This window comes from Humulus lupulus, chromosome 7, assembly GCF_963169125.1.
Source record: "Humulus lupulus chromosome 7, drHumLupu1.1, whole genome shotgun sequence".
NCBI lineage: Eukaryota > Viridiplantae > Streptophyta > Magnoliopsida > Rosales > Cannabaceae > Humulus > Humulus lupulus.
The window spans coordinates 23,423,474-23,495,562 of record NC_084799.1 but is presented as its reverse complement, the minus strand read 5'-3'; the positions used below and the strand labels follow the sequence as shown (position 1 = coordinate 23,495,562).

Here is a 72,089-nt window from a genome sequence, read left to right as displayed (position 1 = left end):
GTTAGAATTTATTACTTTTGATTTAAAATAGTTTTCTTTTTTATTTTAGACAACTCCTTTGGGTTCGACCTCGTGCTTACACGAAAACTATTCTATAAATACGATTCGTGCGCTTGCGAGTATAAATATTTAAACATACCCGTTTTGGGTCCAACAGTGACTATTTAGCTATTTTGCTCCCTAGGACCATCTCGGATCGTACATCACAAATATATCACCACACTCTTGTGGTATCAAGCACAACACACATATATATCACATTTATGCCCTCAACGGGCTAAAATATGCCCTATTAACCAAATTGGGCCCACATGCATATTTAATTCACCTAAACATGCATTGCTAGTCACATATTAACATAATTAAATCAAGTATTTCCATCCCGGCACGCTAATCATGGCCCTAAGCCTTATTAGCAAATTTTGGATGCTACAGTATACCTATGATATCTGTACTTAGAACTAAAGACCTATTGTAGGGGGATGCATATGATTCTTAGCTAGCGTGGTGGATACCACTCAGGTCGTTCTAGTGGGACCAGGACAAACCAAATTAGTCTATGAGTTTCTGGATGTGTTTCTAGAAGATCTGCCAGGGTTACCTCCACATAGGGAGATAGAGTTTGTTATTTAACTGACACCAAGGACAGAGTAGTGTCTAGGGCACCTTATAGGATGACTTCGGCAGAGCTAAAGGAACTAAAGGTTCGATTATAGGAGGTACTAGACTTGAGTTTTATTAGGCCCAGTTTCTCACCATGGGGCGCACCAGTTCTCTTTGTGAAGAAGAAAGATGGCTCTCTAAGGATGTGCATCAATTATAGAGAACTGAACAAGTTGACGATCAAGAACAGGTATCCTCTACCAAGGATTGATGATCTGTTTGATCAGTAACAAAGTAGGACAATATTCTCCAAGATAGATCTTCTATCTGGTTAATACCAGCTGAGAATCAGGGATGAAGATATACCGAAGACAACTTTTCGCACCAGGTATGGGCATTATAAGTTTTTGGTGATGTCATTTGGACTGACTAATGCCCCAGCAACATTTATGGATTTGATGAACAGGGTGTTCAAAGATTACTTGGATCGGTTTGTGATCGTCTTTATCAATGATATACTGTTACACTCTCATTCAGAGACAGAGCACAAGCATCATCTCATATTGGTACTATAAAGGCTGAGAGAGCACAGACTGCATGATAAATTCAAGAAGTGTGAGTTTTGGTTGTCACATGTAACTTTCTTAGGTAACATAGTCAATAAGGATGGAATTATGGTGGATCCAGCGAAGATTGAGGCGGTCAGAGATTGGCCAAGGCCGAAGAATGTTTTAGAGATCAGAAGTTTCATGGGATTGGCAGGTTATTACAGATGCTTTGTGGAGGGGTTTTCCAAGATTTCGTCACCACTGACAGAGTTGACACGCAAGAATTAGAGGTTCATACGGTCAGACAGGTGCATGGACAACTTCCAGAGACTGAAGAAGAGTCTGAACACCACTCCAGTTCTGCGTCTTCCTATAGATCAGGACAAGTTTGTGGTTTATTGTGATGCCTCAAGGTAGGGCCTAGGTTGTGTCCTTATGTAAACAGGGAAGGTTAATTGCCTATGCATCACGTCAGCTGAAGGAGTATAAGCAGAGGTACCGCACACATGATCTGGAACTTGCAGCAGTAGTTTTTACACTGAAGGTGTGGCAACATTACTTAAATGGTGAAAAGTGTGAGATATACACAAATCACAAAAGTTGGAAGTACTTCTTCACCCAGAAAGATTTGAACATGAGGCAGAGACATTGGTTGGAGCTAGTAAAGGATTATGATTGTGGGATCCTCTATCACCCAGGAAAAGCCAACATGGTAGCAGATGCCTTAAGCTAGAAGGGTCTGGGACAATTGTATAGTGTTAGGCAGATATCCAGGGAGTTGCCAAAGATATGACTAGAGCAGGTATTAAGCTAGTGGTGGGCTAGTTAGCCAACATCACCTTGCAGTCTACTATTTTGGAGAGGAACAAGGAGAAGCAGTTGAGTGATATACAATTAGGGAAGATCAGAGGGGACATCCTAGCTGGAGTAGCTAAGGACTACACAGTGTCAGGCATGGGCTTATTAAGATACAAGGATCGGATCTGCATTCCGATGGACACTGGGATCAGACAGGAGATTCTGGATGAATCTCATACTATATTGGTGGCCTGGGATGAAGATGGATGTGACATAATATGTGGCCAAGTGCTTGACATGTCAACAAGTCAAGGTTGAGCATCAGAGACCAATAGGGCTATTACAGCCTCTGGACATCCCAAAGTGGAAATGGGAGGACATCACGATGAATTTCGTGGTGGGGTTACCTAGGACCGTGTGTCAACATGATTCGATGTGGGTTATCATGGATCGATACACCAAATTAGCTCACTTCCCGGTGAAGATGACATATACAATTGACCAGTACGCAGATCTCTATGTGAGAGAGATAGCGTGCCTTCATGGGGCCCCAAGGTCGATCATGTCAGATCGAAACCCCACATTTACTTCCAAGTTTTAGGGAAGTTTGCAGAAGACTATGAGTACGCAAATGAAGTTCAGTACCGCTTATCATCCTCAGACAGATGGACAATATGAGAGGATGATACATATATTATAGGACATGCTGTGAGCATATGTGTTGGACTTTGAAGGATCCTGGAGTAAGTATTTGTCATTGATAGAGTTTTCTTACAATAACAACTATCAGTCGACCATTGCAGTGCCTCCTTATGAGATGTTATACGGTAGGAAATGTAGATCACCCATTCATTGGGATGAGACAGGAGAAAGGAAATACTTGGGTCCTGAGGCAGTTCATAGGACCAATGAGGCTATTGAGAAGATTAGAGCTCGAATGCTCACTTCTCAAAGCATGCATAAAAGTTATGCTGATCTGAAATGCAGGAACGTGGAGTTCCAATGGGGAAACTATGTCTTCCTTAGAGTATCGCCATGGAAAAGGATGAAGAGATTTAGGAAGAAGGGCATGTTGAGCCCTAGATTGTAGGACCGTTTGAGATTCTGGAGAGGATCAGTCAGGTGGCCTATAGATTGGCCCTATCTCCGGCACTGTCGGTCGTACACAATGTATTCCATATTTTGACACTTCGGAAGTACATGGCAGACATGACTCATGTGTTGAGTTATGAGGATCTGGAGCTTCAGGCAGATATCTCCTTTGAGGAACAACTAGTCCATATATTAGACAAGAAGGACAAGGTCCTGAGGAACAAGACTATACCTTTGGTTAAGGCATTATGGAGGAACAGAAAGGTCAAGGAAGTGACCTGGGAGCTGGAGTCAGATATGTAGAATCAGTATCCCGAGCTGTTCAGGTAAAATTTTGAGGATGAAATTCCTATAAGGAGGGGATAGTTGTAATGTCCCAAATTCCATAATATGGCATAGTGTCTTGATTAGGGGGCCAGGAGGGCAATGACTGGTTTATTAGATTATTATGTGTAAATATGCATGACTCTGTGAGTTACATTATTATATGATTGTATTTGCATGCATGTGGGCCCGTTTCATATTAGAAGGGCATTTTAGTAATTTTGGCCATTGAGGGCATATTTGTATATTTATGTGTTTATAAATTGAGAGCACATTATTATATGGATATAGTTACGCTATTTGGCACGAGGTGATCCTATGTAGCAAGTTAGCGGTTTAATCATAACGAGTTCAAATACCCGACTCAGGGTGAGCCTAGGGGTAATTTGATAATTTAATAATTGGGAAATTATTTGGTAATTATTCAAGGACATTGGAAGTAGTGGGAATTATAAGGCATTAATTGTGATTAACAGGATATGTGGCAAATGAAAAATTGCCCTTGAGGGGCTTTGAGAGAGGGATTTGGCCATAGGGGCATTTATGTCATTTTGTACCAAACTTAGTGACGTATTCCCTTTTTCCTTTAACTGAAGGGAACCAAAAATAGAGTAAACCAAATGCAATTAGCTCTCTCTCTCTCTCTCTCTCGCTCTCTTTCACTCGGTTCTCTATCTCTCTCTAATGTTGGCTTGATTTTGGGGCAAAGCTAGTGAAATTCAAGGCTTGGAAGCTTGAGCTTGGTGTGGTTGATGTTCTTGAGACTAGGTTTGGTTAGCTGTTGTAATGCCCTGAAATCCTTAATGCGGTTTAATGGTTGGATTTGTAGGCCGGGAGGGCCATAATTGATTTATTATGCCATTAAACTAATATATGCATGTTTATGTGAATTATATTATAATATGATGTTAAATGCATGCATGTGGATCCACATTTTATCATAGGGGCATTTTGGTAATTTGGCCCGTTGAGGGCGTAATTGGGTATTTTTATACATGTTGATGAAATATTGTTGAGGCCACATCATAATGTGGATTTGTTCGAGCCATTCGACATGAGACGATCTTTGAGTGCAAATTAGCGATTTAGTCATAACAGGATTAAGTTCGGGGCTTGGGGTGAGTCTCGGCGTAATTTGGTGATTAGAGCGTTGCCGGGAATAAAATGGTAACGAGATATGAATTATTGGTATTGGAGAATTTTAAGAATAACTGGAATTGGAGGGTGTTAATTATGATTAACGACATAGGCGGGAAATGATGATTTTACCCTTAGGAGCCTTTAGAAAACTTTATTTGACCTAGGGGCAATTTAGTCTTTTCACCCCTAGGATATGTTTAAGCCATTGAAGGCTGTAGAAGGTTGGCAAAAACATAGTACCTCTTTTCTTCTCCTTTTTCTTTTGGATTTTTGGAGCTTTTCTTGAGGATTCAAGCTATAGAAGTGGATCTTGAAGGCTTAAGATTGTGTTCCACCATTGAAGAGGATCCTAATATGAGCTTGAGGTAAATTTCTAGCCATTAAAACTCTAGTTTTGCCTTGTTTTTGTTTTGGTTTTCAGCTTGGTTTTCTAAGTTGGTTAATGGGAATTGATGGGAGTTTTTGGCTAGGGTTACTTGGGTTGTAATGATTAGGACATGTGTAGATGGTTTTTGGGTTCATTTGGGACTTAAAATGAGGTTTGGAAGCTTTTGGTTCAGGTTGGAAATGGTGGAGTCGAAGGAGGAAAGTTTCAGGGAGATTCTGGTTGTGTGTAGCGTTATAGCGCCCACAAGGGGGTGCTACAGCGCTACTCAGGAGGGTTTCTGTCTGCTTAGAGCGCTGGTAGCGCTACAATGCTACCCTATTCCATCAAATTCCTATTTTGGGCATTTTTAAGGGTTTTTGGCTCGGGGATTCAATTCTTAAGGCTCGGGATCGAATCTACTCACCGTTTTGGTACAATTCGGGGTCCCGGGAGTGAGGTTTAGGTAAAGACCCTATTATTGTTGATTTTCATTAATGGAGGTTATAATTGGTTATGATTAGGTAACTGCTAAGGAATTAAAAGGTCAATTGTTCTCAAGGGTCGTTTTGTTACTATCTCTCGCTCGAACCATTGGTAAGAAAACTGCACCCCATATGTGACATGCATGGTTATTCTTGAGGCATGTTGAATGTTTAAATGTGGACATTGATTGCATATCGAATGCTTAGCAAATCTTGCTCACTTGTGCATGGCACTGACTAAATAGTCAGAATTTGCAATGGTGTCAGTATTAACTGTGAAGCTGTGACTCATTAGTCAAGTTCGGCAGTAGTACTGAGCACTGGTCACGTGGTATTGACTAATAAGTCAAGAACGGTCTTAGCGTGTTTAATGCAAGCCGATAAAGATTAGATCTAATCGACATCTGTATTGAATGACTCAAATGAGCATTAATGCCGGACCGACCTCAAGTTCGATGAAAACTAAAAGCGCTTGTCTAGCCTAAGGCTAGTCACTTAGAGCCCGGGCCAGAGAGCCCCAGTGACTGTTTAGTCACATGGCTATGGGTGTTGAGCCCGAGTGACTTACCCAATAGTCACTCATTTGATTGGAGCTAGGGCCAGAAGGTCCAAGTGACTGAATTGTCACATGGCTATGGGTGCCGAGCCCCGTAGTGACTTGCTCGTCAGTCACTCATTATGGTTCACCAGAACCTCAAGTGTTAAATCACTCATCTGATTAGAGCTTGTTGACCCTCGATTTAGCCAATGACACAGAGTCAAGTATACGATGGGAAATTAGTACGATGCTTGAGAAAACAACCTAATGGAAAGTAAAGAATACAAAGAATTATAGTGGTTCGGCCCCAGTGATTGGTAATGACCTACGTCCACTTCATACTATTATTAATATTGAGCTTCAAAGGTGTGATCAAAGAACTAGGGTTCTTGAGTTTCACAGACCTTAGAAGGAGAAACAATACAGACGATGGATAATAGCAATACAATTCGGAAAAAGATCAAAAGATCCCCCCTTGAGCTATTTCTTGTATATTTATAGGCTCAAGGAGGGTTACATGAGTCAATTAAATATACCTTTCCTTAATAAACGGATATTCAGGCTATAATGAAGAGATATTCTTGGATATCATTACAACTACACAAATTTATACATAAATAAATGGAGTATACGACCAGGCTGGTCGTATATAAAACTTGAACGCCGCATATGGAAGTATCTCTGATCGATAGGCGAGCAGCATCTCTGCCACGTGTCAAAAATTATTGCCACGTCATCCACAGCTGTTTTTTTGGATAAACAGAGCTATACACTCCTTCATGGTTAACGTAACCACTAAGTGATATTCACTCATCTGTTCAGAGCTATAAGCTCTGTATGATTATAGTGATCATATTGAGTTTTCTTGCTGGGCTTTGGCTCATGGGTGCTATGTGGTGCAGGTAAAGGGAAAGAAAAGCTCACCCAGCCTTGATTGGAGAGCTTAGGTGGTGATGTGTACATATGCGGCTACTTGACCACCACGACCAAGGAGTTTCTCGAAAGAGCTAGGGGGTTTACCCTATTTTTGCCGCTTAGGTCGGCTGGTTGTAAATTTTAAACTGTAATGACCATTTTGAATTGTAAATAACTTGTAAATGTTTTTATGGGCCCATGAACGATTTTATGTTTTAAATAAAATATATCCTTTCATTTTGATTGGTTTTACACATTAACCTGTTAATAACACTTAGATGCACGTTTATAACCAATGAACTCGATTAGCGAGTTAAGCACGGTTCAAAGTTCACAGTAACGGTCTTGGAGTAACCAGGGCGTTACAGCTGCACCTAGGAGGATTTAATTCACAGTTAAGGTAAGCTATAGATTCTGTTTTTAATTGAATTCAATTTTTGTTTATGGTGTTCTTGAGCTTTGAAGCTCACGGTTTTGGATTTGAGTTTTAGAGAGGTTTTGAGTGAGTTTGGGCATAGGTTTTGTTGCTGGTTTGATGTTGATGTTGTACTGAGATTTAGTTCTGGCTTTGGGTATGATTTAGGGTGATTTTTTGTTAGGTTTGGCTGAAGAAAAATAGGGAAAATTTGGGTTCGAAGGGTCGCGCCACGATCCATGTGAACCCAGGGTCTAAGTGGGGTTTCTATTTCAGACGTGCACTGCGACAATCAGGGGAAAGTCGTGGCTCGTGTCTTGAATTCCAGATAGGGGGCTTTCTATTTTGGGAGGCGGGCCGCGACTTGACCGGGCTTTTGGCCAGGATAGGTTTTGGGTAATGGGAGCTCTAACCTAAGAGCTTGGGGTCGATTCTACTACCAAGTTTAGTAGAATTCGAGGTCCCGGAGACTAGGACTCGGTCTGGAAGCCTTTATTTACTTGATATTGATAAAATCATTTATTTGGTTATGACTAGGGTACCGCTAGGGCTCGGGAAAGGATCGTGCTCGAGGATCGTTCTTATTATTACGTTGTCTTCGGACATGAGGTAAGAAAATTGCACCCAATACGTGATATATGTGGTTAGGGCTTGGCCAAGTTGTTGATTATAACTATGAATAGGACTCGGGCCCCTGAGAGTGAATGTGATTGAGTTATGTTTGTGCTCATTGATTAAACATGCTTGAATGCTCCATTTCTGGCTAAGTGTTTTATGATTGTTCGCATTGTTTGCATTGTTAGGGCTTGGCCACGTTAAGGAACATGGTTATTACTATGTCTGCATTTAATTGATTATGTTATATAATCAATATGTATGCATACTTTTATTGTCTGAAGTATGCTTATCCGTATTTGTATCTGAATACCTGGTTCAGGGCTTGACTTATTAGTCAAGGGCGGCAATAGCGCGCTGGTCGAAAGGGTTAGGCCCAATCAGGGACGTACTATTACATTGGTTGGCCCTATGGTCGTTGGAAAACAAAGCGCTTGGCTAACTCTCTGGATAGTTACTTAGAGCTAAGGGCAATGGCCCTAGGTGACTCTATGGTCACATAGCTAGAGCATAGGGCCCTGGGTTGACTCTATGGTCATCTATTCAGGGCAGCGGGCCCCAGAATGATCCAATGATCATTATTTGTAATTGTATGCATGCATGAGTAGGTTATTACTTTTGGACATGCTAGATATGTATTTGGAATATGTATTTACTATTCATGCACATGTTTAAGTTTTCTTGCTGAGCCTTGGCTCACGGGTGCTATGTGGTGCAGGTAAGAGAAAAGGAAAGCTAGACCAGCCATGAGTTGGAGAGCTTTGGTAGCGGCGTGTACTTATGTGGTTGCTCATCCACCATGGCCGAGGATATTTCAGAGGAACTAGGATTCTATCCCTTATTTTGTCGCTTAGGCCAGCTGATAGTAACTTTTGATTTGTATATACCCTTTTAAACATCTATTTGTAACATTTTGGGATCCCATGTATGTATTAAACTTTTAAATACAAGTCAACAGTTCCTTTGACCAAAAATTTTAGCCTTAACCCTTGATATTAACATTAGTTACACATTTATAACCAAATGACTTTATTTGCAAGTCTGACACTATTTAAAGTATACGCTGTAATGATCTTGGCTATCCATGGTGTTACAGTAAGCTAAAGTCAAAGGATTTAAGTTACATTTATGAGCATGGATCGAGATTTAGGGGTTAAGTTCTGGGTTATAGATCAAGTTTGTAGGGGTCGAGATTTTGTTTTGGTTGGGTTTGGCATTAGGGTTTCCATTTGTAGTGATAGTGATGGCTTGAGAGAATAGAGAAATAAGGAGATGGAGGAGAGATTGGAAGGAGGGCAATATAATTTTTTCTTATTATTGTCATTATAATTTGTTTAGCTTTGATTCAGATATATTTAAAAAAAATTTTTATAATTTTAAAATTAATTTAAAAAATATAAGTTTGACCAATTACAATAGAACACGTGTCACAAATTTTTTTCAAATGTTTTAAGATAATTGTTGTACCCAGAAAACATCATAAATGAAAGAGATGTCAGTTGGGTCCTACCAAGATAAACGAGCTCCACGATGGCACCATAAAGATGCCCGACTCCCTGTGAGAAATCATATTATCCCAAAGTGGGCTCTAGAATGACAACCATGTGATTGCTTATGCTTCATCGGACCTTGGGGTGTGCACAAGCTAGCTATCATAACTAATTAGTAGCTAGTTGCTTACATGCCCCAGAGAGCAAACTTTGGATCTTTATTAGGCAAGAAAGTTCACAAAATGCTAAGCCCCAACGAAGAGTTTGTTAGAGAATATATTTTTATACTCAATGGAAATATGGAAAAACCAAAATACAACTCTATGCAAAAATACAATAAACAAGATAATATTGATTAAATAAGTATTACAACTCAATTGCTCAAAATACAAGTAAATAAAAAGATGTAGAAGAAGAAGATTACAAACTCAATACTATAACAATACAAGTAAATAAGAAGAACAAAAGAATGAAAACACAAACTCTCACACAACCAAAGTGTAGAGTAGTGGGGATCACCAACTTGAACAAGGTTCAAGACCTTTGTCCAAAAGCTTATTTCCCCCTATTCTCTAAGCACTAAGGGATCTCTCTAGGAAATAACTCTCTGGAATTATCAAGCACTTTGGTGTATTTTCCAGCCAAGTGCTTTGTGGATGGAAAATGGTGTGTCTTACAAGTGAGCATTAGGCTCCTATTTATAGAGTTTGAGATACCCCTTTGAATTTAAAATTCCACCAACCCTCATGGCTGTTACTAATATTTAATTGGATGTTTATGGAATTAAAATGGAGATTTGGGAGTTATTTGGGATGTTAGAACCATTCAATTTGGAAAAAACTGAAAATTCACATAGGCTGTCAGCCTCACTGGCCGCGGCCACTGAAAGTCAGTGGCCGCGACCACAGGCCATTTTCAGCACAAAAAATTCATTTTTCCAAAACGTTCCAAAACGTCCCAAATCCTTTCCCACATGATTTTGTAACCTCCAAACACCTATTGGGAGTTTAAAACATGTCTCCAACAGTCATATATCATCATGACTTTATGAAATCCAATCTCAAATGTGTAACATATAATATACACATTATTGGGTAATATTTGGGAGTTACAAATTTGTAACTGATTTTGTAACTCCAAAATATGTCACATTTGGGCACACACATGTGTCCAATTTTGTGACTCTCAATAATATGTTACAAGGTGTGACAAATCATAATTTTGTCACATTATTTAATCTAATATTATATTATATGAAATAATATAACAGAGTTTAGACCACAGCTCAAAAATGAAAAGAGATCAACGAAATAAGTTGAAAGCAATCTCCACCTTCCGTGTTATAGGAGGATAATGTGGCGATATCAATTAGCGAGAGAAACATGCCTTCTCCCGAGAACCACATGTTGCGCAAGTTTTTGCCCACCATTATAACAAGAAAAAGCAATGTCTGAAAAGCCTAGAACGAGGAGTTGTCACAAAATGAAGACCCATAAGAAAGACTCATGCGAGAAGTCCAATCGCTAAGGTTTGCCTCGTCACAATAAGACCCCATGAGAAGAGAAGTCTCGATAAGAGAAGCCTCGAAAAGAGAGGGACATTCCCATAAGAAGAATTGAACGATAAAACCCTAGGGAATTTTCCAACATTCAGTAAGGTCTTATCTAATACCCTTCTTACTCGAATGCACGCCTCTAACATACCTTTTCCTCGAAAGCATGCTCCTGATGCAGCACACTACCCAATGACATTTATAATATACTTAAAAGTAGTTGACCAAACTGTACTTATTTCAAATTATTAAATGTGAAGCCTTGATGACATATCTATAAATTATGGATTTCTCCTTCTATAAGTAAGAGAAAGAGAAAAAAAGGATGGAGGGATAAGAAAAAAACACTCTTTAAGGATAAAGGTCATATTAAAACAAATTGGCCATAATCTTTTCCCTAAATTCACTCTCATTTTTTGTCTTTTCTCCTTAAACTTTTCTCTCTTAATAATCCACATAAAAAAAAACATCGTTAACGAAAATCGAGTGTTCAAAATAATATATTAATTTATTAATTAATAATAATTGAGGATAATTTAGTCATATTGAAAAATGAAATAGATTTGAAACAATGTTGCTCACTATTTTTCTATAACAAATTTTATTTATTTATTTCATGTTTGAAAAATGAGAATTTTATTTAGTTGATGTTGATAATCTTGGTGATGAGTTCATGGACTTTTTATTTTTTATTTTTACAAGAGATGAAATGATGGCTGATTTTTCTATTCTACGAGTTTATTAAGGTTGTATTTTTCAATGAATTTAGAATTTAAATTGGATATAAGATAATAAAATTTAGTTAGAGGTCCAAAGCCTAATTTCACAATTTTAAATTGGATAACAAACCAGTGAAACTAAAAAAGAAAAAGAGAGGACCAAAACCTCTTTCATTAAAAAAAATGATAAAATTGAATTTTTATTTTTAATTGTGTTATATATCCATATTTCGGATAAATAAAACTAAAAGTCCAACACCTTATTATGAGTTCAAATTTTAACTGGTTTTAAAAAATTAATGAAATTGAATTTTTTATCTTTAAAATGATATTTTTCATTTAAAATTGGCCCTGATGCCCAAATTGGGTGAAAATCGAAATTTGACAAAAAATTGAAATCCAAATTCTGAACCCATGGAAAATTTGTATATATTTATATGGGTTTTGGTAACCTTTTCCAAAATCTCAAACCCTAAAATAAAAACCCGTCGAATTCAACCTTTGTGCACCCCTAAAATCGACAATGGGTCAGGAAGCTTTGAGATGATCAACGGTGACTAAATCTGCTGTGCGACAGAATCTAAATGAGAGCTGATGGGTTGGACTGTGGTGGAGGCGAGCAACCAAGATTCAAAACCAGACATGCAGTTGAGGATGGCGGGCATCGACAGGGTTAGGTTGGGGTTCTGGGAAGGAGTTTTGAGGGGCAGGGTTTTGGGCATTAACAGGGTGGAGGTTATTGTTCTAGGCGACAATTATGGATGGTCAAAGTTATGGGCATCAACGAGGTTTTCTATTAAATACTCATTGTTTTTTTTAGAGAAAATGAGTTTGATATACAAATTTTGATTTAGGTTCATAACTTGTTTGTATATTAGATATTTATTTATTTTATTTTAAATTGGATTTTTCCATGTAATTTTGTTGCGTGTTTATTAATATGGGGACTTTGGATTTGATTATGAGATTAATGGAGCTAGAAATTTAATTTTGAGTTTGCAGATCAACTCTTATTTTAGAATTTGCTGCAAGTAAATTTTTAGGTCATTAAAGGCAGATACAACAAAATGTTGACAAAATATTTTATTTGTAAAAAAGCCTTTATTGGCTAACTTTATTTTAGAAAAAATATTTTAAAGTAATTGAGAAAAATCAGTGGCATGTCCTTATTGATTCATGATGTAATTATCACTTGATTCAGCTAGTTTTAATGTGAAAACTTCGTTTAGTGTGAATACAATATTTTTACCATATTTATCACAAATAATCTTTATTGGTAAAATAATGTATTTAAATTATCTTTTGAGAATATTTTCAGGGATTATGTTTGTGACGTCCCTAAGGTAGGGTACGTCAGCCACATACTCATAATTCCAGGGTTTGCGAGTATGTTAGGCACTTGACCAAATGAATTAAATAAAATGATATTAAGAAACATAGAAAAATTTAAAACTTTTATATAAACTTATTAATAAAAATTATTACACGTATGAATACTTTAAATTTGATGTAGCAATATGAAAAACCCTAAACCAATATTGTATTGCTACTGAGTCCGTGCTCCACAAGTTGCTCAACATTTAAAGCCACACCTGGAAAAATGTTGGAAAATAACATAATGAGCTAACGCTTAGTAAGTAAATCTCATGCATACACATACACATGAATGTCGTGAGTTTGAAATGCACATATACAAATATACTGACTTATATACTGTTATCCAAAAAATAGGCATGGGTGACGTGGCAAGCGTTTTTAACACGTGGCTAACACCTGGTAGAAGTTCTGTTCGACCATCGACCAGTGAGATTCCCATGGCATAACATTTGGATTTTATATACGACCAGCCTGGTCGTATACTCCATATATTTTGAGATAATCTTGTACAATTGTAATCATATCCGAGATTATCTCCCATGATCCACGATGATCCGATTATTTAGGAAAGAATATCTGTAACTAATTCATGTAATCCTCCTTGAGCCTATAAATAGAGATAAATAGCTCAAGGAAAGGACTTTTGGCTGATTTAAGTTTATACTTTACAAGAGAATTAGGGCTATTATCTTACGATTGTATTATTCATCTCTCTAAGGTCTGTGAAACTCAGAGAACCCTAGTTCTTTGATCACTCATTTGAGAATTAATATCAATAATAGCTTAAGTGGATGTAGGTCATTACCAATTCGTGGAGCTGAACCACTATAATTTGTTGTGTCGTTTACTGTTCTTTCCATTATATCTATTTCAACACCTTCCATCACATCAAGCATTTGACTCCGTGTTAGTTGACCAAAATCAGGGTCGACATTTTGGTGCTTTCATTGAGAGCTTGAGAAGAGGTTGTTGAAGCACTAATGGCGAAAACAACAAAGAAGACTGGGCAGACGGCTGGCGCTGCACCATCTCAATCTCCTCCTCCGAACATGGCTGAAAATGAGCCGCACTTGGAATTTGATGAGGAGGAACTGGACTCCGAAACACTAAGAAATACCCTGGGAGTATTGCAAGACGAATTAGCCAATCTGAGGGCCAGTCAAGAAAGTGATGCGGAGACTATGGCACAACAGCAGCAAGAAATAGAGCGTCAGTGCCAAGAGCTGAGTGAAAGACAGGCAGAGATGGACCGTAATCAGAGGGAGGCCATGGCAGCCCTCGAAGCAGCCCTGCAATTGGCTAGGAATCAGGCTGCACCTACCTCACAGCCTGATCAACCCTCGAATGGGCCACCTCAAAGGGGTCCCAATCCTAGCCCTTCGATCCAGCCAATGAGCCCTCAAAGGCTAGAGCAGCCACCAATGCCTCAAGATGATGTCCCACCAAGGGATCCTGAAATGCAACCTCCATCTCAGGCTGGTCGAGGCAATCCCCCAAAGCCAAGGCAGAATAGGGCCGGGCAGCAGCTCCGCAGTCCTAGACGCCAAGGGGTTGAAGAGCTGAACTCACCGAGCAGGGGAGAGCGTCCTTCTGGCAACAAAAGGAACTCGGAGATAAGCTCTGCGGTCAGGGGCCCCCCACGGCATGATAATGCACGGGGACCTACCGACTAGCGCAGGCCTCCCCCTAACGCTCGGGAAGTTCCAGCCCGAGGAGGTGTTGTGAAAATTGTATACGCAAGTGCACGCAATCGTCAAACAAGTAATAAAGTGATAAGTAAGATCGTCTCCACAGGGATTTCAAGTCAAATTTAATGTAAAACCAATTATTTAATAATTTGGAATTTTAAGAAAATAAATAGATTGAATGTTGTGAACTAAAATAAAATGATTAAACTGGAATCAAGATTAAAATATTGCTACAAATGCTGGAAAATTAACTGCAAGAAAAAGTATCTATGGAATGATAGACTTGAATAGCTAAATCCCCCCTATGTTTTATCTGCCCAGTTGTTACAGCATTACTTCAGCAAAACGCACAGAGTTAACTAGAATTCCTTACAAGCCCATGAGATTTTTCCAAAACTCATGAAATAAGTTCTATCATCTAACCCAATATATTCCTATATTAAATCAGATTCAAGAACATAATTTAAGCATCAATTCTCAAAGTTATGCAAGGTAGTAAAATATTCATATTCTACTTACTAAGAACAACCTAGAAAATGGGTGTTCTCTTGCATCATTCAAGTACCAACTACTAGATTTAACATTTCCAGTATTAAATCTAGCTTAATAATCTGCCATTGTTGGCCAAACAACAACAAACAATAATCATGAACAACACTTGAATGAACAATGGTGAATTTACGTAAATATACATGAAAAAGGGGGTCTTTAACCATTCAAGTCTCAAAAGTTTAGCTCATAATAAATTGTTCAAAAATTACAAAATTGAAAAAGAGAGAAAGATAGAAATAAAAACCCAATTTAGAGTTGTCACAAGACTCTAAGTTTTTCTTCCAAATTCCTCTTCTTCTTCCTTTGAAAATTTGCCAATCTCAAAATTAAAATGCAAAACTAAAACCCTAAATAACACTCAAATAAACTTTCTCTTCTTTTTTCTTTTTTTTCTTTTTTCTTCTTCTTTTTCTCTGGTTGCTTTTTGTCGGTGTCCCCTCTGTAGCAGCCGCCCCTTCTTTTCCTTTGATGATATATATATATATATCATATGCATATGATACCCTTGGTTGCAATGTCCAAGGCTAATCACGTGGCCCATTTGCTTTCCTTCATCACATATATACACATATATGATGTAAGATCTCATTTTGTCAATTCCCTTTTCCAAAGCCCAATACGTGATGGCCCATCTTTTATCTTTTTTTTTTTTTCTTTTTCTTTCTTCTTTCTTTTGATTTAAAGATATCTCAAATAAAGTCCATTAGACATGAGCCCAATCCAATTGGAAATGTGTCCAATTAAAATAACCACTAATCAATTTGGGCTTTTGGTGAGTACATAGACTTTGAATGAAGCATCAACTGTTCTTTAATCTCCTTTAATTTCAATATTTCCATTTAAGCTCCTAAAAATACACAAAATTGAGATTAATAATTATAGATAGGAAACTAAATAATGTCAAAATTAATATTTATTAAAAACTAAATAAAACTAATTAAAAGTCACTAAATTTAACTAAAAATACTTGAGAACAAAACTATTTTAATGCACAAAAAGAGTTAAATAACTCTATTTTTATAGAGTTATCACACCCCAAACTTAAAACTTTGCTTGTCCTCAAGCAAAAAGAAAAATAAACAAAATAAAACAAGAGCAAGGGGCAATATGACACTAAAGTTGGTGATCTCCAAATTTCCCTTAGAGATTGATTAGTGAACATAGCTTAGAGAAAAATATAAAGATTGTCCGATGATTGTGAAAAGTTCAAGAACAAGTTTCGTTCCAATTTTGATTACTCCAAGTGTGTGTGTGAAATGCCTTTTCTCAAATTATTGCATGCAATTTAGATCAATTTATGCAAATATGAATTAAGCACAAAATCTCTAAAATGACAAAGTCTCATATGTTTGTTCTTCATCTCTCTCTCCACTAATGTAGACAAACACAAAACCAAAGATCAGTAGGACTTTTTCAAGCTTGTAATGTTAAGCTTGGGTGAAGGCATGATAAAAGATATAAATTTGGGCTCAAATCACCTTAAGCACATTAACCTTTTTAGGACCAAATAAAGAGCTCACAATGACTTCCCTACTTGGATACCTCACAAAAATCATAGTCACTTCTCTTGCCACAAACATTTTATTGAATTTTTTTTTTTTTAAGATGCTACACCCCAAACTTATATTTTTTCTATGAAATACTTGAGTGTAGCACTTCTTTTCTTTCTTTATTTTTTTTTTCCTTTTTTTTCTTTTAAATACAAAATATATATACACAAAGAGAAGTGACTCAATGAGAAACATATACCTCACCCCCAAAATTAAAATCAACATTGTCCCCAATGTTGAAAACAAGAAAAAAAGCTAATGCAACCTCTCACCAAAATCTCTCTTTCTTCTCTCTTTTTTTTTTTTATCATCATTTTTTTTATACAAACAAATAAAAAAAAATCTCCAAACTTTCTTTTCACCCTCCCCTAAATGACACCACTCAAAATATGCCTAAAAAAAAATTAAAGTGCTTGAGGTAAAGGTGAAAAAGTTGAAAAATTATTTTAAAGCTAGACTAATATGTGGCTAACAAGAAAAAGATCAATTAAGCTCAAAAGGGGTGACTAGGGATAGAAATTATATCATGGTTGGCTTAAAAGGCTCAAACGGTCCTAAGATGGCCTAAATCATGTCTTTGGTTTAGTCTCGTCTAGGATTTCGCCTCAAGAGAGAATCAAACAAATTCTAAGACTTATGAGATCACAAAATCACATATTCACATAAACTTTCACCAAATCACACACAATTTAGAGATCAAGGCATTTGAGCTCAAAATTGGACATATCTCAATCAAAATGAAACTAACACAAGAACTAGTCACAAGCTCAAACAATATTTACATTTTTCAACAAGCTATGCACACTATCAATCATGTATTAGAATGTGGAAAATCACCAAACCAAAGCACATATGCCTCAATTTTTTTTTTCAAACAAGCAAAATAAAATAAAAAGAAAAATTTAGTTTCCCAAAACATGTTTAAGCACAAAATTCTCAAATATGTGTGAGCAAGTTTAAAAATAAATAAAGAAGAGTTAAAGAAGAACTCCCCTAGTCAATGATGTGCAAACTTGCTAGTGTCAACCTCCATAAGTGCACCCAATTCCATTTGACTTTATGCTTGCACCTACAAGAGAGAAAAAGAAAAGAAAGAAAGAAAAAACTACAATGCAATTGTCAAAACCATTTAACATTGCATATTTTTTGAATTTAAAACAAAACAAAGACAAAGTTTAGAAAGCTTGGGTTGCCTCCCAAGAAGCGCTTGATTTAAAGTCGTCGGCTTGACTTTTTGAGAAGCACTCATCAAAGAGCGGCTTCCGCCCATAGAGAGTGGCATATTCCCTCACAAATTGGTCTTTGTTGTGGACGCCCTCAAGCTTGGCAAGATATGGAATTGAATAGGCCAAATGCTTAACTTGACTTGATTTCGATGAATGCACATGATGGATGCCAATGTACCATGCCAATGGTGGAGGAGGAGGTAGTGGCCAAAAAGGATCTTTATAGGTGTAGGCTTCCATGACTAATGACTCACTAGGTTGAGGAATGGAAACTTTTTGTTGCTGAATTTTGTCAAAATCTGGGTGATTTTGCTGTGAAAATGCTGCAGAATTATGAGCAGCAACAAATGCTGACAAACTTGAAAAGCTTGCTTCCTCATCCTTTTCTTCACTACTTTGGATTGAAGTGGGCTCTTGTAATTGCTCAAAACTTTCTCCAAGCATTTCCAACTCATCACCACTCCTCAAAATGACATTTTCACTTTCTTCTTCCTCCTTTGAATTTTCCATATCACTACCCAAAGTTTCATAGGGTTTATCACACAACTCATTGACCAAAAGCTCAAACGCTGGAAAATTAACTGCAAGAAAAAGTATCTATGGAATGATAGACTTGAATAGCTAAATCCCCCCTATGTTTTATCTGCCCAGTTGTTACAACATTACTTCAGCAAAACACACAGAGTTAACTAGAATTCCTTACAAGCCCATGAGATTTTTCCAAAACTTATGAAATAAGTTCTATCATCTAACCCAATATATTCCTATATTAAATCAGATTCAAGAACATAATTTAAGCATCAATTCTCAAAGTTATGCAAGGTAGTAAAATATTCATATTCTACTTACTAAGAACAACCTAGAAAATGGGTGTTCTCTTGCATCATTCAAGTACCAACTACTAGATATAACCTTTCCAGTATTAAATCTAGCTTAATAATCTGTCATTGTTGGCCAAACAACAACAAACAATAATCATGAACAACACTTGAATGAACAATGGTGAATTTACGTAAATATACATTCAAACTTGAAATACATGAAAAATGGGGTCTTTAACCATTCAAGTCTCAAAAGTTTAGCTCATAATAAATTGTGCAAAAATTACAAAATTGAAAAAGAGAGAAAGATAGAAATAAAAACCCAATTTAGAGTTGTCACAAGACTCTAAGTTTTTCTTCCAAATTCCTCTTCTTCTTCCTTTGAAAATTTGCCAATCTCAAAATTAAAATGCAAAACTAAAACCCTAAATAACACTCAAATAAACTTTCTCTTTTTTTTTTCTTTTTTTTTCTTTTTTCTTCTTCTTTTTCTTCATTGTTCTCTTTTTCTCTGGTTGCTTTTTGTCGGCGTCCCCTCTGTAGCAGCCGCCCCTTCTTTTCCTTTGATGATATATATATCATATGCATATGATACCCTTGGTTGCAATGTCCAAGGCTAATCACGTGGCCCATTTGCTTTCCTTCATCACATATATACACATATATGATGTAAGGTCTCATTTTGTCAATTCCCTTTTCCAAGCCCAATACGTGATGGCCCATCTTTTATCTTTTTTTTTTTTTTCTTTTTCTTTCTTATTTCTTTTGATTTAAAGATATCTCAAATAAAGTCCATTAGACATGAGCCCAATCCAATTGGAAATGTGTCCAATTAAAATAACCACTAATCAATTTGGGCTTTTGGTGAGTACATAGACTTTGAATGAAGCATCAATTGTTCTTTAATCTCCTTTAATTTCAATATTTCCATTTAAGCTCCTAAAAATACACAAAATTGAGATTAATAATTATAGATAGGAAACTAAATAATGTCAAAATTAATATTTATTAAAAACTAAATAAAACTAATTAAAAGTCACTAAATTTAACTAAAAATACTTGAGAACAAAACTATTTTAATGCACAAAAAGAGTTAAATAACTCTATTTTTATAGAGTTATCAAGAGGCAACCAAGGGGACAGTCGGTCCCACCATACCCAATCGACGTTCAGAGATGGCCATGGCTACAATAAGGTTGACTCAGGCAGAGGGAATGCCGGTCGGAGAAATGAAGAGAGAGGTGGAGGCAGAATCCCACCACCTAGAGAAGACCAACAAGCGAGACGTAACGCTAGGGGGCAGCCCAGACAAAACAACGTCTTTAACCGGCTCGGAGCAAGCGAGCAATGGCGAAGATACGAAGACTTAAGGGATGTACTCAATGACTACCGGGAATGGCACGACGAGTACATTCCCCCGGCAGCAGAGGCCCCAGCGATTCCTGAAGCCGTGCAAGCCCAGATAGATGCCCTGAACCAAGCAGTGCAACAGCTGGTCGGGGGAAGAACATCTCACATCGAGTACGACAGGAGAAGGGGCACTCCTTTCGTTCAGAGGATAGCTGTGGCGGAGACTCCCAGTAAGTTTAAGATGCCCACACTTCCGAACTTTGACGGGTATGGTGACCCGGTATCTCATGTCAACAAGTTTGAGATACAGATGGACATTCAGAAGGTGTCCGAAGACGCTCGATGCAGGATCTTCCCTGCAACACTTTTTGATGCTGCATAGGTGTGGTTTTTTAAATTCCCTCCTGCAAGTATTGTATCTTGGGAAATGTTCATAAAGGAGTTTTACGGACAATTCTATGCGGGTCGTGTGCACCCAACTGAGGCAAACCAGCTGGTTGAGATGTGCCAACAAGAAGGAGAACCACTGAAAGATTACGTCCAGCGCTTTATGCAAGCAGCTGCTGGAGCCAAAACAGTGGGAGACGAAGGCAAAATGATGGCCCTAACTGCAGGAGTTAGGCATCGTACGCCTCTTTGGAGTAGCCTCAGGAAGCATGGGGTTAAGACTACCCAAGAATTCTTGGATCGAGCTGATCGATACATCAAGCTCGAGGATGTCATTGCCAACGAGGGAAAGACCCCAAGGAAAGGTAAAGGGACTAAAGACCCTGCCAAAGCCGCCAATGGGTCAAAACCCAACGGCAAAGGCAAGAATAGGGGGAAGAGACCCCATAACGAACCTTCTACCTCCGAGAATAAGCATGCCAAGGGCAACCGTTATGAGCCACAGTTCACTAACTACACTGCCCTTGTCGAGTTTCGAGCAGAGGTGTATCAGGCCACAAGTTCCAGTGTGCCTTACAAAAGACCCGCTGCCATTCGAAAGGATATTTCGAAAAGGCATACCATCAAGTTTTGTCATTTTCATAACGATTACGGACACGATACGAACGAGTGCAACCAGCTGAAAGATGAGATTTTGTTCCTTATTAGAAAAGGACACTTGAGGAGATATGTACGGGCCTCGGGGCTTCCCAACGAGAGGCTCCAGGTGGCAACGAGCAGGCACTTTCACACCAATGCTCGCCACCTTTGCAGCCTGATCCCGTAGCTGGCACTTTACTCACCATCTGCGCAGGCCCGCACCTTGCGGGAAACAACGAGAAGGCAAGGGAACGATATGCTCAGACCCTACGCCACGACCAGGACATCGAGATGATGACTGTGGAGGACCGGGCATCAAAGAAGGCTCGGTCAGAGGACAGTGAAATAACCTTCTCTGATTACGACGCCCAGCATGTCCGGTTCCCGCATTCCGATCTGCTGGTCGTGGATGTTCAAATTGCCAACATGATGGTAAAGAAAGTGCTGGTCGATACAGGAAGTTCAGTTATCCTGTATAAATATTCGCTGGATCGAATAAAATTGTCCGTCAAGGACTTGGAGCCCTACAACCAAACAATTTACAGTTTCTCTGGTGAGGGACTCGCTCCAACAGGGTCAATCAGGCTTTCGGTAATAGCAGGTACAACGCCCGCTACTAGGACATTTCTCACTACTTTCATAGTGGTTGATTGTCCTTCAGCCTAGAATGCTGTAATTGGAAGACCCATACTGGTTGACCTTCGGGCCGTCACCTCAATATGGCACCTGGCCATGAAATTCCCAACAGACGTAGGGGTAGGACGCGTGTTGGGAAATCAAAGGGAAGCAAGGGAGTGTTATAATGCCTCAATTACTAAAGCCAAGAAGGGAATGTCGAGGAGCGCTCCCCCAGAAAGGTTGCAGATGGCCATTGATATACAAGCCCAATCCGGTGATGAAGTCACCAAATAGGGTGTTGCCCAAATTGAGGATAGAGACTTAGATCCTCGCTTTGGGGATTTTGAGGAAGATGTTGGACCTTTTGAGGACCTTGAGGAGGTCCAGCTTGACGAAAAGTTTCTGACCAGAGTTATAAAGGTCGGAAAAAATTTGGAAGCAACAACAAAGCACGCACTGGTGGAATTTTTAAGGAAGAACCAAGAAGTTTTCGCCTGGTCACATAAAGACATGGCTGGGATAGATCCTGTAGTCATCAGCCATGTCCTGAACGTCGACAAAAGCTTTCCACCCGTGCAACAAAAAAGGAGGCTGCTCGATAAAGATAGATTGAAATCCTTAAAAGAAGAAGTTGAAAAACTAAAGGAGAATGGGTTCATCAGGGTGGCATTTTATCCATCGTGGGTCTCTAATCCAACACTGGTTCCCAAGCCTAACGACAAATGGCGAACCTGTGTGGATTTCACAGACCTTAATAAAGCCTTCCCTAAGGATTGCTTCCCACTCCCAAGGATCGACCAGCTGGTCGATGCAACTGCAGGACATGAGATCCTCTCTTTCATGGATGCATACTCAGGATACAATCAGATCAGTATGCATCCCCCTGACGAGGATCACACTAGCTTTCGGACTGATACAGGGTTATACTGTTATAAAGTAATGCCCTTCGGATTGAAAAACGCTGGTGCGACTTACCTGCGACTAGTTAACCACATGTTTAAGGAGTTGATCGGAGTAAACATGGAGGTATACGTAGATGACATGCTGGTAAAGTCAAAAAAGGCAGAAGGACATGTGAAGGATTTACAAGAGTGTTTCAATGTTTTGAATAAGTATCAAATGAAGCTAAATCCTCTTAAGTGTTCCTTCAGAGTAGGATCAGGGAAATTTTTGGGGTTCATTGTCAATTCGAGGGGAATCGAAGCCAATCCCGAAAAGATCAAAGCCCTGATCGATATGAAATCGCCGGTAAAAATCAAAGATGTGCAAAGTTTGACTGGAAGGATTGCCGCCCTCAGTAGGTTTATTTCAAAATCGACGGATAAATGTGTCCCTTTCTTTAATCTACTTAGGGGCAACAAGAAGTTCAAGTGGACTGAAGACTGCGAACATGCTTTCCAAGCCTTAAAAGCCCACATGGCACAACCTCCTGTCTTATCAAAACCTATAGATGGAGAAACTTTGTTCATTTACCTGGCGATCACCGAATATGCTGCTAGTTCGGTGCTAGTAAGAGAAGAAGAAGGCGTACAAAAGGCAGTGTATTATGTAAGCAAGAGGTTAATCGGGGCCGAATTGAGGTATCCCCCCATTGAAAGATTAGCCTATTGCCTAATTTTGGCTTCGCGAAAGTTACGCCCTTACTTCCAAGCCCATCCAATCACAATCTTAACTGATTAGCCCCTTCGACAAGTTCTACAAAAGCCAGAGGCTGCTAGTCGTTTGTTGAAATGGGCAGTCGAACTCGGGCAGTTCGATATAACATACTCACCGCGAGCAGTATTAAAAGGACAAGTCTTGGCTAATTTCATTGCCGAATTTACTGAACTCCCAGATAGCGAGCAGAGTGAAAAGCCTAATGCGCCTGAGCCTCAAGACGTAGCTCCTTCGTGGAAGCTTTTCACTGACGGATCGTCCAACGAATCTCACGCAGGGGCAGGAGTGATATTAATAACGCCAGAAGGGCATCGATTTCACTACGCAATTAGATTTGATTTCGTCGCTTCAAACAACAAAGCCGAGTATGAAGCCCTCCTTTCTGGGTTAAGTTTGGCCAAGGACATGAGCATAAAAGTGCTGGATATATACAGTGATTCACAGCTGGTAGTGAATCAGGTCTTAGGGGAGTATCAAGCACGAGGTCTGAAAATGGTGGCCTATCTGAACAAAACCAAAGATCTATTGACACAATTTGAGAAATATACCCTCCAACAAATACCTCGAGATCAAAATTCAAACGCAAATGCCTTAGCCAAACTCGTGAGTGCAAAGGATGCTGACACTTTAAACATAGTGCCAGTTGAGCGGCTACGCGAGCCGAGCATACAAGCAGGTGAAACTAATATGGAGGTCCGGTTAGCAGATACATGGATGGCACCATACTGGAAGTATCTCACGAGTGGTGTACTACCAGCAGATAGAAACAAAGCTAGGACCCTTCAGAGACAGGCTGCTAGGTACATACTGGTCGATGGTGTTCTATACCGAAGAGGATACTCCATGCCACTGCTCAGGTGTGTTACACTAAAAAAGGCTAAAGAATTGATGAAGGAGGTACATGAAGGTTTTTGTGGAGATCACGCTGGGGGGCAGAGCTTATCAAAGAAGATTCTGAGGCAGGTTTATTTATGGCCAACCATGAACGAAGACTCGATAGAGTTTGTGCGAAAGTGTGATAAGTGTCAGAGGTTTTCCAAGATCCCACGTGTAGCTCCTAATGAGTTAAAGCAAATGCAAAGTCTGTGGCCTTTCGCAGTGTGGGGTATAGATTTAATCGGGTCCTTGCCAACAGGAAAATGTGGAGTAAAATACGCAGTTGTAGCAGTCGACTACTTCACCAAATGGGCCGAGGTCGAGCCACTTGCAACCATAACGACAAAGAAAGTACTTGATTTTGTCATCAAAACATTATTTGTCGATATGGATTGCCCAGAAAGATTGTCTCGGACAATGGCACCCAGTTTGACAGTGACCTATTCACAGACTTCTGCGAGAGGCATAGAATCATCAAGAGCTTTTCTTCAGTTGCACATCCACAAGAAAATGGGCAAGTCGAAGCGGTAAATAAGACATTGAAAGATACCCTGAAGAAAAGGCTTGAGGAAGCTAAAGGGGCATGGCCAGAACAGCTGCCTGAAGTACTTTGGTCGTATAGAATTTCTCATCGAACAGCAACAGGTCATACCCCGTTTTCCTTAGCATACGGGTATGAAGCTGTGACAGTCAAAATCCTGTGATCCGTAAGGGGAAAGACCGGGTAAGCTGTGCAATCCCACACCGCCTGGGGAAGGTCAAGTGTAATGATTCTAAGACTGTGTAGGTATGGGACTACACAGTTGAAAAAGGCTTAAATGGATTGATTGGTACTACCTATATCAGGAAGGTGCATCTTCTTTTCGGTAGCCCATCACTTGAGAACTCCATGGTTAAGCGTGCTTGGCCTGGAGTAATCTAGGGATGGGTGACCTCCTGGGAAGTTTTCCCAGGAAGTGTGCGAGTGAGGACAAAGCACGCTGGAAAGACTTGTCTTGGTTTGTAGGGCCAGTCGTCATTCCAGAAAGCAGCCATAGTGATGTGGGGCGTCACAGAAGCTATGTTGCCAGTCGAGTTAGATCCACCCTCACATTGAAGAATCACATACGACCAAGACCAAAATAGCCAACTGTTGATGGAGTCCCTAAACTTGGTTGAGGAGAAACGAGAGAAAGCCCAACTCTGAGTAGCTGCGTACCAGCAAAAAGTCACTCGATATTTTAACTCCAAAGTAAAAGAGAGAAAATTCAACGTCGGAGATTTAGTACTTCGAAGAGTTTTCTTAAACACTCGCGACCCGGCTGCTGGAGTACTCAGACCAAACTGGGAAGGACCTTACCAGATTGAAGAAGTCCTTCACCCAGGCACATACAAACTTGCACGCTTAAATGGAGATCTCGTTCTGCGCTATTGGAATGGAGAACACTTGCGCAAGTATTATCAAGAAACAGTCCTTCTTAAAGGACTGGCTTGTATTAATTTTTACTTTTTACAAGTTTTGAAAAAGGGTTAGTCATGTTATATGGTTGATCGCTTATAAGTGTAAGATCTGTCAAAGACATGTTTAGTCCATTTAAATACGAGATTTATAAGGGACTGTGCACAGCCAATCATTCTTGCCAAACTTTGTAATTTTTTACAAGTATTTGTTCATTACGTGTGTTGTTTTTTTTTTTTTGATCAAGAAGAAAAGTAACTTCATTGAACAAGAACAAGCAAATACAATCAAAACAACTACAAAACCGAACCAACTGAAGCTGGTCACATCAAACAACTAATTACAAAGGAGATATTGAATGTACATTTGATCTCTAGTTGAACTATATCTGTTAGAAGCTAAGTAAATTCTATGTTTAGTAATGAATTTTATATCCTGAACCATCTTCCACACCGGATAGGAACAGCCTTCAAAATAGCATCTATTTCTGTTTGTCCATATACTATAAACAGCAGCTGCAAACACCATAGAAACAATTTTAGCCATGGCACCACTCCTAGCTCTAGAAAGCCACACCAGCCAGCCTTTATAACCCAAAGGCCAAGCAGCAAAACCCAACCAACTGAACAGATGCTGAGCCAGCCTAGCAGATAAGTGACAGTCAAAAAACAAGTGGCCGTGAGTCTCAAGGAAGTTATCACACACTGGGCAATTCAGGGAAACCAGAGGAATATGTATCCGATTGAGATTATCCCTAGTCAGTAACTGAGAGTGGATAACTTGCCATAACATGAACCTATGCTTGGGGAGAATACACCTGCTCCACACTACCCGAAAGAACTCATCCTTTTGCTGAATTAGGAGACTGTTGTATAGCTTCGAAGCCCTGAACTTTCCTTCCAAACCAGCTGCTGAAATGGCAGCAAAACTGAAATGATTCTTTAGGTGGCAAAGCTTCCTCCAATACCAACTACAGTCCCCCTTTAAGTCATAATTCCAATAGCTTTTATCCTTCAAATAAATGGAATTAATCCACTTAACCCATAGCAAATCAGGTTTGAAAGCTAATGCCCAAATATATTTGGCTAAAACAGAACGGTTCCAAGGGGAGCCCTCTCGAAACCCCACTCCACCATAAGCTTTGGGAAGACAAACTTTTTGCCAAGAAGGGAGATGCAATTTGCTTCTCTGCCCGTTAACACCCCACAGGAACCCTCTACTAAGCTTTTCAACCTCCTTAACCACACTTTGAGGCAGAATGAAAATAGACATCCAGTAATTTTGAAGCCCAAGTAGAATAGAGTTTATAAGCTGGATCCTACCAGCAAAAGAGAGGTGTCTACTAGCCCAAGTCTGAATTTTCAATCGAAATTTCTGAATGAACGTCTCACAGTCAGAGTGATTCCACTTGGTAGGCCTTAGAGGTATCCCTAGATATCTAAGGGGAAAAGAACCCTCAGCTAGATTAATTTCTTGAGAAATAAGAGCTCTATCCTTCAAAGAAACCCCACCGAAATAAATCTGTGATTTGCCTGAGTTAATATTCAAACCAGTAGCAGCTGCAAACTCATCTAGGACCCTCTTGACACTCCTCACAGCTGGGAGAGTACCCTTGTAAAACACTAACAAGTCATCCGCAAAACAAAGATTAATAATCTTTAAGCTCTTGCACAGCGGGTGATAACGAAACAGAGAAGTTTGAGCAGCAAGATGGAGACTCCTAGTCAAATATTCCATAACAAGCACAAATAAAAGGGGTGACATAGGATCACCTTGCCTCAGCCCCTTCCCCCCTTTAAACTTGCCTTGCACTCGGCCATTCATCACTAAGAAGTAAGTAGTACTCTTAACACAGGACATAATCCAGCCTATAAATTTTATAGGGAATTTTAAAGCTTTCAGCAATCCTTCTAGAAAAAACCAGTCGACGGTATCGTAAGCTTTGCTCAAATCTATCTTAATTGCACACCTCGAAGAAGTAACAGCCCTCCCATAATTCTTAATGAGATCTTGACAGATCATTATGTTGTGAGCAATAGACCGACCCTTAATGAACGCTCCTTGATTGGGGTTAACAATACTAGGAAGAACAGTAGCCAATCTTTTGCATATCAGCTTAGCCATGCACTTATATAGAGTAGAACAACAGGCAATGGGCCTATAGTCAACTGCCCTAGACGGATTATCAATCTTGGGAATTAAAGAGATAGTTGTATCATGAAGATGAGAAGGAAACTTGCCAGATTCAAAACAGTAGGTAATGGCTGAGAAGATTTCTTCTCCAATTTTGCTCCAAACAGCTTTAAAGAAGCCCGAACCATACCCATCCGGACCTGGGGACTTAGTACTAGGAATACTAAATAAGGCCTCCCGGATTTCCTTCTTAGAAAACGGGTTCAAGAGCTGCATTTGTTGATCAACTGAAAGCTTTGGCCCCAAGTCAACACACTGCAAATTAACCCTGCCAGAAGCTGAACTAGGACTCCCTAAACAGGTTTTAAAGTGATCAAGAAAGTGAGCCACCACCTCTGAGTAGTTATCAACCATCTGCCCTTCCTTTTTCATGAAAGAAACTATCCCGTTTTCAGCCTTACGTTTCTTAAGGACAGCGTGAAAGAAGGCCGTATTCAGATCTCCTTGCCGCAACCAGGTGACCTTACTCCTTTGAACAAGGAAACTCTGATAGCACTTCTCCTGTATAGCATACTCCCCTGCCGCAGACCTCTCAGCTTCTTGGTAAAAAGGGTCAAGGGGGTGAGCTTGAGCTTGAAGCTGGGCAAGAGTAAAACACTCCTTGGCTTTATGATAGTTACTTTGAAGACTTCCTATACGGTTCTTATTAAAAAATTTCAGGCAATGCTTAAGTCTCAAGAGTTTAAGAAAAATAGCATTCATACCCAAAGCCGAGATTGGGCCTCTCCAGCTAGACATCACTACTTCCTTGAAATCCTCATGCTCAGCCCAGTAATTATAGTATCGAAACATTTTATAACCCAGCTGCTCAGAAGTGTGGAAACTCACCAAACAGGAACAATGGTCTGAGATGCCTTCCCACCTATAAGTAGCTGTAGAGTGAGCAAATAAGTCAAGCCATTTCTCATTGTTCAGCACATGGTCGATTTTAGAGTATATTCTAGCAGCACCCTCTTGATTATTAGACCACGTATAATAGGAGCCAATACCCCTAAGAGGCTCCACCTGCGCACCAGCCCTCCAAGTAATAGAATCATGCAATTCTGAATCAGTAATCTTCTTGCCTCCCACTTTATCTTTACCGGAAAGAGGAGCATTAAAATCACCAAGATAGATCCAAGCTTTATGCAAGTGATAAGGTCTGTGTAAGCCATCCCAAAGCCATCTTCTGCCCTCTAAAGAGTTGAGGCCATAGACGAATGTAACCCCTACTTCCTGCTGCAACCCCTTCAAATTCACCTGACAGTGAATTGCTTGAGAAGATTCTTCAAGAATAACAGATTTGATGAACAACCTTCTCCATATGACCAAAATACGCCCTTCAATAACAGAACTGGTATAAAAGTCCCAATTAGGAAAGTGATTCTCCATGAACTTGCTAACACTGCTACCCTTAAGTTTAGTCTCTAACAGTCCACAAACACCCACTTTATACTTATTACATAACGCACTAACTTGGCTCTGCTTATTAACTTTATTGAGCCCTCTAACGTTCCAACTTAAAATGTTATAACTATCCATAAGAGGAGCTAGGATGCAATCTGTCATCCTTGTAAGACACCTCTTTTTCTGTCAAGACATCAAACTTGTTCAGAGCTTTAGTGTTATGACCAGTTTTCTGAGCTTGGTTTACAATTCTCTGACCTGCCTTAGGCTGAGCTGCAACTCTTTTTGGGGTTTTCCAAGGATTAGGACCCGCATCTGATACCTTGTTACCTTCCTTAGCAGTCTCACCTGAAGAGGTGGACTCCTCTAGGGCCACCATATCCTTATTCTCTCCTTCCTGAAGCCCATCAGCTTTCATTTGACCTTCCTGCTGAGCTCCTAAATCCTTCTCCGCCTCTGTGTGTGCCTTAGCTTCTTTTTTAACCCATTGATCTTTCTTCTCTTTCCTGCATTCAGCCATTGAGTGCCCAAACCCAGCACAAGTTTTGCACTTAATCGGGAGCCATTCATACTCAACTCCTTGCTCCATAATCTGACCATGTTCATTAATGAATTGAATACTCCTCGGAGGATTGTCTGTGATTTCCATCTCAACCAGAACACGAGCAAACTGAACACGAGACCGTTCCCGCGTAAATTTATCTACCATAATCGGCCTACCTATAGTACTAACTAAAGCACTGAGGCACCTGCTACCCCAATATTGAAGCCCTAAATCTTGAAGGCGAATCCAGAGGGGAACCGTTCGGACCAGACGAACTGCACTCAAATCCGTTGTCCAAGGCCTCACTATGACTGGTTTCCTATCAAAATGGATAAGGCCATGTTCAAGGACATGATCTCTTGTAGCATCATCATTGAACTTGACCATTGTTAACCCCATCGTCATTCTAGCTATCTGAGCTATCCCAAGGTGACCCCAAACCCTCTTAATGAACCCTTCAAAGACAGCCATTGGAGGGTTAGCTCCCAAAACCATACAGATGACTGCCGAACTCCAAATAGCAGACTGCATTCTAACCTCCTCTGCATCAATTTGAGCAAACTTCCGGCCTTCTCTAAAAATAGGTTCCGTAAACTCAAGCTTCTGATCTGAGAATGAGAGACTTCCAGTCTGAAATTTCTGCCATTGTTTCTGAGCAGAGGCTTGAAAATCATTCACCTCCACTTTGTCTGCCCAGGACAATCTATTGGACTTCAAATCAACCTTATCTACCTCCTCGTCGAAACCAACAGGATAGTCTGAGCCATCCAGCCCATCGTCCTCACCCAACGGATGAACCCCTAAGTCTGCATCTCCATCTTCGTTGACGCCCGTTCCAGCAATTTCCTGGACTAATTCCTCACGAGTGTTATCTAAACTCTCAATGATCAAGTTGTCTTCCCGATTCGACTGTTGCTCTTGGTCTCCTGTAGGAGAAACTGGCCTTCGCTGTGATTTCCTCTTCTTCGCCATGGGAGAAGGAACAAACCAGCACGAGACCTCCTTTGTGTGTTATGTGTGTTGTTTTGCTGTATTATAAGTTTTGCATTTGATACCGAGCAGTAATGTTCGTACAGGTTATGGTCAAGGCAAGTGACCAAGGACCTGAAGCTCCTCACTCACTTGGGGGGCATATAAGGCACATAGAAAGCAAAGCATACCAAGAGGTATGTAAACACATGAACAAAATAAGTGAAAGCATGCTACGATACTTTGAGTATTTTTCAAAATTTATGTTTTGTTAAAACAAGCCAAAGTACTACTAAGTTCGGTCATGCAGACAGATATTATAATAAAACATAAATATTATAATGTCATAGGAATCCTTTTACACCGCGATCAGTATTGCTCGGATGTAAATGATAAATTAAAAGGTAAAGCTGCCCATGCAGCAATAAAAAAGTAAACATTGTCTTAACATCATGAGCCGTGGGCCATGTATGGAAAAGAAAATCAAATAAGTAAAAAGAAAACAGGCTAAGAAGCAGCAGGAGGATCCTGGGGAGCATTCTGGTCGACTGCGTCTCCTGCAGCTTCCCCTCCTTCCATCCCCGTGGCCAGCGAAATCTCTGGGGAGGCAGGAACTCTGGCCCTTTCTTCAATAGCCAATCGAGCAGAACAGCGAGCCAGCTCAGCCTTCCTGGCGTCCTCTGGAAGGTAGCCGAAGTTGGCACTTTGATTGTGTTTCCAGAAGTCGTAGAAACACCGAAGTGTCGAGTTCTTATACCTTTCCAGGTCCTTGGCATTTGTAAGCCTAAGCTGCTCCACTTGGCTCTTAAGGACAGTAATGCTCCTGTCCTTAGCAAGATTCTCCTCCTGAAGTCTTTTGACTTCACGCCAATGAGTTTGGCTAGCATCTTGGTATTCATCTCTCTTTTTTCTGGCATTTTCCATAGAGGCTTTCTTTTCTGCCAGCTCCGCAGCCAAGGAATCCTTCTGCTGGGTCACCACCTCCAGCTCCCCCGCGTGCCTAGCCTTCGCGGCTTGAAGCTCCTCTGTTAGCTTCGCTCGAGTCTGCTCGATGCTTGCACCCGCGCGAGCACGAGCAGCAGTCATGGTCAGCATGGCCTGCAATCAAAGAATAAGAGTTAGACCAACTTCAAAAAAGGAAAAGTCAAGACCATGATCACAAAAGAAGAGGAAGAGTGCTTACACTGGCCACTTCATTAAGGGCCCTATTGAGGCGATCCTTGGCTGACCTTAGGGAGCGACCTGATAGTCTGGCCCTAGGGAGAATACCCTCGGCTTGCTGGGCCTGCTCGGTAGGAGCCGTAGGTGAAGGATTTGTGGCAGCAGCAGAAGGAGGGATTTCCTTCTCAGCAGAAGCAGGAGGTTGGGCAGATGGTTGGCTAGAGGGCCCATCCTTTGAAGGATCGGTTGCTCGGTTCTTCTTGGCCGGAGGTACTTGGTTGGACTCACTGTCGTGTTTCCTGGCCGATTTCCTCCTTCGGACCAAAAGGACCTCTTCCTCCTCTTGAGTGCTGTATAAGTCAAAAACATTTGCAGAGGCCATATCTGCAAAAGAAACAAATATGCAGACAGTAAGCCAAAAATAGATGACAAGTTATGGCACATCAGAAAAGAGATAAAGAAAATTACAAAGTCCAATACTCGAGCGATTACTACTGGTCGCTACACTATTGACTCTACTAGTCATACACTCACTCCTTGGCATGAAGAAGTCTGGCCCTAGGTTTGGAGCATATGTAAAATTGTCGTCCCCGTCGAATAAATGACAGGGAATTGGCAAGTTATCTAAGAGTGAAATAAAAATACCGTTTTCGTCAGAGGATTCGTCTAAATCTACGACGGTCTCAAGTGCTTTTTGTTTTCCCTTTCCTTGAGGGGCAGAAGACCCTTCTACTGGGGGAGTGCCAGTAGGTTCCCTGATTGTAACCCCAGTCGGTCTCCGTCGAGGAGGAGATGCTGGTGGTTGCTGCTCGGGATGATTTTCCTCAGCAGTGGCACTTACTGCCACGGGTTCCCTCACATCCTGGTGAGGGGCCAGGAGGCCAGCTAACCTCAAGTTGGCCTCGGTGACCAGAGACTTGACACTCTTCTCAATGTCCATCATGCTGGCCAACATGGCAGACCTCAACACCATGTCTGGTGTTGGGTCTGATCGTAACCATGGGCCTGAAAAACACAAGATGTTTTAGAAAAATGCAAGGAAGCTTGCTAAGTAAAAACAACGACCAGTGGAAAAAGGCATTTACCTCCTCGAGTGAAGGCCAAGTTGTCCGCGACCATGTCAGGCGTGAGGAAATACTCCTGACTGTATTTCCCCACGTTGGAGATGTGGGTGGTGTCACTTAGGAAGGTTTGGGTGGTCTCCTGGTGACAAAAATGAAAGAACCCCGTACCAGACTGTTGGGGGTTGGATTTAAGGTCAAAGAGATAGTTGACCTCATGGGGGGTAGGCTCTGGCCAATTTTTATGTTTATAAAGGATATAGAGTGCAGCAAGCATCCTATATCCGTTGGGTGTAATTTGGAAGGGGGCGACACCAAAATAGTTTGCCACCCCTTGGAAGAATGGATGAAGAGGAAGGATAGCCCCAGCCTCTATGTGGTACCTCGACCAGGCGCTGTAAACGCCTCCAGGCAAATTCGCTCTCTGATCCGCAATGGGGATTTCGAGAGTTACCCTAGTGAGGCTATACTTCCTGAGGTAATTAGCAAGCATCCTGGGGGTTACTTGGCTAAGTGGAGAAAGATACCACTCGACATCAGGAAGAATTGAATGCCGAGGACGAGCCCTAACCTAGATGAGAGGGTCTAGGACAATGTTTTCTCGACCACTGGTCGAGGGAACCCTAGCCTGCGAATCAGGCTGAGCTGGAGGGTTTGAAGTGTGTTCAGGCTTTTTCTTTTGGGCAGTGGATTTGACACGACCCACTCTGGCTAAAGATGGTTGAGGTCTGGAAGAAGAGAGTCTAGAGAAAGGAATCTCGTGAATGCACTGGGCAGGCTGTTCTTCGCCTTCAAGCAGTTGCGCAAGAAGATTGTCTTCGATCGGCCTCTCACCTCCCCACAAATCTGGCATTAAAATCTGCAGACAGAAAAATGGGGAGGTGAGGATGGAGAGTCTAGAAAGTTGGTTAGAATAACGCTGGTCATGTATAAAAGTCAAACTTTTATACAACAGCATTCTAGCAAAAAAAAAAAAACTAACTTTTCCATGCAAACAAGTTTGAAAAATAGATCAAAAAGTGAAAGTAAAAAGTTTTTTTTCTAAAAAAGCTTTTTCAACTTGAGTAAGGGCGGGAAAAACTCAGTTTTTCAACTAGCATAAAAATCGAATTTTTACTTCGATTTTACGTCCTAAATTTATGATCTCGACTATCAAACTGATTCATAACCCCTAAATGGCAAAGATACACCATCCTATCTAGCTTCACTCGATAAATGCCCTATTTTCATGCATCTCAACCCAAGAACGCAAACAATATCAGAACCTAAAAGCTAACTTACATCGGCATGCACAACAAAAATGAAGAGTGCAAAAGTTCTTAAGCTTACCGATGCGAAGATTATGAAGCTTTGAAGAAATTCCGAGCGTAGGTGAACGAACGGCTGATTCCTGGAACGTCGAAAGATGATCTTTAGGGAGAGTATGGGTTCCGACTTAGGGTTTCTTGATAGAAAAATAGCTTGCGTAAAAAGAAAAAGGAAGTTCTGGACACTATATATTTCGTCTGCGGCATGAAAAAAGAGGTAATCATAAGTTTCCTCTTTTCAAAGAATGGGGAAGAGTGATAGCCGTCAATGGATTGATTAGGAACCGAAAAGGCATGATTAGACAGGGGTAGGTCGCTTTTTCCAAGAAGACACGAACTACTCTGACAAATTTGGTGGGGTAATCGAAGAGTCGTTTTCCTTAAAGTTCATTTATTGCTGGTCGTAATAAATAAACTTGGGGGGCAAATGTTATCCAAAAAACAGGCATGAGTGACGTGGCAAGCGTTTTTAACACGTGGCTGACACCTGGCAGAAGTTCTGTTCGACCATCGACCAGTGAGATTCCCCTAGCATAACCTTTGGATTTTATATACGACCAGCCTGGTCGTATACTCCATATATTTTGAGATAATCTTGTACAATTGTAATCATATCCGAGATTATCTCCCATGATCCATGATGATCCGATTATTTAGGAAAGAATATCTGTAACTAATTCGTGTAATCCTCCTTGAGCCTATAAATAAAGAGAAATAGCTCAAGGAGCGGACTTTTGGCTGATTTAAGTTTATACTTTACAAGAGAATTAGGGCTATTATCTTACGATTGTATTATTCATCTCTCTAAGGTCTGTGAAACTCAGAGAACCCTAGTTCTTTGATCATTCCTTTGAGAATTAATATCAATAATAGCTTAAGTGGACGTAGGTCATTACCAATTCGTGGGGCCGAACCACTATAATTTGTTGTGTCGTTTACTGTTCTTTCCATTAGATCTATTTCAACACCTTCCATCACATCAAGCATTTGACTCCGTGTCAGTTGATCAAAATCAGGGTCAACATATACTTATGCATTTCATTTATTGCTCATCACTTTCAAACTTTACTTTCGTGCTTTTTTTTTTCTCTTTTTACTTTCACATTGTTATGGCACATTATCTTATGTGCACACTGTTCCATTTAGCCAATGCATGCATGACTTGTTACATATATAATATAAAATCTCATGGGTTCTCCTCTGGCTAGCCATCATCGCAATTGGGCTCATCATATTACTCATTTCATCGTTGCCATAATTGCCATACTTATTACACATATAAATGGAGGAGAAAGATGGGAACATGGCAAACATATCTGAATGGTCAACTCTGACCTAGCCCACACTAGTGGGCAGCCTGATAACTCTACAAAATAGAGTTATTTTACCACTTTTTATGTGCTAATTATTGCTTAATTCTTGAGTTTTTAATTGATTTATTAAGTTTTAAAGTAATTTTGAATTTATTGGGTTTATTTTGATTTATATATTTTGATGTGTTTTTATAGTTATTTTGTTGTAAAATGTTGTAGTTAATTAATTGAATTATTGTTGTTTAATTTGAGGTAAAAAAATGTTGTATTATTGAAATTAAATGTTAAATGTAAATTAAGTTTTAATTAATATTTTCAATGAATTAATATGATTTATTTTATAATTGAAAATAGTTGATTTTGATTTAATTTATGTTTATTTTGTAGGGAGTATGTGTATTTTATTTGCTCTTGAAAAAGAAGAAAAATGATGAAAAAAATGTGGTATTTTTGTGAAAAAAACAGAGGAAATTGGTATTTTCCCAGCTGTGGGCTTGCCCTTCCCCAGGCCCAACGCCTGACTCCTCCTAGCTGCTCTTCACAGACCAGCCATGAACAGCCAGCAGCTCCCCCCACTGGCCCTCTTCCTTGCTGCTCCTCAGTCAACAATGCCACAGCCCAGCAGGCAACAGGCCAACCGAATCAGCCAACATCCAGCTGCCTTCAGCCATTGCACCCCACGGTTCCTCCTTTCCAGCCACCTGCCACAACCCACAAAGCTGCCATTTTTTCTCCCTTGAGCCCAATAAAGGCACCAATGTTCCCTTGTCCCACAATGTCCAAAAATACCATTTTTTTACCCAAACTTTTCTACACATTTTACCTCAAAACATCATCATTAGACTTTATAATTTACCCATATTTTTCATATTATAATTAATTAAATTAATTTAATCAATTTAATTAATTTAAATTGATTATTTTAATACCTCATGTTTTAGCTATAAATAAGGGATTTTGGGCATTTTTGAGAGGAGGTTACCATACCAAAAATTCTACACATTTCAAAACCTCTCTATTCTCTTCATTTTGGTTATTTTTCCTATGTATTTTTAGAGGAAAAATTTGGGGGTTCATCTTCCAAATTTTCCTATTTATGTTTGTAATTTTTAGTTTTTATTTGCTATTCTAGTTATGAGTTTCTAATCTTTTTAAGATTATTAAGGTGATGATGAAACAATATGTAACTAGATAGTATTTATTTTGTATGTTAATTTATCATTTTGTGCAACAAAGTTTATGGAATTTTCTTCTTCAAATATCTTCTTTCATCTTAAATATCATGTATTTTAGATTGTTAGCACATATTTACACTTTGTTGTTCATTAGTGCAAAATCATAATATTCTTTGTGTAAAATGTGTCATTAAATTGTACACATCCATGCTTAGAACAAAAATATTATGTTTTGCCTTATAAATAATGTTCATTGATTTATTTGTTATTTCATTAGATTGATTTACATTAAATGTTTTGAAATTATAATTTTGAAAAGTGAAGAAAAATCTTATATTTTTAGAAGTAACTTGTGCTTAAAATTATAAATCTATTTGGAAAATGATAGTTTGATTTATTTTAACTATCACTAAAACTTGGGAGTCAATGTACTTTTAAATATTATTGAACTTATATTTTGTGGATTCTATTATCTTAATAATCTTATTTTACCATCTTGTTTACAATTATTAATTTAGTAATATGTATTGTATTTAATTTCTATATTATTGTCTTTTATCTTATTTTCATTATTAAAAAATCTCTTCAATCTTTGGAGCTAGGTTAGAATTTGTTAATTTTGGTTTAAAATAATTTTCTTTTTTATTTTAGACAACTCCTTTGGGTTCGATCTCGTGCTTACACGAACACTATATTCCATATACGATTCGTGCGCTTGCGAGTATAAATTTTTAAAACATACTCATTTTGGGTCCATCACAGCCACTATAAGTCTTATAGACCTCCGTCTTCTTTACTGAACTTACTTAATTGCTTTATCGAAACAATGGCACCCTTTTTAAACATCTTATTATCACTTTGCTTAAGCCTTGTTGTCATTAAAATGTCAACTTCACATAAGACTTTTCAAGGCATTTCACAGCTTTTCTCATATTCTTATGCATGATCTTATATCACATAATAATGTATCACATAACTGTACATGCCATGCATACATGCTGATGCTGAAATGCCAATGTTCACGTTCATGATTCATGTTTGATGGTATTCAATAAAGGCTTTGTATCACATCTCATATAACTCAAACATCTTTAGTCATAATACATGAAGCTTTGGGTTGGTGACGTTGTTATACATGAAACATTTTTATAAACACTTGTTATTTTTTTGTAGTGTTTCTTTGTAGAGATTAAGTTGTTCACCTTAATCTTTGTGTGCGTGTCAAGTGCACTTGTCCATATAGCTATCTTGTTCCTTGTAACAAGTGGTATCTCTTGTGAACATGTTTCTAAGGATCTTCGGGAGAAGATTTCATCAAAGTCTCACTTCGGGAGGAAGAGAGCACTTGCTATTCTTTGAAGGGATTTCAAGAGAATCATCGTTTCATCAAAACCAGATTTATAGAGAAAAGTACAACAAGATTGCAATAATAGTTTAAGAGGGAGTATTACATTGTTTAAGTCAATGCTTTTGTACCCATTATTTATTTACTAATTGGCTTATTCTCTGGGCGTGACCCCGTGGATGTAGGTTATTCGAAAGGATTTCTGAACCACGTAAAAATTCTCGTGTGTTGATTTTTACCTGTTTTTTTGTTTCTGTCTTAACACTCGTATCAGTTGTGTTAACAACGCTAGAATCGGTCTAAACACCTTAATCAGTATTCTGCATTTAATTAAGTTATTTATCTCTAATCACTTGGTAATGTTAAAATACATAATTTCATTTTTAATGTAAAAAAAGACAGAATATCCCAATAAAAAAACAGATTTCATGTCACACCTTTTTTATCATTTTAATTCCAAAAATAACATTGATTTTTTTTATTTATAATATTCATGTTAGTTTCGTACCATTTTTAAACTTAATTGTACCGTATCTTAATACACAATCATATTTCCTTTCTTCATATGTGTAGCTTGCTGCTCCCCTACATGCATCCTATGTTTTTTTTCTTTTTCATATATTAATTAATAAAACATTAAATAACTAATCTCTTTCTCTCTCTTCTGCCACTTTTTTTAGAAACATTTTCTTTATCTCTGCGACTTTAAAAATTTTATCCGGCCATATCACTAGTCGTTTGGGCTCAAGAGTAGTATCATCGTGACCTACTATTCAAAGTGATCATTTTGATATGTGGAAAACATAACTTTTCTCGCCATCCCATAGAAGATGACTAGAGTAAAAAGTAACTTTTTAGTTTCTTTTATATTTGGTTAGCAAAAAAAGTAACCAAAATTTAAACTTAAACAAAATTCAATATACCAGCTAACTTTATGAGTTACTAAAAAGTATTTTGTTATTTCATATTTAAAATTTACCAAATGATATTCTAAATTAACCTATTTTTTTAGGACAATTTCGATAGGCTTCTAAATAAACTTATAAGGAAACTAAATAGTATCTTAAATGTCATAAAATCAGTTACATTACAAAAACAAAAAACAAAACTATACTAATATGACTATATGACAACTCATCAATTTCTGAAATAAGCTTGAATGTTACCAAAATATATCTTAAATAATAAGATACTATAATATAACCTAAAAATAACTAATTGATATATTAAAATGTCAACTAATATGTTTTGGAGGTAACCAAAAAGTATCTGAAATAAACTTGAAGGTTGCCAAAATGTATTTTAAATAATAAGATACCATAATGTAACATAAAATTAACTACTTGGTATATTAAGATGTCTACAAATAAGTTTTTGAGGTAATCAAAAGGTATCTAAAATATATAATCTAAAAATAAAGTTATATCTTTTTTTTTAAAAAAGTAACTCACCGATATCTTATTAGCATCGTAAGTAATCAAAATGTAACATTTTATAAATCATGTTTAAAGGTAACTAATTGGTATCTTAAAACAACAAGTTTTCTACAATTGGGCTTTGGAGGTAACTAAAATGTATCTCTAATTATATGATCTAAAAAATGACTTTTTTTTTATGAAAAAAATAACTAATTGGTCTCTTATTTTTAAATAATAAGATATCATAATGTAATATAAAATTAACTACTTGGTATATTAAGATATCTACAAATAAGTTTTGGAGGTAATCAAAAGGTATCTAAAATATATAATCTAAAAATAAAGTTATATCTTTTTTTTGCAAAAAGTAACTCATCGATATCTTATTAGCATCGTAAGCAATCAAAATGTAACATTTTATAAATCATGTTTAAAGGTAACTAATCGGTATCTTAAAACAACAAGTTTTCTACAATTGGGCTTTAGAAGTAACTAAAATGTATCTCTAATTATATGATCTAAAAAATGACTTTTTTTTTTATGAAAAAAATAACTAATTGGTCTCTTATCGATATCATAAGCAACCAAAAGATTTCTTTTTAAAACCTATAAAAAATGAAAAAATATGGGAAGCAGGATTTTCTCTGTGTTTCCAATTACAGGTATGCATATGTTTTGATTCCAGTATATTGTGCTGATGTGACATGTTATATATGTAAATAAAATTTATTAAGGTATTTTTGTAATTAATTTATATTATATGTATATATATATGAAAAAATCCAACTATAGTGGCTTTTCGATTATTTGTCTTTTTGTTTTTTTTCTTCTGATTTTTGTCGCTCTCCCAATTTATTGTCGTTTTTAATATTTAATGTTGTTTTTCAATTTATTATTTTTTTATCGTTTACAACCAGGTTTCTTTTTTTTTTAGATATTTGTCGTTTTTTATGTTTTTTTAATTAATTGTCAATATATTGTCGGTTTCTCAGTTTTTTAGGGTTTATTTGCGGCATAAATACCACATGTTTTTCAATTTTATACACTTATATACCACATCTTTTTTTCGACGGATTAAATACCAAACGTTATGATTTGAGCAATTCTGTCACTACCACTCTGTTTCCTAGGAAAAAAAGACACGTGTAGGGCTCTGAATAAATCCCGTTTATTTCTTTTGATATCTCGTTTCAATTAATTGAATTATTTTAAAAAAAACACAATAATCAAGCCCTAAAATTCTCCCTTGGACGAAGACGAACCAAACCAGGTAGCACAGCTTCTCTTTTCGACACCTTACCAGAGGAAGACGAAGCAGACGAAGACGAAGAGGAAGACGAACCACACCAGTGCTTGAAATCGATGGTGTAGCTTGAAATCAACAATGGGAGATGCCTCCTCTTCTTCTCACATAAGCCCTCGAAGCAATTGGCAAAGAGTAAGCCCTCGTAGTAACTCTGTGAGGAAGAAAGGTTTTTCAAAATCTAGGGGTCCTAACACTTGTCACTATGGGGAACCATGGGTTCAGAGGACGCCATGGACAGATGCTAATCCTGGAAAAAGGTTCAATGCTTGTTGAAAGATGAAGGTAAGATCGTTGTCCCTTAATTTTTTAAATTTTTTTTGCCATTTCATTTTCTTTTTGTTGAATTTTCAGTCAGGAGGTGAGTGTAATTTTTTTCATTGGGTTGACCCTGAAATTTGTGAAAGATCCAAAAAATTCATACCGGGGCTGTTGAGAAGAATTAGGTAGTTGGAGCACGAGATTAGCAATATCAGAGAACCACTGCAGGCTATGGAAAATGAAGACCAAATTATGGGACCAATGACATGTGAAACTTACTATTTGAGAGACCAAGCTAATGAAAATGGGTTGACATTGTTTGGATCTGTAAAAATTTCAAATTAATATTGTTGATGTCTATATTTATTATTGTTGTGTCTGTTTTGTTAAAGAATTGACCTTGTAATTTGAATCAGTGACTGTTTGTATATTGACAATGAAAATGGAATTTGTAGCTAGTGTTTTGCATCAATGAAATTTTATTTATTTTGATCCAAAATGTTCTTGCAAGTTGTCTTTTAAATGTTGCAACTAATATTTTGCATGATTTTGCACCAATAAATAAGCCATAAACCAGTAAATAGTTGCTGCATCATTAATTAAGTCAATTTGAGTGCCATTATCATGTCCCTGTTTAGTAATTCAAAAGTCATAAACCAGACATAAATTAGTAAAAAGATCCTGCACTAGTACAAAATTCTTATAGTTTTAAACCAGTAAAGTATAAGGAGTTGCTCATTTATCCATCCACCCTAAATATTTAAATAAAAGAAGCTTCTCTACACATGTACAAAATGATTTGTTTTACACAAAACGATCTGTTCCATCCCCTCTTCTACACAGAACCAACATTATAAAATGAGTTGTTGAAGAGCATGTCTAAAATTCATCCTTGTTCTGCTGAGATCTAGAGGCATGTTCCTTTGCTTTTTGTCTCTTTCTCCTCTCATTCCTCTTCACTGTCTCAAGAAGTGGGTTAGCCTTAAATGGTCTACCTCTCTTCTTAGTAACTTTGGGCTGCAACATATCAATTAGTTTTTAGTAATATCATAACCAATAACATATCATATAAAAAATTGATGACAGTAGATAAGAGTGTACCTCCTTAACAACTTCATTTTGGCAAGTCTTCTTACATTTGACAGTAGAATGCCCAGTCTACTTACATTTGCTGCAGTGATTAGCTTGACCCTTCCTTGAAAGTGTTGTAGCACCTAGTGGAGGTTTATCATTGCTTCTGTTTCTCTTTTTCTTTGGTATTCTTTGGAGGTGGGAGTATGGGGTTTAGGCCATTTTGAGGCCACTTATCTGGACTAGGCATAGGCTCAATCATCCTAGCATATGCAGCCATGTATGCATTTTTTTATACTAGTCATCAACAAAATCATAATGGATCAATCCTGATGACCTTATAGAACCTAAAGCATGGGGTCATGGTATGCCAGATAATTGGAAAGCCCTACAAGTGCACACTTTCTTCACCAAATCAACCACAAATGTTTGTGTTCCTTTATATGTTACTGAAAATCCAGCATTTCCAGTCATTGTTGAGTAACATTCCATGGGCATTTTCTTGAGTTTCTCAATAATCGCAAAGATCCTTTTTACCAACTGGATTTACCCATTTCTTAACTTCTTCCCTTTTGGTGTTGAATCTGCACATAAGCCAGAATCAGACATTCTCTAACAGTGTTACAATTGCCTTGTCTCTTGCAAGCATGATAGCTGAGTTAAAGCTTTCACATAGATTGTTAAGACACATATCACACTTCACAACTTCTCTAAAATATGATTTGCTCCATTCTTAAGGGTCTTTTTTCAGCAACCATTTGTAAGCATTCTCATCTACTTCTTTCAGAGCATTCATTCTTCGAGAAAACTCCACAGGTGTAGTTGTTCGTGCACAACCCCATACCATTTATTTTAATATCAAACCAGGATGTTCTTTTTTGAAGTTGGAGTGTAGATGCCTCACACAAAACCTGATTTCACTTCCAATCATAATGTCGGCCAAAGCTTTTTCCAAACCCTTTTGCCGGTCACTCATCATTGTGAAAATACTTGGGTTTTCAATGCCAATATCCTTAATTATTAAATTCAGAAACAAAGTCCAAGTTTCAGTGTTTTCCTTCTCAGCGCAAGTCCAAGTCCAAGTCCAAGAAGATATCAATCATCCTACACTTCCTTATTTTCATATCAAAGATCATTACCCTAATATCTTCATCTGAAATTAACATGGCACCTTTGTGTACAAAGTTCCCATATGGCCTCCACCAAAAACCAACAAGTAACTCATACCCAATATCCATTGCAATTTGCTCTAAATCATACATGCTGAAACATTCCCAATCACAGTAACAAAAATAATCAATCCCCTCTCCCTTCATATTTTGTCTCATCAAAATGAATGAACCACCTCCCACCATGATGCACACTAATTGTGAATAACTCAAACTTTAATTTTGTCAATGAAAAAAAAAAATACACTGATTATTTCTAGTTAAGTGCATATTTTGTTTCTATAATAGGGTCCCATTCCTATTCATCATATAGACAAAGCCAAAGAGCCTCTAAAAAGTATGACAATGATCAGAGAAATGAAAAAACCCCACCACAATGCTCTGTTTTAGCTTAAGTCAAGAATGCATTATTTTAGCCTAACAATGACAAAATCCCACGTCCCAAAGCATTACAATACCCCTTTCTTTTCCCTTTTACTTAGTAAAAAATATTCCAAATAGATATCATCACAGTCAATGCACATGTCAACCTACACATACTTCCAAAAACCAGTACCCCACACCAATTTAATAATACACCTAACTTAAAAAATAAAACTCACCCACACCAAACACTTTACAGACTAAACCCCATAAAAAGCAAAAAAATCCATTTAATCACATATATAACAAAGAGAAAACTAACATACCATACTTAAGGGGTTCCTCCTCAGGAAGGCGTTGAATATGCATTGGTGATAAAAAACCTCTTCCCCTTCGTCTGGTCTGGTTCGTCTTCCTCAAGGTTCATTTGCTTCGTCTTCCTCTTCGTCTCCGTCTTCCTCTGGTAAGCTGTCAAAGAAAGAAGTTGTCCCTTAGTGTTGACCCGAAGAAAGAGCAAAAGAGAATTTGAGTGTTTGATTTTTGGAGTTTCTGTTTTTGAAGGACTGGGTTTTAGTTTTTTGGGTTTTGATTTTAAGTTTTTATTAGGAATTGTTTTAGTTTAATTTAGTTTTATAAGTTTTTGACAAGAATAATTGAGATTTATTCAGAGTCCTACACATGTCTTTTTTTTCTCAAGTAAGAGAGTCGTAGTGATGGAATTGTCCAAATCATAACGTTTGGTATTTAATCCGTAAAAGAAAAGATGTGGTATATAAGTGTATAAAACTGAAAACATGTGGTATTTATGCCACAAATAATTTTTTTTTTTATCATTTTACAATTAGTTGTTTTTTGTTTGTTGTCGTTTTCTCAATTTAATGTCGTTTTCTTAATTTATCGTTTTATATTTGATGTCGTTTTTTTCAATTTATCTTCAGTATATTGTCGTGGTTTTTATTTTATTGTCGTTTTCTTTGATTTCCCGATTAGGTATCGTTTTTATCATTTTATTGTTGTTTTGTCTATTTATAGATTGTTTTTCAATCTATTTTATCCCCCCCCCCCTCTTTTTTGGGGGAAATTCTAGTATGCATATTTTAGTTGTTCAGTTAATTTTTATTTTTTTTGCCGAGAGGATTTAAATTGTTTTTTACCCTTCAATGTTATTGTTTTAAAATTTACAAAAAGTGACTCTATTCAAGATTCAATTTCCATTTATTTATCATCGGGCAGTGCTTTTCAGTTCTCCGGCACAGTTACGGTTTCTTTTTCAAATTCTCCCAAAAACCCTAAACTCTCTCTGTCGCCGCTCCACCTGGGTGCTCCGGCCAACTCACCTCGCCGATTCTCTACCCTTCATCGCTATCAGGTATTGTGTTAAGTTGATATTTAATTATAAGTTTTATACATGTTTTGATTAGAAATTTGTAAATGTACCGAGTTTTGATTATTGTTAGTAACAGTGAAATCATGGTTTGTATTTTTTTTTTTAAAGAAGTAGAGTTGATTTTCCAGAGGAATGATTAGATTATCTATTTATTCTCAAATTTGTTGTTAAATTACTATTCTTTGGCTGTTAAAAGTATATGTACTTCCAAAATTATGAATTATTTCCCGCTGGACCATTCATAGCTCCGCGCTCTGTATCATAAGTTGCATTATTCGGTAAACCCTTTATTTATTAACTTTTTAGTTTATTTTTTTTAAATATTTATATTTTTTCAGTTTCAGAGAATTTTTATAATTAGGAATACATTTGTTTTAATTGTTTTGAAAACCAAAAAGCAGAACAAATAAATTTGTGTTGAGTTATTATTTTTTAATTGAAATATATGAAAATTTACTTTCTTCTTCAGTGAAAATTATGAATACGACTTTTACTTCCCTCGAAATTTCGCTTTGTTCATAGTAATTTTCATTAAACCACTTATAAAACCTCCTCATTGTATAATTTCTAAAAGATTAACTTATGAGAACTTTTACTGGGATAGTTGAAAATTAACTGAGAGATCCATATGAATCCTTTTTTTTAATACTATGCGGCACTTTCTTCCATGAATGTTTGTCTTCTGTTATTATGTTATAGGATTTCAGTTTCTGTTATTCTTAGCTTAAATTTGTGTTTGTTTCTAGTTAAACGACTTATTTCAAGTCTGGTTTTAGCAGCAGAGCAAATTAAATTGTGGTGAGTTATTTTTTTAATTGAAATTTATGAAAATTTACTTTCTTCTTCGCTGAAAATTATGAATATGACTTTTACTTACCTTGAAATTTTTCTTTGTTCATAGTAATTGTCATTAAACCCACATATAAAACCTTCTCACTGTTTAATTTCTTAAAGATTAACTTATGAGAACTTTTACTGGGATAGTTGAAAATTAACTGAGATCCATATGAATCCTTTTTTTTAATACTCTGCGGCATTTTCTTCCATGAATGTTTGTCTTCTGTTATTATGTCATAGGATGTCAGTTTCTATTATTCTTAGCTTAAGTTTGTGTTTGTTTCTAGTTAAACGACTTATTTCAAGTCTGGTTTTAGCAGCACAAGATTCTACATCATACAGAACTGTTGTAGTTCATTTTGTGATGGATCATTCACGATCAGCCTCTGGGATAGGCGAGGATAATGTTGGAATTCCAGATGATTTGCGTTGCAAGAGATCAGATGGGAAACAGTGGAGATGCACTGCCATGTCCATGCCAGATAAGACAGTATGTGAAAAACACTATATTCAGGCAAAGAAGAGGGCTGCTAATTCTGCAATGCGAGCTAATTTAAAGAAAGCCAAGCGGAAGTCATTGGGTGAAAGTGATATTTACTTAGAGAGTAAGAGTGATGATTTTGATGTGCCACTTGTGACCCCAAAAGTTGAGGAGTATTCTGCTCCAGTCCATAGGAAAAAGTACTTTGAGAAGGTATCCAAGAATCAGTTTCGCTACTCTCCTGAAACACCACCAGTGAGAAATTTTTCAATACGGAATTCTCCGAAGCCAGATGATGATTCACATTTAGATATAACACAGTATGAAGTGAATTTCAGCTCATATAAAACACCGCCTGCTTCTGCCATGGATTCATCCAGAAACAGATCACAGAGAAGCTTTGATGCTAATGCGACAACAGTTTCGGTATGTTAATTTTGGTGCAAGCTTACTCCTTAATTTAGTTTTTGAGCGCTGCTGTTGTACTCAGGATAATTACTGTGATAATGTTATATTATAGAGAAGATTTTTCTCTCAGAGTTGGATTCCCCCCCTTCCCCTCCCTTTTCTTTCCCTTCGGAAACATCTCATTATTTTGGTGACTGCATATCTCTTTGATAGTGTTTGCGTTCTTATCCTTAGAGTGGAGTTGTATCTCTTAGGGAACTAAAAGTGAATCATCATGATTGTCAGATTGTATTTTTCTTTGGTTTTCTCTTTGAAGATTGTGGGGATAACGTTTATCATGGTTATCTTTTATTCTATATTTACTGCATGATTCTTATTCCAAGCTGAATACCTTTTTCTTCAGGAATACTCTGATCAAAGCACAGAATCATCTGAAGAGACCGGTGGCCAAACTTGCCATCAGTGTCGAAGGAATGACAGAGAAAGAGTTATTTGGTGTCTTAAATGTGATCGAAGAGGATACTGTGATAGTTGTATATCTAAATGGTGAGGTTGATTCTCTAGAAGAACATACATATTTTTGAATGTTGATGTGCATGCTTAATTGAGATGCTTTGGCTTTTAGGTACCCGGACATCTCAGTGGAAGATATTCAGAGAATATGTCCCGCATGTCATGGTAATTGTAACTGTAAAGTTTGCTTACGTGGAGATAATTTATTAAAGGTACGCCAGAGATAATTTCTTTTTTTTTTTGTTTCAAAAGTTAACGAGACAACAATTTTATATTTGAAAGTTGGTATAATCTTTTAATCACTTGATAGTATGCTCGGATGTTTCTTTTGTTTTAGGTTAGAATAAAGGAGATTCCTGCCCTGGATAAATTACAATATCTCCATTGCCTGCTATCTTCTGTGCTTCCTGTTGTCAAGCTAATCCATCACGAGCAGTGCTCTGAGGTAGAATTGGAGAAAAGGCTCCGTGGTAAGATGCTTTTGATTCTTCTATGGCATTTTAATTTTGCTTTTATTTAGTATATCACCTATAAATATTTTAACCATTTTGTCTCTGTATATTTTTTCAGGAACTGACATAGAACTTTCAAGGACACGATTGAATGTAGATGAGCAAATGTGCTGGTATGGTGATACCCTTGTAGCATTGATGATATAGTAATCTAGATTTTCTTTACTTCAGTCTTCATGCATTGACTTTCTTAAAATGCCCACATGAGGAGCTAGGACCAGGCCTTCTATGGTTCCTACTTCCTAGAGTACTCAGTTATATTATTTGTATGATCAGTCCATTGAATATGTGTTATGGTGTCTGTAATATTCTTATTAGCTTTTTAATTTATATCACATCAATGATTTTAGTCTATAGTGTACAATAATGTCATCCTTTTGGAGACTTGAAGTTTGATGTGGTTTATTGCAGCAATTTCTGTCGGATTCCCATTATTGATTATCATCGGCATTGTGCAAACTGCTCCTATGATCTTTGCCTTAGTTGTTCTAGAGATCTGAGGGAAGCATCTGTGGCTTGTATTAATGGAGTTGCAGATAGTAAGATTGGCAGAGAAGGTGAAGATAAGGAATCTGTGGTGGAGCAAGTGCCTAGGGTCAAACTGAACTTTTCAGACAAGTTTCCTGAATGGAAAGCCAACAGTGATAGTAGCATTCCATGCCCCCCAAAGGAGTATGGTGGCTGTGGATATTCATCATTGAATTTAAGCCGCATATTTAAGATGAACTGGGTTGCAAAATTGGTTAAAAATGTGGAGGAAATGGTAAGTGGGTGTAGGGTTAATGGGGATGCCAACATGGAGAAAATCGTGTTTAATGATCCTAGACACTGCCAATATGCTAATCGGGAGGTTGGTGATGATAATTTCTTGTATTGCCCTATGTCAGAAGATATTAAATCCGGTGGGATTGGTGACTTTAGAAAGCATTGGGCTAGAGGTGAACCCATCATTGTTAATCAGGTTTTTGATAGTTCATACTCTTCAAGCTGGGACCCAATGGTGATATGGAGAGGGATTCAGGAGACAAGGGATGATAATTTTAAAGATGAGAACAGAATGGTAAAGGCCACAGATTGTTTTGACTGGTCTGAGGTGAGCTCTCTCTGCCATTGCTTTTATCTTCTTCCATAGGTATCATGTCTCATTTGCTTTCATGTCATTCTTGTTTCATTGAATGTCTAGTTGATTGATTAACGCCCTCTTATTTATCAAATTCTGCCAAATAAACCTTTGTGGTTTTGATATGATGGCAGATTGAGGTTGAACTTGGCCAGTTTCTAGAAGGATATTCCGAGGGACGATTCTGTGAAAATGGTAGGCAAGAGCTGTTGAAGTTGAATGATTGGCCTTGCCCAAGTGCATCTGAGGAGTTCTTATTGTACCAGAGACCTGAATTTATTGGTAAATTGCCTTTACTTGAGTATATCCACTCCAAGTGGGGTCTTCTCAATGTTGCAGCAAAACTTCCACACTACTCTTTGCAGAATGATGTAGGACCTAAGATTTTTATTTCCTATGGGACATACGATGAACTTAGTAGGGGCAACTCTGTGACCAATCTTCATTTCAACATACGAGACATGGTTAGTTGTTCTCTTCTTGTTGACCCAGAGTTGTTGATTTTGAGGATATATTTGTCTAGTGAAGATGTTTTATGCTTCTTCTTTTGTCAGTTGTCATAATTGCTTTTTAATATATTTTAACAACTCTCACCTGATATATGCAAATAATGATACTTTGTGAATGCTCTGTTATTTCAAGTTCCGATTTTATATTATTAGTGCGCATGCATCAGGTGTATGTTTTGGTGAATACATGTGAGGTGAAACTAAATGGTCAACAGACAGCAAAGATTGAGAAGATGTCACGAGCTTTTGAGGAATCTGAGGAGAAAGATCCCAAAGGCGATGGAAAAGTAGGTGCAGGCGAGGGTAGGTCACCTGATTCATCACTTGGTGAGCACAGGTTGGAAATTGAAAATCATGCAAACTTGGATGAAAATAGAGATGTGGAGATGATGGATCAAGGGGTTGATGATACTAGTGTTGAGGGAGATGCTGTCATTGGGGAACACTCAAACCAGAATGGTGGAGATGGTTCTCAAAAGACTCGTCCAGGAGTTTCTTGGGATGTTTTCCGCCGTGAGGATGTTTCAAAAGTGTCTGAGTACCTGAAAATACACCAGGAAGAGTTTGGGTTGATCGACTGTGAAACATATGATTTTGTAAGTTTTACCTAGTATTTACTAAAACAGCTTTTCAACTGTTGACTAAGGCTTGCATTTTGTTATTGCTGTTGATCATACATTTTGAATTGTAGGTTACAAGGCCACTTTATGATGAAAGATTTTTCTTGAATGGGTATCACAAACGAAAACTGAAGGAAGAATTTGGTACGAACAAGCTTATTTTTTAGTTAGTTTGATACTCTGCATATAACTGCATTTGGTACGGATGTTTTGCTTTCTGGGATTATCATTTGTGAAGTGTTTTCTTCTAGAGTTGGTTTTCACTTTATAATTCTCTACTAACGCTGCTTATAATTTCTAGTAATAAAATGAATATATAGAAGTGATAAATTATTCCTAAATCCTTGGCTGCGACTATGTACCAGAAAGATTGACAATTAAAAAATTATTTTGTTTAAATTGCTCAATTTATGTATTAGGAAAGAAGTGCAAGTAATTAACCATGTTTGTTAAAGATACGGGTGATTGAAAATGTTATGCACTCCCGTGTTTGTGTTGAAACTGAATCTAATTGGTTCTTTTTTCTTTTTCCTTTTTGTTTTTACCTTATTAACAAATATGGCTCTGTTTATTATCCCTGTTTGTTTTGTTTTGATAATGTAAAATACTGAAGTTTCTCAATTAAATTTTTAAATGCTAGAGAATATTTGGCTTGTGTTTCAGGAGTTGAGCCATGGTCCTTTGAACAGCATCTGGGGCAAGCTGTATTTATCCCAGCTGGGTGTCCTTTTCAAGTAAGGAATCTACAGGTGAGTGTCGTGTACGTGCACTTAGTGGTTTTTATGCTGTTTACATAATTTTCAATTGAAACATGTGAGGATATAATAAGTGACCTGGAATATCCTTACCTGATTAAGTGTGAGGTTGTTATGGGAATCAGTTGCATAACAAAAAATTCAAAGTTGTTGCTTGAGAGCTACTTTGTCCAAAAATATATTTTATGTAGCATTTTACTGGGACTGTGAGAGTTTCTGCCCGAAACTTAATGTCTTGACTGTTTGAGCCTCTTGCATTAGAATAGACTAAATTTTCAGTTCTTCAATATTTGTTCGTGTAAAATAAATTTACATCACAAGGTTATTTTAACTCTCCAGTCTATGTTTACTTTGTCTGAGATCTTTTGATTACTTAAACTAGTTTTTGTGTGCTTTTCTCAGTCTAATGTTCAGTTAGGACTTGATTTCTTATCTCCTGAAAGCCTGGGGGAGGCTGTAAAATTAGCTGAAGAAATTCGCTGTCTTCCAAATGTGCACGAAGCAAAACTTCAAGTATTGGAGGTCAGAAAATGATTTATTTTCTGTGCCTTATTTTTATTATGCTCCCTACTTTCTATTTTTTTTTAATGCGTCTTTATGTGCGTCTGGATAAGATGTATATTTGATTACTCGGCTTTTAATTCAGGTAGGAAAGATATCACTTTATGCTGCAAGTGCAGCCATTAAAGAAGTTCAGAAACTGGTGCTTGATCCAAAGTAAGAAACGTCGGACATTCTTTTGCTGATTTTTTAGAACACCATGAAGATTTCTTGTTTGAAAACACGTCAATCTAACTGGGCAAATTTTGCCTTGTGCCTTTTGTGCAGGCTTGGCTCAGAGCTGGGATTCGAAGATCCAAATTTGACAGCTGCGGTTTCTGACAACTTAGAGAAAATGATCAAGCGAAGACAGATAACTTGTGCTTGAATTAGTCTGCATGTAGCTATCATATACTCATAAATATAGGAATATTCAAGTCATCCTGATGGCCATGAAAGCCGGATTCGTATTCAATATGTAAATTTATTCGTGTATATGTTCTAATTTTTTGCACTCACAAAGTTAGGTATTGGTACCTCAGTCATATTAAGAAAAACAATCTCTCAAATCATTTTATATACTTCATAAAATATGCTCCTCTTTGTGTTTTTGTTTTTGTTTACATGGGATAATCTTTTCATTCTGAAACATGTTTTGCAGTGTGTAATACCCATATTTTGACAATTATGAAAAATTACTCAGAACCGTTATGTTTTAGTCAAAATGGCAGACTAGTATTAAATAAAAAAAAGTTCTCCTTCGTATCAAGAGGTGAGATTAAAGGATTCAGCAATTCTCTGAAAGTCTAACTTCACCTCTGGCCAAGCAGATTCCGGTGCCTGAGCGTTTAGAGTGAACAATCTACCACCGCGAACGCAACAAACCGCAACATTATGCCTGCGAAACAAAGGACTCTCGACCCTGAATTCGAGCTCATAGTAAGCTACATTTCTAACAGAATCCTCTCTCAAATTTGACTTTACCAAAGTTCCTTTCACATCAGGCCGTTTCCCAGTTCCTGTGATGGTTCTAACTATCGTTTCTCCAACCTCCTGCGGTCCTCCAAATGCCTCAATTCTGTGAAAACAAAGAACACAAAACACAATACAAGTTTTACATGACACATTATACTAAACATAAATAACAAGTTCATATATATATACATTTATAGAGAGAGAGAGAGAGAGAGAGAGAGAGAGAGAGAGAGAGAGAGAGAGGTGTACTTGAAATCAAGAGAAACTGGTGAAACAATAACGCTAACATTAAGCTCTCCGCTGGTACCAGGAGGCCCAAATGCAACAACAGGCTCATTAACATTGCTACGTCTTCGACTATCATTCAATGAAGGAGGATCAAGTGACCTTTCCAACTCTTTTCTCTCTGCTGCTCTATATAACAGCCTCTGATCTCCAACCCAATTTGCAGGGTATATGAATTCTGTCGTTTCTCATCATTATAAATCCAAAACTTTAAAACATTGCCCAATTGACAAATAAACAGCACTTAGTAAAGAAAGAAAGATATAGTTACTAACCAAATCCTTCATTTGTGTCCAAGCACCTATTGTAGCCACCGATAGGATAAACGACATCAAACTTGAGATTACGACTAGTTTCTGGGGACAACCCCAAGAGAAAACTAGTAACTCCCAAAAAATTTGCACCAACAACAACCAAAGAAGCAGAGCCAACACCCAATGAGAGCCGCCTCCTAAAAGTCATTTCTAGCGGGGAAAATTGCGCCGCCGGAGACCGTTCCCGCCGGCTAGCCGTCTCTTGATCAAAACTATCTTTCCGGTCACCGGAAGATTGCGTCAGACATATCTGGTGAAAGCATGCAGTTTTGCATGTATAAAAGCAGCGTGATAATGCCATTTTCTCCTTTCTTTTTTATGATTTTTCTCTTTTTGTTTAAAGCACTGCTTTTATGTGGTTCATACACATTATCCTCTTTATTTTATTATTTTTGAGGGTTAGATATATCGTAATATATGTTGTTATTATATTGGAGGAGACTTTTATATACACTAAGTTCAATATTATTATAAGGGTTAGGACCCAAAAGTAAAATTGAATTGTGAGCTCAAAATAAATTAGGCTAATTGTCACTATAAAACATTACATTGACTTATAATGATTACCGTGTATTAACTTTTGTAAAGTTGATCAAGTAATTCAATGAAAACAAGTCATTTGATAATTAATTCTCATTTAGTTTTACAATGAAGGTTAAAATAAAATTATTGAGATTTATTAATTCATAGTTATAATATTATTCAGGTATTTTACAGTGCTCAACACCACTTAGTGTAACCATGATACGTTATAGTATTACTCTTATTCCATTCAATGGATGACTTTTTGGCTAATTATTAAGCATTACATTGGTTGGCAATTGATACAAAATCATAAGAAAGCATGCATGTACTTGTCACAATTATTTTTCTCTCAACATTATTATTATTATTATTATTCTCTTATGTGTTTTCCAGCTAAAAAGAAAAATTTCTCTGAATAAGCATATATTTTTTGTATTTATATTAATAATTGTATGGGTAATGGGTATCTTATAATGGCAAGAGATTCTGTAAAGGAGATTGGTAATACGTCACTTCTTTACTTATTTTTAAATTTTTTTCATTACTTTTGCATTGGTTTATTAATCATGAAAAAGTAGAGTACTCGAGTTCTCTTTTCCTAACTTAGTGATAAAATTGATAATGCTTATCTGGTGTTGGTGGTTCACGTTTTTCCATGTACCAAATCACATCACCATCTACTAAACGACCGCGTTTCGGTCGCCGACAACGACAATAAGCTTTGTATAAAATAGAAAAAGAGCAATCTACTTAAACGACGTGTCGTTTAAAATGGAACTAACACTTGGAACTGAAAATTTTGAAATCTAAAACTGAAAAGGACCAACTGAAACTATAATAATTAATATTGATACAAAAATCGAAAAGCAACATATTATTCGAATATCATGATGATCACTGTCTCTCTCTCTCTCTTAAACTTCCCAAGCATGCTTTTCCATTAACGCTGCATGTTGCTGAAACTGAGTCAGAGTAGTCTGCATACTGGGATGGTGGCTGCCATTAATGCCTCCTCCAAACCTCAGATTATTGACTACATCTACAACTTGTTTCTTCTGTTGATCATGGTGAAAGTTTCCTTGCCTGCTAATTGGTCTTGATCCAATCCCCAAAAAGTCAACAGTCATCACATCTCCACCACCGGTAGTAGTCAAACTACTACTAGAATTCCCGCCATGCAAAACGACGTTACTGGCATTGTCGTTGTTCATACTTAGCTCCATCTCTTTCATAAATGTACTATCGCCACCACCACCACCTGCTGCATGGTTCTGATGATCAAAAAGCAGTCCACTAAAAAGCCCTACATTCTTGTTATTATTATTATTATCAATATCATTATTGTGATGGTTTCCATTGACGTTGAAAAACTGCGGCGGTGGAGTAGCAGTGGTAGTGGTAGCAGTAGTACTAGTACTATTCATTTGATATTCTTGGAGTAATGGATGATCTTTCTTGGCGAATAATTGATGATCCAAACTAGCATAGGTCGACGGAGCCATGGCTGAGCTAGCGGAGCTTACAGTGGTTGCTCCCATTTGAGCTGCCTTCTGCAACAAGGCAGTGGCCGATAAGTAAAACTCGCCGCCGCCGCCGAAATGGTGGTCGTTATTTTGTGAATGATGATGATCAAACGACAATGGAGCTGATGATGAAATGTTGGTAGTTGTAGTACTACCATTGTTGATGATCATATTGTTCAGGCTTGATCTGGAGAAGAAGCTTCCTCCTGGAGCCATGGCACTGTTGTTCAAGGATTGATGATGATGATGGTCTAGGATTAATGGGTTTTTCATATTCATCATCATGTGCTTGAATTGATCTGATGATGTCGTCTCTGCTTGTAAATTGGCGTACTTATTGTCGTTTTCGTCGTTGATGGTAGATATTATTGAAGACACGAGCTCCGGCTGGGTGGAAGAAGATATATTCTGTCGTTGAAGAGATGTAGTTTTATTGTTTTCTTCAGCTATGGCGTCGCAGAAAGCTCTATGAGTTATAAAGCTATCTCTCCTGTATCATTAATTGTCAAAAAAAACAGTAAATATATTACTCTTTCGGGGTCAATTTAAAAAATAATAATTAATTAAATAAATAACATCGTTTACTCAAAGTGTTTTATCCAAGCCAACGATATTAGGGATAGAGACGAAACAACAATCTTGTAAGTTGAATAGTCAAGGTTCGACTAAACAATATATTATTAAATTGAATTGCTAATGGATACGCAAGACAACGAGAGCTTGTAATACAGTACTTTATAATAATTATTAAATTAAAATATATAAAATTTAATTACTATTAGTGATATTCTACCTTTTTCTTACCTGTAAGTTGTTTCTGTAATTTTTAAGATGTTATATTGTTATAAGTATAATTTAATATTAAATTAATTTATATATATTTAATAAGTAATATAAATTATCGCTATCTAATCGTAAAGTAGCACTTGTAAACGAGCACCGTGTAAAATAAAATGGCAACACAAATTAAAATACTAAACTACTAGTAGAGGTCTTCATCAAAAACAAAAAAAAAAAACTAGTAGATACTCCATATCATTATACCACATGGGAAGAGAAAGAAAAAAAGTCTTAGTGATTAATCTAAGAACTGCTAACCAATTTACATCTTTTCACTAATTTATTGCTTAACAGTATAATGTACAATTTGAAATTAAAACCCTAATAATAATAATAATAATAATATGATGCATGGAATTAGATTAATAATTATTACCTGGAGAAGATAGTTCCACACTCGCATTTGTACTCTCTGGTACCACAAGTCTTAGAATGGGCCTTCCAATCAGACTGAACAGCATATTTCTTAGAGCATTTCTCACACTTCCATTTCTTCTCGCCATGTTTTCTACAGAAGTGTTTCTTGATCCCAGTCAAGTCCCCGAGAGCCCGGGTCGGGTTGTGGTGAACGCACGACGTTTCGGGGCAGATGTAGACCCGTTTTCGGACCACCTCGTTCGGACTTCTCTGCCGGAGCTTCCATGGCAGGTTGTGACCTCGCCGGTGAAGCTGCAGATTCTGGTCTCTCTGAAACCCTTTGCTGCAAATTTCACACACAAATCGGTTTCTCGCTAGTAGAGTGTTTGGTGACAGGGCTATTACCTCCGCACTTGGATCTGTGTGTATGTACAGAATAACAATTATTAATCCCAATTATTTTTCTTAATTAACTTTAATAATAATAATGATAAATAAATTTATGATTTGGTTGAAACTTGAAATATATTCTTTTTGAAAAAAAGAAGAAAAAAAAGAGAGTAATAAGCAGTGGAGAAAAGGCTACAGTATAAGGCAATTATTGCAATGCGAAGCCAATAATTGAACCCCTTCTCCTTCAACTACTTAGACCACATCAATAATTCATCTAATTTTTTTTATTTTAAATATTTTTGGACGTAAGAAAAAGAAACAAAAATCAATTAATTCTATTTTTTTTATATAAATAAATACCGAAAAGGGAAGAAAAACAAAAATCTGATCAGAAGTTTTTATGTTGCTCTTTGGTTCTTTTGAATTGTACTACTGAATCAAGATCATGAGGTGAGCTGAGCTGAGCTGCCCCCTCACGATGTTAATTTATTTTCCAACCAAAAATATGAACAGTAGTAGGCCCATTAACACGTGAGCTTATAAGCTTGGAAAAAATTAAAGCTTACAAGAATATTCATTTTTTTCTTTCAAAAAAAGAAAAGAAAAGATGTTAAGTGATGAAAATTTTGTTCTATTCTCTTTTCAAATATACAATGGCCATGATCAGTTGCAGTTCAACAACATAAAATTAATTCAAACAACTGATAAATTAATCAATTTCAAGCTTATTATACACATGTAATTAACATAAACAAGAGAATAATTCTCAACTATTAAGCATGACTTTTTTTTTTGGAGAAAAATAGCAAGAATTCCACTGAAATATCCTCATTTCAACGATCCATTATTTCATCAAATATTGACTTTGTTTGAAAATATTAATCAAGAAATGAAGAAAAAAAAAGTTATAAGAGAGGGGAAACTAAATAATAAATAAGAGCTCTGGGGCTGTACCATACTAACTTCTTTTTTTTAAAAAAACTATGAATGTGTGTGTGTGACTGTGACTGTGTGAGTGTACATGTGCAATTATATATATATATATATAGAGAGAGAGAGAGAGAGAGAAAGAGGTAGTAATTTAGGTAGGTAGGTATATACCTGGGTTTCCTGGAGGGTTTCTTTTCTTCTTAGCTTGTTGTGAAGGTTGTTCAAGTACTTGATGAGTAGAAGAGCCATTGCTGGTTGTGGTTGAAGAAAAAGAGTTTGAACCATTGTTATTATTATTCAAGTTTTCCAGAACTTCTTCTTTTTCAACTCCTCCTCCAACTACTCCTGATGATTCTCTTCCAAAATTCCCTGAAGACAAGCTTCTACCACCATGATCTCCACTACCTGTGATAATTGACATTTTTGGAGCCAAGAAAAAGATAAAATACAAAAGAGAGTTTTTTTTTTTGTTTTAATAATATTTATTGTTTTTGTCTTTGTCTCTCTTTCTTGCCAAAAACTCTTTGTTCCTTTCTCACTTAACTTCTTCTCTTGGTGCTAGCTAGCTAATATTTAAAAGAAAGAGCAAAATATATATAGTACTATTTTAATTTGTTTTTACAAAAATATTTAATATATTTTTTCAAAAAAAAAATGAAACAGAAGAAAAGATGAGTTTTGTTGTGACTTTAGAAAGACAAAACCCAGAAAATTCTCCCCCTTTTTTTTTATGGTGAAGGAAGAGAGTTTCTTGTAGTCATAATAAAAGATGAACACAAGAACAAGATAAACTTGGTCTACTTTGGCTGTGCTGTTGCAATATATTAACATTTATTATATATGTCTATTTTAAGATACTGTGTTGGCTGTTCTTGTGTATGAAATATTGGAAATACCCTTGCCAATGTTGGGTTATAATCATAATACCCTTTCTCACTAATCTTTTTCCTTTTAAGATAATACATATTATAGTATTAACTTTTAGATAACATGGAATGGATTTTAATTAATATTTTAATTTATTTATTTATTATATATATTACTATATTACCATTTTAATCTAAGTTGTTAAGTTTGAATTTCCCTTAAGTTAAAAAAATACTATACCACGTGAAATCAAAATTTAAAAAATTAATAAAAGACCGGCCATGCATATGAATATGATGCATGTATGTGACATCAATGAATTAATAATAATTTATATTTGTATTTATTATTACTTTATGGTGTATAGTATAGATCCTAAAAACATATTTGATCCAATACAAATTAAATTGGCAACTTAAGTAATATTTTAACAAAGATGTCAGCATATAATGTTGGACCCAAATGCTTCTTGACCAATGTTCATTTGTTAGGGGAAAAGTTGTTTAATTAAGAACTTGAAAAATAGGATGCGATTCTATGCACATTCTAAATTAATAACAATACTCCAGCAGAATAATAATTTTCTCAATCAATTAATCTATTATGTGGTGGACTTAACTTGTTTTAATAATTTCCGAGATTTTAAAGCTGAAATTCTCCCATTTTAAATGTAGAAAGTGGAATAATATAATCTATAGAAGAAGTATGTCACAAATTTCCTAACTGGTTCAGTGATTTTCTTAATGAAATGATCACACAAGTACCGTAAGTCCAAAATATTGGAGAGTAGTCATTATTGCTTTGTTCTTTTTAAGACTGAAAATTAGAAGAAAAAGAGTCTGGTTTAGGTAATTTTGTTATTTTTGGGAAGTTTAGGGGCCATTAATAATGGAAACACATATATTGGGTTTTCCACATTTTGAATATTTTTCAAACTTTTCTGCCAGACGGCAGAAACCGAGGGTCTAGTTCTGATTTCTGAACTTGTCGCTTTCTGAGGATTTTTTTCAATCAAATAAAAATATACCCAAAATACCCTCTCACATCTCACCAAATTTTTTTCTTATTTTTTCTATTTATTTATTTTCACTAGTGGTCTCATTCTTTATTATTAACTAAAAAATATAATCGCTCTATTCAGTTTTTTTTTTCATGATTAAAAAATATACTTCTTTAAATTTTATTGGGAAGATTGTGTTTCACCTTACTTATACAATATACTTTTTATATGCACGTGGACGTCTTGACTCCAATTTTTTTATGATTATATTCATTGTATAACAAATAATTAAAGTGTCGAAAACAAAATTCAAACACTTTGTTGTACGCGTATTTTTATTTATATATTTATTATTATTGTTATACACTTTGCATTGTTTTTTTAATAAAAAATTATAAATTATGTATAAAAAATTTATGTTTTGTGCAAGAATTATTTTGGTTGATTACCTTTTATTTTTAAAAATGAACTTTTACTTACGTTTTGTCAAAAAGTTAAAAATATGAATAGATAGATCGATTATTTGAACACTCTATTTTGACCGATTACTCATTTTGAAATTTTATTTTAAAAAGTTAACCTTTAGACCATGTATGTATTCAAAATGTTACAAATTCTTTATAAAAAGTAAATTATATATATACTATGTTTTGTGTAAGGGTTCACACCATTTTGAACCTTCTGTTTTAGGTTATTACTCGTTTGGACCTCGTGTTTGTGAAATCGTTAAAAATAGGAATATATAGATAAATTAATTGAACCACATGGACTTTGGTCAATTACTTCTTTGGACCCTTTATTTTCAAAATGATAAAATAAATTATTAAAAATTAATCGACCAAAGAATTCGTATTGAATTTTCAGAAAAATATTTGACTAAAATAGAGTAGATAAATATATATATGTATATTTTTATATAATTGTGTTGTAGATTAATTTTAAATCACTTAAATATATATATATATTTATATATATGCATGCACATTTCATTTTAATTATAATATTTTTTAATAAAAAATCTTTCATTTAAAAAGACACTTAAATATCTCTCATTTAAATTAGTTATGTTTACCCAAAAATGGCTCCGGATGACATGACAAGAGTTTCTTACACTTGACACGTGGCAGTTCTAAGTGAGGAGATCCTGGTCGGTCATCGACCAGATAATTGTTGGTTTGTAAAGTCTCGCGGTTAGGTGCGACCAGTCTGGTCGCATGCTTCCATTTACTTTCTTTAAGATACACAATCTTGTAATAATTATATTCATTATATTTCTTTTTATTACCTTGATACGTTGATCTTAAGTGTAATTAAGACTCATTGGCCCATGTAACCCCCTTGAGCCTATAAATAAGAATGAGAGGGCTCAAGGAAGGGACTTTGGAACCTTTTAACTTGAGTATTCATAGAGGAGAGCATAGTGTGATTATCCACTGAAAGTTGTAATACTCCCAAGAATTATGAAACTCAAGAACCCTAGTTCTTTGATCACAATTTGGGGATTCAATATCAATAAGAACACTAAGTGGACATAGGTCATTACCATCTAGTTGGGGCCGAACCATTATAAATTGCTTGTGTCACTTTCTTCCCATTTGATTCTTCTCTTCATTTCCTTTTTTTTTTCGTTTATTTGACTCCGTGTCGTTGACCAAATCAAGGGTCAACATTTTGGTATTTTCATTGAGAGTTGAACTCAAGACTTCAAGAAGATCATATGGCGAAGACATCCAAGAGAGCTGGACAGACTACTGGCGCGGCATCCACTCAGCCTTCTCCTCCAAATGTGGCGGAGAATGAGCCACATTTGGATTTTGAGGAGGAAGAAATGGACTCAGAGACGCTGAGGACAACACTGAGTGTGTTGCAGGACGAGTTGGCCAATCTGAGGGCTAATCAGGAAAATGCGGCAGAGACCTTGGTGCTGTAGCAGAGGGAGATTGAGCGCCAGCGTCAGGAGTTGAACGAGTGGTAGGTGGACATGGACCGTCGGCAGAGAGATGCCACGGCCGCTCTTGAGGCAGCCATTCAGTTGGTCCGAGGACAAGCTGTGCCGGCCTCTCAACCGGATCGGCCACCAAATGCACCACCACAACGGGCCCAAAATCTGAGTCCTCCAATTCAGCCAGCGAGCCCTCAAAGGTTGGAGCAACCGCCTGTTACCCAGCAGGATGTCCCAATTCAGGATCCTAAGCAACAACCACATTCTCAAGCTGGTCGCGACAATACCCAGCGGCAGAGGCAGAATAAGGTCGGGCAGCCTCCCTGAAGCCCTAGACGCCCAGGGGACGATGAGCCAAATCCACCGAGCAGGGGGCAGCGTCCTTCTGCTAACAGAAGGCAGAACGAGTCAAGCTCTATGGTCAGGGGCCCCCCACGGCATAATAATGCATGGGGACCCACCGACCAACGTAAGCCTCCCCCTAACGCTCGGGAGATGCCAGCTAGAGGAGGAAACAGTGTGACCAGCCGGTCACGCCATAGTCGGTCACAGTTTAGGGATGACTAAGACTATAATGAGGCAGATTTCGGCATGAGGAATACTGGTCGAGGGCGTGAGGAAAGAGGTGGGGACAGAAACCCCCCACTGAGAGAAAACAGGTCTGTGAGCCATAACGCTGGGGGGCAACCCCGACATCATAACGTCTTTGATCGGCTGGGCGCTAGCGAACAAAGGCGCAGAGAAGATGACCTGAGGGACGTGCTCAACGACAGACGCGAGAGGCACGATGAGTACGCTCCCTCGGCACCAGTCGCCCCAAAGATCCCAAATGCAGTTCAGGCTCAAATTGATGCTCTGAATCAGGCGGTACAACAGCTGGTCGGGAGCCGGACATCCTACATTGAGTATGATCGGAGGAGAGGCATTCCGTTTGTGTAGAGGATTGCTGTGGCAGAAACCCCTAGCAAGTTCAAGATGCCAGTACTGCTGAATTTTGATGGGTACGGGGACCCAGTATCTCATATAAACAAGTTTGAGATACAAATGGATATTCAGAAGGTGTGAGATGATGCCCTCTGCTGGATCTTCCACGCCACCCTATCTGACATTGCTCAGGAGTGGTTTTTTAGGTTCCCTCCTGCTAGTATAGTATTGTGGGAAATTTTCGTAAAGGAATTTTACGGACAATTCTACGCTGGTCGCGTACACCCCACAGAGGCCAATCAGCTGGTCGAGATACGACAGAAGGATGGAGAGCCCTTAAAGGAATACGTCCAACGTTTTATGCGGGCAGCGGCTGGAGCCAAAACAGTGGGTGATGAGGGAAAGATGATGGCCCTAACTGCTGGGGTCAGGTGCCATTCTCCCCTCTGGAACAACCTAAGAAAGAATGGGGTAAAAAGTACCCAGGAATTTCTTGATCGAGCTGATCGATACATCAAGTTCGAAGATGCGATTGCCAGCGAGCGGAAATCGCCTACGAAAGACAAAGGACCAAAGGAAGATCCCACCAAAGCCACCAAATGGGTCAAAAAAACCCAATGGCAACGGCAAAGGCCACGGGAATGGAAATGGCAAAAATGGTGGAAAAAGGGCGAACAATGAGCCATCGACGTCCGAAAACAAACACCCCAAAGGCAATAGATACGAGCTGAGATTCACCAACTATACGACCCTTGTCGAGAGTAGAGCAGAGGTCTACCAGATAACCAATGCCAATGTATCGTATAAGCGACCATCACCTATAAGGAAAGATATCTCCAAGAGAGATACAACTAAATTCTGTCAATTTCACAACGATTACAGACATGACACCAATGAGTGTAACTAGTTGAAGGATGAGATTGAGTTCCTGATCAGACAGGGACACCTAAGAAGATACGTACGAGCCGCAGGAAGGTCTCAGCGAGAGGCTCAAGGAGGCAACGAGCAGGCGCCTGCACGCTAACGCTCGCCACCTTTATAGCCAGTTCTTGTGGAAGGTACATTACTCACCATCTGTGGCGGCCCACACCTTGCAGGAGATAGTGGGAAGGCAAGAGAGCGTTACACTCGGACCTTACGCCACGACCAGGACATCGAGATGATGAGTGTGGAGGATCGGGCACCTAAAAAAGCTCGAACAGAGGATGAGTTGATTATTTTCTCTGAGCACGATGCTAGCATGTTCGATTCCCACATTCAGATCCACTGGTCGTGGACGTCCAGATTGCCAACATGATGGTTAAGAGGGTGCTGGTTGACACAGGGAGCTCAGTCAACATTTTGTACAAGTCTTCACTAGAGAGGATGAAGTTGTCCGTCAAGGACCTGGAGCCGTGCAACCAAACCATATATGGTTTCTCTGGTGAAAGGCTCGTGCCGACAGGGTTAATTAGGCTCCCAGTTTCAGCAAGAACTGCGCCTGCAAACAGGACATTTCTCACTACTTTCATAGTAGTTGATTGTCCTTCTGTGTATAATGCTGTAATTGGGAGGCCTATTCTAGTCGACTTGCGAGCTGTAACCTCGGTCTGGCACCTTGCCATGAAATTCCTGTTATATTATTTTATAATATAATGTTTTAGATTAAATAAATGTGACATAGAGTGTCACACATTGTAACATATAATAGAGAGTTACATTATTTGGATATATGTGAAATATCCAAACATGTAACATATTTAGTGTTACAAATTCATCACAAATTTGTAACTCCTAAATATCACCCATTATTGTGTAGATTTGTTGTTACACAATATTGAGATGAATTTCTTAAAGCCATATGAGAAATGGCTGATAGAGATGTGATTTTAACTCCCATATTGTGTATGGAAGTTACAAAATCAAGTGGGAATAAATTGGAATGTTTTGGAAAAACTTAAAAAATTGGTTGCTGAAACTGACCAAGGGCCGCGGCGCTAGTGGCTGACAGATTCATACTAATTCGGTTTTTATCCAATTTTGAACGTTTCCAACAGCCAAGTAACTCCCAAATCTCTATTTTAATTCCATAAAACACCCAATTAATCATTGGTAACAGCTATGGGGGTTGGTGGAATTTGAAATTCAAAGGGTGTCTCTAAACTCTATAAATAGGAGCCTAATGCTCACTTGTAAGACACACTATTTCTATCCACTAGAGCACTTGGCTAGAAACACCTTGAGGCTTGATTATTCCAGAAAGCATTTCCAAAATCTGTGAGAGATCCCTTAGTGCTTGAGTTAGGGGGAAATAAGCTTTTGGACAAAGGTTTCAAACCTTGTTCAAGTTGGTGATCCCCAATACTCTTCACTTTGATTGTGTGAGTGAGAGTTCTTTGTTCATTGTTCTTATTCTTGTTCTTTTATTCTATTGCTTTTCTTTTCTTCTATTATTCACTCTTTTACATGTATCTTTTGTTTTAGAGTTGTAAGCTCATCTATATCTTTTCATTATACTACTTATAGTTTATTTGTATTGTAACGCCCTGGCTACCCCAGAACAGTTACGGTGAACAGTGAACCGAAAATTTGACCCGTTACCCGAGTCCTTTGGTTGAAAACGTGATCTAAGCGTTATTATTAGGTTAAGGTGAAAACCAGTAAAAAGGAAAGGATACCCTTCATTAAGTAAATAAATTGCTCATGAGCTACTCAAAACATTTATAAGTTGTTTACCATACAAAAGGGTCGCTAATGTTTCAAATTTACAAACCCCCGCCGACCTAAGCGGCAAAAATAGGGTAGTCCCTCTGAGAACTCCCTGACCGTGGTGGTCAAGTGGCCAAATATGTACACCACACCACCTACGCTCTCCACTAAAGGTTGGGTGAGCTTCTCTTTCCCTTTACCTGCACCACATAGCACCCATGAGCCAAGGCCCAGCAAGAAAACACAATAGAGCATGACATAATATCAAAAATGATCGTAATAATCATCCAGGACTATCAGACCATAACAGACAGGTGACAGAAGCCAAAGTAAAAAAAAATGGGTACAACTCCCTCTAGCCATGTGACGATAGGGTCACCAAGGCTTAACTGATAAGTGGTTCTCTCATAAGTTTAATCAGGATAGGTGCATGGCGATTGGACACCAACATAACCTTCCTCCCGACTCTAGAGTCGTAACTATGGACTGCGTCCCCTTAGCCATGTGCCCTGGCTATGAACATCTGGTCTTAAACCAGACAAGCGCTTATAAGTTCTTCGACCTTAGGGTCGGTCTAGCATTAATGCCGTAGAGCCATTCAATGCATGTTCATCAACCTTAGGGTCGGTCCCTGACTAGTCAGTACAATAGACAAGTAATCAGCATTCACTAGCATTTAATATGCAATCCATGTCCATATACATCAACCAACATGCTTCAATAACAAACCATGCATGTCATATACATATACAGGGTGCAACTGTATCAATACACTGTTTTCTTACCTCTGGTTCAAGTGAAAGTTATTATAAGAACGACCCCTGAGAACAATCAATCTTTAAATTCCTTGACGGTCACCTGGTCATAACCAAAATATAGGATTCATCAATAAAATAGATTAATTAATGGTTCACAATCTAAAACCACACTCCCGGGATCAATCCCCCACTCTCGGGAATCTTAATTGTAACGCCCCAAACTCCAGGGACCGTTACGGTGTGCCTTGTAAACAGTGCTAAACTCGCTAATCGAGTCATTTGGCCAAAACGTGTAACTAAGTATGATTAGCGGTTTAGGGTTTAAACATTTTGGTTAAGATGTAACGTTTCACTATAACATTTAATATATACATTGGGATCCCGAAAATAAAGTCTCAGAGTTTATTAAAGAAAATATTACAACAGGCCGTTCTAAGCGGCAAAACAGGGTTTAACCCTAGTTCCACTTTAAACCTCGGCCGTGGCGGATGAGCAGCTGCATATGTACACATCATCACCTAAGCTCTCCAACTCAAGGATGGTCCAGCTTCCTCTTGCCTTTACCTGCACCACATAGCACCTGTGAGCCAAAGCCCAGCAAGAAAACACAGAATAACATGATATAATATCAACAATAACCATAGTAACCATACAGGACTATCAGTCCAAGCAAATAGGTGACAATAGCCAAAAGTCACAATAATGAGCATCACTCCCTCTAGCCATGTGACGATAGGGTCACCATGGCTTAACCGATAAGTGATTCTTTCTTAAGTTTGATTAGGACAGGTGCAAGGTGATTAGTCACCAACATAACCTTCCTCACGACTCTAGAGTCGAAACTATGGACAACGTCCCTTAGCCATGTGACAAACGGTCACCGGGGTCATATACCTTGGCTGAAATCATCTGGTCTTAGACCAGGCAAGCGCTTATAGTTCTCATTGACCTTCCGGTCGGTCCAGCATTAATACCCCATATGAGTCATTCAATGCTGACCTCGATTAGATCTAATCTTTATTTGGCTCGGCGTTCACAACGCACTGCCACCTCTAACCCTTGGGTTGGTAAAAACACGACCAGTGCTCAGCCCGTGGTGAACTTAACTAATAAGTCACAGCTTCACAGACGGATCTGACACCATTGTCGATTCTGACTAGTAAGTCAGTTCCATACACAGGTAAGCCATGCCACCAAACATATATCACATGTCCAATATCCATAAACAAGGTATTCAACATGCTTACTCAACAGATATTAGTACAATTAGGACTATGCATTAACACAGAGGCTCACGCTCTGAACGATATCACACCCAGTATACAAAGCATGTCCTAATCACATGTTTCTTATGCATCATATGCAATATATCCAACAATCCAGCATGCACCATTCACAACCATGCATGTCACGTTTAATAGTCAACCAACATGCACCAAGAATAGCCATGCATGTCATACATAATAATCAACTGACATGCATCAATAATAACCACGCATGTCATACTTAGTAATCAACCAACATGCATCATAATAGCTGTAATGCCCCGAATTTCCTAATAAGGTTTAGGACTTTGATTAGGAGGCCGGGAGGGCCATAATTGATCTATTATGCTATTTAATAATCATATGCATGTTCATGTGAATTATATTATTATATGGTGGTAAATGCATGCATATGGGAGTATTTATAGTTATGAGGGCATTTTGGTAATTTGGCCTGTTGAGGGCATATTTGTAAATTGGGTGCATATCGTAATTTGTGAATGAGATTTTATTATTATGGAGATATATTCGAGCTATTCGACATGAGACGGTTGTATATAATGGATTAGCGGTTCTGTCATAACGGGGTCAGTTTCGGGGTAATAGAAATGTTTATTTGGTGATGGATTGGGAGTATTTGAGATCAGGATGGAATTCTGGAAGTTTTGGCTATAGTATCCCCGGGGGGGTTTTCGGGACCCCGAGCACTAGGTTTTATTTGAGGTTACTTAAGCTTGAAGTAGCTTGTCAGATAAGAACGTACGTTAGGAAACCTCTCGTTCTCTCTCTCGACGGTCCGTTTTACCGTTTGAGCGTTTTCGAGGATATCTTGAGTTCTAGGAGTCGGAATCAAGCGAGGGTCGAGGCATAGCGATCCTAGGAAAGAATAGAAGCTTCTTAGCCGAAGGATTTGACGAAAAATAACCGAATCAAAGGTAATTGAAGTTTAAGTTTTGAGTTATTTCGAGTTTCTAAGCATTGAATTGATTTTGTGAATCGTTGAGTTTTCGGTTTGTTTGAACCTTGGATTTTGAGGGTTTTGAGGTATTGGGAAGCTTGGGAACTTTGTTTTGATGATTGGGGAATGTTTAGGTGTGTTTTTGGGGACTTTGAAGTGTTGAAAACACGTTGGAGAATGGTTCTGGGTTGGGCGCTGCGGCCCTGTTCTTGGGCGCCGCGGCCCTAGCTCGAGTTAGCAGGTGGCCTTTCTGTTTCTCTGGGCGCCGCGGCCCTTGTGTGGGGCGCCGCGGCGCTTGCCTCTGGAAATTCTGGGGGCCGCGGCCCAAGGTGCTAGGGCCGCAGCCCTTGCCCTGTTTTCACCCCGTTTGCTCGTTTTGACCCCGGGAACTTAGCTACGGGCCTCGGGAGTGTCCCTATTACTTGGATTAGTTTGGATTGATCTCTTGGAGGCTAGATATTGGTTTGAAAACCTTTGGTTATCATGTTATTGATGGTGTTCCATATTTGGTTATGATTAGGTGACCGCTAAGGGCTTAAAGGTTGACCGTTCTCAAGGGTCGTTCTTATATTGGTTCTAGCTCGGATTTGAGGTAAGAAAACTGCACCCTGTGTATATGTGGCATGCATGGCTATTATGATGCATGTTGGTTGATTACTGGGTATGACATGCATGGTTATTATTGATGCATGTTGGTTGATTATTATGTATGACATGCATGGATATTCTTGGTGCATGTAGGCTGACTATTAAACGTGACGTGCATGGCTGTTATTGGTGCATGTTGGATTGTTGAATATATTTCATATGATGCATAAGAAACATGTGATTAGGACATGCTTGTATACTGGGTGTGATATCGTTCAGAGCTTGAGCCTCTGTGTTAATGCATAGTCCTAATTGTACTAATATCTGTTAAGTAAGTATGCTGAATACCTTGTTTATGGATATTGGACATGTGATATATGTTTGGTGGCATGGCTTACCTGTGTATGGCGCTGACTTATTAGTCAGAATCGACAATGGTGTCAGATCCGTCTGTGAAGCTGTGACTTATTAGTTAAGTTCACCATGGGCTGAGCATTGGTCGTGCTTTACCGACCCAAGGGTCAGAGGTGGCAGTGCGTTGTAAACGCTGGGCCAAATAAAGATTGGATCCAATCGAGGTCGGCATTGAATGACTCATATGGGGTATTGGTGCTGGACCGACCGGAAGGTCAATGAGAACTATAAGCGCTTGCCTGGTCTATGACCAGATGTTTATGGCCAAGGTATATGACCCCGGTGACTGTTTGTCACAAGGCCAAGGGACGCTGTCCATTGCACGACTCTAGGGTCGGGAGGAAGGTTATGTTGGTGACTATTCACCATGCACCTGTCCTAATCAAACTTATGAAGGGATCACTTGTCAGTTAAGCCCTGGTGACCCTATCGTCACATGGCTAGAAGGAGCGATGCTCACTATTGTGACTTTTGGCTATTGTCACCTACTTGTTTGGACTGATAGTCCTACATGGTTATTATGATCGTTGTTAAGACTATGTCACGCTTTATTGTGTTTTCTTGCTGGGCTTTGGCTCACGGGTGCTACGTGGTGCAAGTAAAGGCAAGAGGAAGCTGGACCATCCTTGAGTTGGAGAGTTTAGGTGATGATGTGTACATATGCAGCTGCTCGTCCGCCACGGCCGAGGTTTAAAGTGGAACTAGGGTTGAACCCTGTTTTGCCGCTTAGAACGGCCTGTTGTAAATACTTTCTGTAATAAACTCTGAAACTTTATTTTCGGGATCCCAACGTATGTATTAAACGTTCTAGTGAAACATTTCCTCCTAACCAAAGTTTTAATCCCTAAATCGCTAATCATACTTAGTTACACGTTTTGGCCAAATGACTCGATTAGCGAGTTTAGCACTGTTTACAAGGCACACCGTAACGGTCCCTGGAGTTTGGGGCGTTACAATAGCCATGCATGTCACATATACACAGGGTGCATTTTTCTTACCTCAAATCCGAGCTAGAACCAATATAAGAACGACCCTTGAGAACGGTCAACCTTTAAGCCCTTAGCGGTCACCGAATCATAACCAAATATGGAACACCATCAATAACATGATAACCAAAGGTTTTCAAATCAATATCTAGCCTCCAAGAGATCAATCCAAACTAATCCAAGTAATAGGGACACTCCCGAGGCCCGTAGCTAAGTTCCCGGGGTCAAAACGAGCAAACGGGGTGAAAACAGGGCAAGGGCTGCAGCCCTAGCACCTTGGGCCGCGGCCCCCAGGGTTCTCTAAGGCAAGGGCCGCGGCGCCCAGCAAGGCCAATTTCCTGACACCTGCTTCATCGAACTAGGGCCGCGGCGCACAAGAACAGGGCCGCGGCCCCCAACCCTGGGCCATTCCCAAACGTGTTTCAAGCACTCCAAATCCTCCAAAAACATACCCAAACATTCCCCAATCATCAAATCAAAGTTCCCAAGCTCCCCAATGGTCCAAAACCACCAAAACCCAAGGCTCAAACCAACCAAAAACTAAACAATTAACAAAGTCTAATTCGAAGCTTTAAAACTTTAAAAACTTAAAACTTAGATTACCTTCGATTGGGTTGTTTCTCGTCAAATCCTTTAGTTAAGAAGCTTCTAATCTTTCCTAGGATCGCTATGCCTCGACCCTCGCTTGATTTCGACTCCTAGAACTCAAGATTTCCTCAAAAATGCTCGAACGGTAAAACAGACTGTTTTGAGAGAGAACGAGAAGTTTCTAACGTACGTTCTTATCTGTCAAGCTACTTCAAGCTTAAGTAACCTCAAATAAAACCTAGTGCTCGGGGTCCCAAAAACACCCCCGGGGATACTATAGTCAAAACTTCCAGAATTCCATCCTGATCTCAAATATTCTCAATCTATCACCAAATAAACATTTCTATTACCCCAAAATTGACCCCGTTATGACAAAACCGCTAATCCATATATATGACTGTCTCATGCCGAATAGCTCGAATATATCTCCATAATAATAAAATCTCATTAACAAATTGCAATATGCACCCAATTTACAAATATGCCCTCAGCAGGCCAAATTACCAAAATGCCCTTATCATTATAAATACACCCATATGCATGCATTCACCATCATATACTAATATAATTCACGTAAAAATGCATATAATCATTAAATACTATAATAAATCAATTATGGCCCTCCTGGCCTCCTAATCAAGGTCCTAAACCTTATTAGGGAATTTGGAGAATTACATTAATATACTCAAACGGGGCAAAGGAACCAAACCCCGAGCCTTAAGGATCATCCCGAGCCCTAAAATAGGTTTGCTGAAAAATGGACTAGCGATGCAGCCCTACCAAATGGCGCTGCAGCCCTATTTCCAAGTTAGAGAGCCCAGCTTTGAGCCCTGCCTGGCGCTGCTGCTCCAATTACAGACCAGAAACTTTCTGGTTCATCTTTCTTGCGATTTCTCTTGAAAACAACCCTCCATACCAATCCAAAACCCTACCAAAACACCCAATTCAACCCCTAAACTTCATCTACATCATACCCTCATCAAAACCCAATCAATCTTACACAAAAACTCCCATTGATTCCAACTATCCACATCAAAACTATAAGCTGAAAACTGTAAAGAAAAACAGAGTATGGCTTGTTTTCATGGATGAATTCTTACCTCAAATGGGATTTAAGTCCTTTTCAATGGATGAACCAAGTCTACAACTTCCAAGCTTTGATTTCCTGGCTTGTATCTTCAAATTGGGACCAAAAACTTCAAAGGAAGAAGGAGAGAAATGGATGTACGGGAAGGAGAAAGATAACTCTGTTTTGGCTTTGTTTTATTCTACATGTTTCTACAGCCAACAACCATTTTAAAGATTATACAAATCCATCCAAATGACCTAAATACCCCTAGGTCACTTAAGGCTTCTAAAACCACTTCAAGGGTAAAATTGGAACTTTCCACTTATCCCGTTAATCATAATTAACGCTTCCCAATTCCCGCTAATCTCAATAATCTCAGATGTCAATAGTTCATATCCCATTA

The 72,089-nt window shown here is 38.0% G+C and overlaps 3 protein-coding genes across 8 annotated transcripts; 1 reads left to right on the top strand and 2 right to left on the bottom strand.

Moving 5' to 3' along the window:
* Positions 1-44,897: 44,897 nt before the first annotated feature.
* LOC133790946 (E3 ubiquitin-protein ligase JMJ24) lies at positions 44,898-52,108 on the top strand. Of its 5 annotated transcripts, none has more exons than XM_062228798.1 (15): positions 44,898-45,184; positions 45,949-46,000; positions 46,360-46,946; positions 47,332-47,474; positions 47,554-47,653; positions 47,779-47,911; positions 48,012-48,066; positions 48,365-49,046; positions 49,208-49,537; positions 49,750-50,178; positions 50,274-50,346; positions 50,866-50,951; positions 51,360-51,479; positions 51,604-51,674; positions 51,786-52,108. In XM_062228798.1, the coding sequence occupies exons 3-15, from the start codon at positions 46,404-46,406 to the stop codon at positions 51,883-51,885; spliced, it is 2,865 nt and encodes a 954-aa protein (XP_062084782.1). In that variant the 5' UTR covers positions 44,898-45,184; positions 45,949-46,000; positions 46,360-46,403; the 3' UTR covers positions 51,886-52,108. The 5 variants fall into 5 exon arrangements, with proteins under 5 accessions (XP_062084782.1, XP_062084784.1, XP_062084783.1 ...); XM_062228800.1 differs by having other exon boundaries at positions 46,357-46,946; XM_062228799.1 differs by lacking the exon at positions 45,949-46,000.
* LOC133790947 (psbP domain-containing protein 7, chloroplastic) lies at positions 52,045-53,466 on the bottom strand. 2 transcript variants are annotated; one of them, XM_062228803.1, is made up of 3 exons: positions 53,033-53,466; positions 52,722-52,944; positions 52,045-52,575 (listed from the first exon to the last, which is right to left on the bottom strand). In XM_062228803.1, the coding sequence occupies exons 1-3, from the start codon at positions 53,370-53,372 to the stop codon at positions 52,263-52,265; spliced, it is 876 nt and encodes a 291-aa protein (XP_062084787.1). In that variant the 5' UTR covers positions 53,373-53,466; the 3' UTR covers positions 52,045-52,262. The 2 variants fall into 2 exon arrangements, with proteins under 2 accessions (XP_062084787.1, XP_062084788.1); XM_062228804.1 differs by having other exon boundaries at positions 52,722-52,935; positions 53,033-53,459.
* Positions 53,467-54,409: 943 nt separating this feature from the next.
* On the bottom strand, positions 54,410-58,439 carry LOC133790945 (zinc finger protein GAI-ASSOCIATED FACTOR 1-like). The gene is made up of 3 exons (XM_062228797.1): positions 57,811-58,439; positions 56,336-56,735; positions 54,410-55,609 (listed from the first exon to the last, which is right to left on the bottom strand). Exons 1-3 carry the CDS (start codon positions 58,058-58,060, stop codon positions 54,511-54,513), a joined length of 1,749 nt encoding a protein of 582 aa, XP_062084781.1. The 5' UTR covers positions 58,061-58,439; the 3' UTR covers positions 54,410-54,510.
* Positions 58,440-72,089: the final 13,650 nt, after the last annotated feature.

Coding starts and splice junctions, on each gene's coding strand:
- LOC133790947 (XM_062228803.1), bottom strand. CDS start 53,372: ATGGCATTATCACGCTGCTTTTATACATGCAAAACTGCATGCTTTCAC. Junction 52,945..53,032: donor GGACACAAATGAAGGATTTG/GTTAGTAACTAT, acceptor TATAATGATGAG/AAACGACAGAATTCATATAC. Junction 52,576..52,721: donor CCAGTTTCTCTTGATTTCAA/GTACACCTCTCT, acceptor TTGTTTTCACAG/AATTGAGGCATTTGGAGGAC.
- LOC133790946 (XM_062228799.1), top strand. CDS start 46,404: ATGGATCATTCACGATCAGCCTCTGGGATAGGCGAGGATAATGTTGGA. Junction 46,947..47,331: donor CTAATGCGACAACAGTTTCG/GTATGTTAATTT, acceptor CTTTTTCTTCAG/GAATACTCTGATCAAAGCAC. Junction 49,538..49,749: donor ATTTCAACATACGAGACATG/GTTAGTTGTTCT, acceptor CGCATGCATCAG/GTGTATGTTTTGGTGAATAC.
- LOC133790945 (XM_062228797.1), bottom strand. CDS start 58,060: ATGTCAATTATCACAGGTAGTGGAGATCATGGTGGTAGAAGCTTGTCT. Junction 56,736..57,810: donor AAACCCTCCAGGAAACCCAG/GTATATACCTAC, acceptor ACATACACACAG/ATCCAAGTGCGGAGGTAATA. Junction 55,610..56,335: donor TGTGGAACTATCTTCTCCAG/GTAATAATTATT, acceptor TTAATGATACAG/GAGAGATAGCTTTATAACTC.